Raw genomic sequence first — 72,089 nt, forward strand, 5'->3', positions numbered from 1 at the left:
TCAGTCGGATAAATATTCGGGGCTTGATGAGTTCTACGAGCAGAAGCATCGTGCGTGTTAAAACTAATTATGTAATTGGGGGAAAATCTCCCCTTAACCAACCGTCAAGCGGTTTCCTCCCGCAACGACGGTTCTCTCTCCGTCTCTTCTGGAACCGACGCATCCCTTGCGATTGCGTCTCCTCCCGTTGTATAAAAGGGCAGATCTCTGTCATCATTGAATAAGAATCTCATTTTCTTCAAACACGTTATCAGCACCCGTCTACTAGCGAGAGCAAAAAGGCAACAGAGAAGAGTGCTTGCCGCCGGTGAGATGTCTCCTCTCACTTCCTTCTTCCTCCGCCTCATTAGGGAGGACAACCATCGGGAGCGTCGCCTTACCGTTCGCCGTCGTACCATCACTGGACACGGCCGGAACGCCGCTGGACGCGGTAGGCATGCCGCTGGACGCGGCCGGAACGCCGCTGGACGCGGCCAAAATGTCGTCGGTGGCGTCATCCAGCGTGGTGACCGTGGCCAGCGCACCGCCGCCGGCCTTGGTGCCGCCGCGCATCCCCCGTCGGCCTTGATCCGTGGCTGCTCGCCAGCCCGGCCGCGCCGATGTTGCGCGCGGATCCATCCTCGCCTCCTCCACCGCCCGAGGCATGGCTCCCGCCATGGACGCTAACGCCTGGCGCTGCAACCACTGGTCCGAGTCGCAGCCCGCCTGGCTATGCCCCGGTGCCCATGCGTTCCGAGGTGGATGCGGAGGAGGCCCTCGCGTTCATCTCCGCGCCAACCGGCGTCGTGCGCCTCGGAGCCGGGATGGAGGCTTCACCACAGCACGAGGTGGCCACGGATCCGGGCAGCCGCGCGGAACGGCGTTTCGGGCGCCTCTTCGGACGCGCTGTCGCTGCCATCAACCGTCTTCCCGGCCGCCACGCCGGCTCATGGGCGCCGGCGAGTCTCGGCCTTGGCGCCGCTCGCCAGGACCCCGTCGTCGTCGCCTCCTCTCCGGACGAGGAAGGGCCCTCCTGGGGGCGCCGGTGATAGCCGGAGTTGTGCAGCGAGTCGGCGGCCCTCACTCCGCCCGCCGCCGGCTGGCTCTTCCATGCCTCTGCGGCATGGTGGAGAAGGAGAGGCGTGGTGGAGAAGGAGAGACAAGGTGGAGAAAGAGATAATGGGAGGGGTGGTGCGGTTCCTGGCTAATGCCAGATCTGATCTTCCCACTCCCTTTGTTTTTCTTTCTCTTTTCTTTTATCTCCTGCATGCATGCGGTGGCCAACCGAATATGCCTTGATTCGGTGGCATATACCTCTCTCTCTCTCACGTTGGTGCGCAGGCTAGGCCAAGCACACGTTGTGCCAAAGGCATCAGCCAAAGGCTGTGGTGCCCAGGTGCACGCGTTGCTTGGCCGGCCGCTGTCTTTTTTTTTCCTTCTTATTTCTCTGATTAGTATTAGTTAGTACTAATTATTGTATATAGTGTACTTTCAGACTATATTTAGTACTATTTTAGTACTACTTTTTACACTTAGTTCAGGTCTAGATTTATTCTAGTGTAAGATTTGTGTAATTACAAGTGTGTTTATATTATATAATGACTTGATAATATAAATAAAGTACCGGATTTCATCTGGAAAGAATGGCATGTTCCATGTGTTTACCACATATTTTTGAACATGTTTCTTATTGCGATTGAGATTAGCTTCTCTCGCATCTCAAACTTGCAAATTTTTGAATATTTCTCCCTCGTCTTATTTGGAATCACAAGGTAATGAGTTGTGATCTACTGCACATGTGCAGACTATCCCCTCTTACTGTAAGGTCTACGCTTTGTCAATCTTGACATGCGATTACCTTCAACGTGTATTCCTTTATATCTAAATTGTAGCATACACAAGGTAATGGCCATGCAGCCTATTACTGTGAGATCTAAGTGATCTTCAATGTGTTATGTTCACACAATTGAGGTTGAGAATTTTTCAAGTTTTACACTTGATTATCAAATTTTTTGCATTCTTATTACACAACCATGATGATTTTTAATTTACCGCCCGTAAATTAATTATCTCTGGTTCCTCATGTAGGCCACAATGACTGCCAAAGAGTTTGAGGAGCTTGCCCTCAATGGCCACAACTATCCTACATGGGCCATGGACATCAAGATCAGTCTTGCGTCCCGTGGGATTGCGCGTGCAATCCAGCCCCCGGAGACTCCTCTCCCGGCTGGAGCCACGCCGCTGACAGAACAGCAGAATTATGCTGCTTTATTCATCATAAGGCACCATATTCATCCAGATCTCAAGTTTGGGTATTTACAGGAGGAATCTCCTAGTACTCTGTTTCTGGCCCTCAAAACGAGGTATGAACAGCAGAAGGCAGTGGTCCTGCCTGAAGCACTCCATGATTGGACTCATCTCCACCTTCAGGATTTCGAGTCCATTGGTGAGTACAATCATGCTGTTCATAAGATATGTTCCCAACTGCGCTTCTGTGAGAAGGAACCTACTGAGGGGGAGAAGATAGAAAAAACTCTGTCTACCATGCTCCCTTCAGATAGAATACTCCAACGGCAATACCGTGCTCGCAACTACACTGTCTATTCCGAGCTTATTCACATGTTACTTCAGGCTGAAAAGCATGATGAGCTACTCGCTAAGAATGGCTCTCAGCGCCCAGTTGGGGCACAACCTTTACCTGAAGTCCATCTGAATGTCGCGAATAGACAGAAGTTTAATGGTACCTTTCGAGGTAAACATTCCAATTCTGAGCATAAGCACAAGCGCAATAGGAACAGAAAATTCAGAAACATGGGCAAGGGAAAAGGCACTGCAAAGCCCAAGTTTGATAAATCTAAGCTTTGCAACAAGTGTGGATGCTACTCGCATTCTACTGAAAAGTGCTCCATGCCCAAGCATCTGGTCATGTTGTACCAGCAATCTCAGGGACGCAAAGCACCTCAAGGGAAAAGGCTTGAAGCTAACTTCAACCTACATCCGCATAGCGCACATGGAGCTGGCGATTCACAGGATATTCCTCCTGGACCGAGCAACGCCATGATTCCTCATCCACTTGAGGATCCTGCTGAAACGGAGGCCATGTTACTTGAGTACACCTCAAACGATGTGTTTGGTGACTTTGACTAGTCCCTCGACCTCCTTAGTGATCTATTTAACTATGTCCATTTGTGATGATTGTAATAAGAACATAAGTTTGTTGTTGTCTCTATATTGTATTGTATCAGCACATTTGATATAATAAAGATTGTATTCTATGTATTAACATAAGGTTTTCTTATTGAAAATTCTTTCGTTTTTATATAGTTTTTCTACGGGGACAATCCGATGGAAGAAGAATTATGCCTTGTGGATAGTGGTACCACAAACTCCATACTGAGGAAGATAAAATATTTCCAAACTCTGAAAAAGATGAATGGAGATATTCTAACTATCGCTGGACGCGATACAGTGATTGTTGGTACTGGACGTGCCTTATTCACACTCCCAAGTGGTACACAAGTGACGATAGAGGATGATTTATTGTATCCTGACTCATCACGTACCCTGATCAGTTATCGAGATATCCGTAAGAATGGTTTTCATATTGAAACCCATGAAGACAACAAAGAGGAGTATTTACTCTTTACTAAAGATCACGGATATGGCAAAAAGGTACATGAGAAAATTCCTTCTCTATCGTCTGGTTTGTACTATACGTACATCAAACCCGTGGAACATGTTGCATACAAAGTAATTTTTCAGAATGTTGACGCATTCCAGACCTGGCATGATCGCCTAGGCCATCCTGGAATAGGGATGATGAGAAAAATTACTAGCAATTCCATTGGTCATAATTTGCTTGAGTCAAAATTTCCTCAATCTTCTGATTTTGTGTGCACATCTTGTGCCACGGGAAAGCTAATTTTGAAGCCCTCGCACCTCAAAATACAAGCTGAACCACTTCAATTCCTTGAACGTATTCAAGGAGACATTTGTGGTCCCATTCAGCCATTATCTGGACCTTTTCGGTATTTCATGGTTCTGATTGACGCATCTACACGATGGTCACATGTGTGCCTTCTATCCACACGAAACCATGCATTTGCCAAGATAATGAGGCAAGTCATTAAGTTGCAAGCCCATTATCCTGAAAGTCGAATTAAGACAATTCAAATGGACAACGCTGCAGAATTCTCCTCACGTGCCTTCAATGATTATTGCATGGCTTTGGGGATTGAAGTTCAACACTCTGTTCCATATGTCCATACACAAAATGGTTTGGCTGAAGCATTGATTAAGAGGATTAAACTCATTGCAAGACCTTTGTTGATGAATTGCAACTTGCCAATCTCTTGTTGGGGTCATGCAGTTTTACACGCTGCTGACTTGATACAATTGAGGCCAACTGCATATCACAGTTCTTCCCCTCTGGAATTGGTACGTGGAAATCCTCCTAGCATTTCCCATCTGCGTAAGTTCGGATGTGCTGCATACATCCCGATCTCACCACCACAGCGAACATCTATGGGCCCACACAGAAAGTTGGGGATCTATGTGGGGTACAAATCACCGTCGATTATCAAGTACCTGGAACCCCTAACTGGGGATCTGTTCACAGCCCGTCACGCTGATTGCATATTTAATGAGGAACATTTCCCGACATTAGGGGGAGATTTCAAGTACCAGAAAGAATGCCCGGAAATCGATTGGAATGCTCATGCCATTTCATCCTCTGATCCACGTACCCATGAGACCGAACTTCAAGTTCGGAAGATCATTAATTTGCAACATCTTGCAAATAACCTGCCAGATTCATTTACTGATCTAAAAGGTGTTACAAAATCCTTAAATCCGGCCAGAAACGCGCCAGAAAGAGTGGAGGTACCAATAAAAACCACTCAACTCCCTGTTCCTAAAAAGAGGGGGAGTAGTATGGCTTCTGACCTGGAGCTAGCTTCTAGCAAGCAACAAAGGAAATCGAGGAAAAAATCCTCGGAGTCAGTAAATGCAGGTCAACTCAACGTTGACAAACACCTGATGGGTAGTTCACACCCAGTGGAAGGGCAACCTTCACAACCCAGCTCCAGTGTGCACAAACTAGCTGAAACATCGGAACACCCAGACTCAACCGTATTGGGAAATCACGAAGAGTCTCTAGGGGTGCAGGAAATTTCCATCAACTATGTTGATTCTGGAGAATCATTTGACCGTAAGACTACGACTGTCGACATATATTTTGCTGAAAAGATTGCAGATACCCTTCTCACTGATCATGATCCAAGGTCTATCGTCGAGTGCCAAAGGCGCTCCGACTAGCCTAAATGGAAGGATGCAATCCAAGAAGAAATTGCCTCGCTTAACAAAAGGAAGGTATTCACTGAAGCAATACCTACACCTCCTAATGTTTTCCCCGTGGGATTCAAATGGGTTTTCCTCCGGAAACGGAATGAGAACAATGAGGTGGTGAGATATAAAGCAAGGCTCGTAGCACAAGGTTTTACGCAGAAACCCGGCATTGATTTCAATGAAACATACTCTCCGGTAATGAGTGGAACCACTTTCCGATATCTTATATCTATGGCAGTGCAAAATCGTCTATCCATGCAGTTGATGGACGTCGTGACCGCATATCTTTACGGGTCACTAGATTCGGACATATATATGAAGGTTCCTGACGGAATCTCCGTCCCGAATAACAATGCAAAACGCAACATGTATTGTGTAAAGTTGAATAAGTCATTGTATGGCTTAAAACAGTCGGGACGGATGTGGTACAACCGACTAAGTGAGTTCCTTCTTCGGAAAGGTTACTCCAATAGTGATGATTGCCCATGTGTCTTCATCAAGAAGTCCTCTACAGGATTTTGCATCATTTCTATGTATGTTGATGATCTCAACATCATCGGCAGTGCACCAGACATTGATGAAGCAAGCAATCACCTAAAGATGGAATTTGAGATGAAGGATTTGGGTAAAACCAAATTTTGCTTAGGGATTCAACTTGAGCACCTTCCCTCAGGAATCATGGTACACCAAGCTGCCTATATCCAGAAAATATTGGAGAGATTCAATATGGACAAATCCTATCCATCTAAAACTCCTATGGTGGTTCGATCTCTAGACGTAGAGAAAGACCCGTTCAGACCGAGGGATGATGGAGAAGAGGTGTTGGGACCTGAAGTTCCATATCTCAGTGCAGTTGGAGCGCTTATGTATCTTGCAAAGCACAAGACCTGATATTGCATTTGCAGTGAATCTACTTGCTAGACACAGCGCAGCTCCCACCAAACGTCATTGGTCTGGAGTGAAGAATATCTTTCGATATCTCCAAGGCACAAAGGATCTTGGCCTATTTTTTCAGTTTCAGCAAAATCTGGACTCTGATATGATTGGGTATGCAGATGCCGGTTATTTGTCTGATCCCCATAATGCCAGATCTCAGACCGGTTTTGTGTTCCTACATGGTGGTACAGCTATATCATGGAAGTCTTCCAAACAGACTCTAGTGGCTACATCTACCAATCATTCTGAAATAATTTCATTATTTGAAGCATCATGTGAATGTGTATGGTTTCGCAGAATGATAAACCACATACAACGGTCATGTGGAATTGGTTCTATTGAATCACCCACCATTATCTATGAGGATAATGCGGCATGTGTTGCACAGATGCAGACAGGATATATCAAGAGTAATATCACTAAGCATATTTCTCCTAAATGGTTTTCCCCCACAATCTTCAGAAAAGCGGGGAAATAAGCATTCTGCAAGTCAAATCATGTGACAACCTTGCTGATTTGTTTACTAAGTCTCTACCAAACTCAACATTCTAGAAATATGTTCACGGAATTGGTATGCGACGACTCAGAGACTTGCAGGCAACACGGGGAGTTTTTTCTTGAGATATCCTTGTTCAAATAACATCACATTATGCTATCTCTTTGTGAGTTTACTTTTCAGGTTCTCATCTAAGTCTTTATGAGAACTTTTGAAGAAGAGTTTTTGAGATGATAAAGCTTCCCGGACAATCATGAAGATAACTCCACATGGTCAAGTGTAGATTAGGGGGCGTGTTAAAACTAATTATGTAATTGGGGGAAAATCTCCCCTTAACCAACCGTCAAGCGGTTTCCTCCCGCAACGACGGTTCTCTCTCCGTCTCTTCTGGAACCGACGCATCCCTTGCGATTGCGTCTCCTCCCGTTGTATAAAAGGGCAGATCTCTGTCATCATTGAATAAGAATCTCATTTTCTTCAAACAGTGCGGTGCTAGTGGAAAGAGGAGAGGTAATTATGATGGCCTTGATTATTTCTCTATATTCCATGATTTTCATATTGTGACAAGTTGAGACAACTAACAAATTATGCGTTTGTTGGTTTAGGTTCCTCCACTACTTCGTTTGAGGGGGCACAACCCGAATGAATCTCTCGTATATGACCCTCGGTACGAGCCTTATTTTAGAAGAATGGATCTTCTTCAGTTTGTGCTCACTTTTAAAGAAACACCACCGTGGTTGAACGCCACGGCCCTTACCGCCCTTACCGCTACAACACATGAGGAAAAAGTTACACAAATACAAAGTCATTGCAAAAACTAATTGGAGGGATTGAAGGAGCTTACTAGCCTCTTCGATTTGCCCCAAAGAACCAACAAAACAGTTGAGGAAGGAGGGAGATCGAAAGGAGGGGTGGAGGGAGAGTTTTTTCGCCAAAGGAAGAAGGAAAGAAGAGGAGAATAGATGGTTGGTGGGCGATGGGCCAGGCCCATATATTGCGCCGAGAAACACCAGTGTCAGCACAAATGGCCGGCAACGCCACAAAAGACTGGCGTTGCACACATGACTAGCAACGCTCCATTAGACTGACGTTTCTATGTAGACCTACCACATAGACCTACCACAGTATATGGCGTTATAAACAGCGCCAAAAAGTGATAATGTTTCAGGATGAGTTCGTTCTGTGATTCTTTTTACCCCACATGGGTCAGTGAAAAAACCCCAATATCAAAGCTTGGCAGCTATGCTTGGTTAGGCAACCCTAATTCGTTATTTTTTATACCCTTGAGCATTGATCAATAAAAGCTTTGCCACGTTGTCTCAAAAAAAACTGTGTTCAGACAGCCTCTTCTCCTTCTGCGATACACGTGAACTACAAATCCAACGTGTCAATCCAAGGTGCCAATGTGTCAATAGGCTCAGCATCTTTGTTTATTGGATATTTGAAAAAAAAATGCACTAGAGTTTAGAAATTTGTGAGGAAATATGGAAATAAAACATGTCAAATATACTGAATCAATGGTGTTTCGGGATATGTGAGGATTTAGGGATTTAACAGGGATAATCGCACGAATTCCCTAAAATACACTAGTACCAAAACAAGGCCTAACTGGTAATTCTTGGGCGTGAAAAAACAAACACCCAAGTGCACATCCATTTACTATGTTAAGCAGAGTGGACATCAAATCAAAAGCAGAATGTTTAGGAAAACCAAGAGTGGCAGAGAAAGCAACACGATGTCGCCAATTTAAGCATCCCCATTGCTGATTGTAAACAAATAGGTGCTATTACACAGTAGACCATCCAGCTAAGTCAAGTTCTCTCACAAATTGAGCCAAAAGAAAAAGCTATGTTCTCTCCAAGGTACGAGGGGGTCGTCTCAACAGCAGCCTGAAACAAGATAAGAAACGAACGCATAAGCATTAAAGCCTGGAGCACAAAGACATTTCATAACAACAAGACGATACACTGATACTGCTCAAGAACAAGAGCACTGAGTGAAGAAAGTGTTACCTTGAGAAATTCACAGGCTTACATCTTTATGTTGAAATACTCAGGATCAAAATGGTGTAGCCTGACATATCCATCCTCACCGCCACTCGAAAAGCTAAGGACAACATATGGAAAAACACGGTCATTAAGACTGTCATAAGACATGAGATGTCAAGAACTGAAGCTCAAAGAGGGAGCTGAAAAAACATATTTCTTGGAAGCATTTTTGGATAAACATAAATTAGGCATCACAAAAGAAATATAAAAGTATCAACAAAAAAGAAGGATTGGCAGCTCTCACAAATTTACTTTACATCAACATATTCAGAATAAGCGTATATAACCAAAGTATTGGTCTGAAATCACTGAGCTGCCAAACCATCTACATGAGGAATCAGCTGGTAGAATAAAACGGAATGTGCAAGAGAGCATGATCAAGCAATTGTAGGTCAGATCTGCCAAAATAAATTCTGTGGACCATATAGCTCTCATATCCAACTTTTCATCAAAACAAAGTGAGCATAGCATATATTGCCAATGTAATTAGCTATAATCAGCAAGCAACATCATTACAAAACATGACAAAAGAGAGTGATTCAATAAGATAAAAGGTGTGAAGAAAAGGCACCAAAATATATGGAGACCTCACGGCTGGAAATATGACAAGTATAATGTGATTAGGATTTTACTTCATGTAGCTCTCATATAAACTTTTCATCAAAATATGATCAGTATAGCGTATATTGCCAATGTAATTGGCTCTAATCACTGAGCTACATGTTGAGAAGAAAAAACACAACAGAAAAGCCAGTTATCCAACAAGATAAAAGGTAGGAAGCCAGGGCTTTGGAACAAAGGAAACAAACTATGTCAAAAACAGATAACAAAGACAAACAATGTGCGACATATCAGCCAAAATTCAATGCCCATGTAGAATTTAAGAAACAGAGGATGACTTAAGATTTAGGATGAAGACAATAAAATGGTGATTGAGGATTACTTAACCATGATCTTCTCTCATGGAAGATAAATAAATATGAATAGAAAATAACACCAAGATTTGCTCTCATAACGTTTGATGGCATCCTATAGACTCAGAATAGCTTATATGCCATGAACCTACATGGCTTAATCACTGAGCAGATTTTAGCATACTAAGTGAAACAGAGGCATATTGCATCCCAACGTGAGGAGGCAAAATGTAGAACTAATAAATCAACATGAAATAGTAAACAGGGTTACTAAATGCATATAATATTCAAAATCAAGCTCTGCTTTCATAATGTTTGACAACATCCTACAGACTAAAAATAGTCTGTATCAACATGAAAATCTATATGGCTAAATTATTGAGCAAATTATCATAGCAAGTGTTGAACAGAGGCACATCACAAACCCAAGTGCAGAGGCAATACAAATATAAGAACCAAAATACAATGTTAAGAGTATGAACTAACCTCCTCCCATCAGGATTAAATGCTAATGCATTGATTGGTCCAAAATGTCCTTTAACACCACCAATCTCTTCTTCTAAAATCTGGAATTAACAACAAAATGCTGTTACAGAAGTTGATAATAACACTTCTACAGAGTAACTTCCCATGGGATGCATGGTTTTCGAGTTGAGAAGTCATTCTGGGGTAGCGACTCTTGAATAGTAACCCTGCACAAATATGACTAGTCGCGTTTCGCGTTTTTTTTTTATGACTAGTCGTTTGACTCTAAAACATAGGAAGTCAAGAGCCATCTGTGTGTAAATATATGCAAAGGAATCTAGCTCACCTTGTGGAAAAATTTCGCCTCGAATTTACCTGCACGGCGATCTGTCATGGTAACATTCATAGCATCCTGACCTCCTCCAATAACCACCTAAGAATGGCAAAAAATATGATGTTTAGAAAATACAAATACAAGTACAAATGAGTCCATAGAATAACAAAACACACAATTATAATGTACCAATTTAGTTCAGAATCATGAATGCATGGGATGAGCACTGAACACAGATGCTGAAAAATTGAGATATCAGATTTGCAAAGGAATTGTGGTTTACACTTTGACGATCTGGGCCTTAATTAACAAGAACAAGAAATCAAGGGTAGGAAATAGATGGGCAGGACGAAAAAATGTGGCACTCAGTCCAGAGGACATATGTGGTAATCTTATCCAACTTCATTAATTACTCAAAGGGCTGACTGCAAAGAGCACATTCCAGACAAAATTCATAGTCAATCCAACATAGTTGCCTGCGAAAACATATGCTTTTATAGCTTGTAAAAAGACCTAAGAATTCAAGATACAACACCATGTGCTATGAGAGAGCTTGTATATTGAAATGCTTGCAGCAACTTAAGAACAATGGCATAGATAAGGAAGGTGACAGATAGAGGAGCATACATGATCAAGAGTAGGAGATATATCAACAGCATTAACCGGTCTTTCTGTGACATATGTCTTTATCAGGGTCAGTGTTCTTGCATCCCACAGCTGCCACATAGCAGACATGTCAGAAAAAAAAAACATATGAATAAAAAATAACGTATGAATAGATTATCAGGCCAGCAATCCCAGAAGTATCACCTTAGCAGATTTATCCAAGGAACCTGTGAGGAAATGAGACCAATCTAAGGATTTTGACAGTGAGCTAATTGCCTTCTGATGTCCAACCTCCTTGTCTGACTCCTTCAGAAGTTTTCCAGTCTACAAGCCCAGAGAAAATAGAACATAAATGCACAACATCATACAAAATGGGAAAAGCAACATTGTACGTACTGAATAAATTAAAAACAGGACGCATACAACAAAAATTCAATGACGAGATAGATAGTGGCCTGTAAACTTTGCAGAAGATAACATACTGGTTCCTTCATTCTTTCTAATGAACAAACCACGCAGACAAAAATGCATTCTAGTGGGGGGGAATACTCTAGTAAGGTAGACTAAGTACTAAGCAGACACCACATATGGCCAGATTTACAGATATAAGCGGTTTGCTGTGTTAGTTCAAGGAATTGTTGGCAATAAGAAACTCACAGAATCAGACCACATGACATGGAAATCTGGGTAGCGTGTGAAATATAAAACCCTGAGATCAAGTAACATTTTACATTACAACCATTACATGACAATCATGTAAAAATAGTTGAAGATCCTAACAAAAGCAAATTGCCACAGGTCAATAGCACCAGACATCCTAATAGGCCAGAACTAATCGCCAGCAGGACTCAACAAGACTACGTGCAAGCTTGGAGTGCTAACCTCAGAGTCCCAGATGCGGATGGTGGCATCTTCACCAGCGGTGATGATGGTCCGGTTGCCGGGCCCCCACACAGCCCTGTTAATCCTCCCGGTGATGCCGGATATCACGAGCGCTGACTCCTCCGTCTCTGCAAACCACCAACGCACACTTTAAAATCCACATTCACGTGACAACTAGACATCTAGAAACTTCCAGGCGGAAAGGAGTAAACCGTACGGTCTTGCAGGTCCTCGGCGATGCGCTTGACCTGCGCGGTGGGCATATTCCCCATGAAGCTGTCGGTGGTGATGACCGCCAGGTGGTCGCCGATGGCTAAATCGACGGAGCGTGCGGGGGCGTCGAATCTGAAGGTGAAGAGTTCCTTCCCCGTCTTGACGTCCCAGAGCTTGGCAGTCTGGTCGGCGCTCCCCGTGATGAGACGGGTGGAGTGGCGGGAGACATCGCAGGACCATACCGCGCCGTTGTGGCCGCGGTAGGTGCCGAGGCGGTCGCCGTTGTCCGCGTACCAGACGGTGGGGGTGTGGTCCTTGGCGCATGAGAACAGTAGGTCGCCGTCCCGGTTGTACTTCAGGAACGTGAGCGGGCGCTCGTGCCCCTTCATGAGAATAGGCCTCATCTTGCTGCTGACTGCTGCTCGTCGCTGCCGCTGACGCCGCCGCCGGGAGGTGTAGGGTAGGGTAGGGCTAGGGAAGTGTGGGGATCTGGATCGTGCGTTTAGGCGGAGCAAAACCCTAGCCGCGCTAAGAGGCTTTGTGTGAGAAAGCTACGCCGCGGCTGTATTAAGCACGAAGGCTGGGCTGGGTTTCGGCCCAACAAGAACTACGGGTGAAACAGCATGCGCCTAGGTTGCCGTCTAGCGGGGAGCTGTGCTGCGGGAGGTGGCTAGTGGGCCCTACAGCGGGGAAAAGGCCCAGGAGGGCTGTGGGTTCTCTCTCTCTCAGAAAAGATTAAAAGGGGGGTTTTCTTTTTTTATAAAAACACCACTATCCAAAATTCACAGAACACAAATAGAGAGGGGTTTTGCCACAATAAAAATACTTTTGGACTCCCAGAAAAAATCACTAATTATAAGAATGAACTTGGCAATTTTAGGGCAACAAACTAAAACCCACATTTATTTATTATAGCAATATGTTTTGCAAGAAGTAACAGAAAAATATCTCAAAATGGTTGAGAAATAACTTCTACAAATATAAACATAATATTTAAGAGAGGTGCAACATTTTTAACAATTTAATTGAGCAACTTTTAACCCACACGTTGGTACTAAGTGAATAAGAGGGTTTTTTCCTAGTTTGAAGAAACAATGGGTTTGCATAGTTTGAAAACAAAATGGGCTAAGACCCACTCACCACTAGGAAGCACACATCACCACACTCTCACATAGCACATCAACACACCAAGCAAGCATGAGGCAAAATCAGAATTATGACATGTTGTTTATGATGCCATGATGCAGAAAAATCTCATGAAGCAAATCTTATTAATACCCAAGCACATATGGCAAGGTTGGAAGGTTATCAGGACATATATTACAAATTAGGCAAGGGGTGCATTTGGGCTGTTATACAAGACAAGGAAAAAATGTTAACCGTGGCTATAAAAATAGGGCATGATATTTGGAGTCTCTAGAAATATGAATTACCCCATTCGGAGTTTATATGAATGTTCTAGGGATTTTTCAAGTAGGGCATTTCATAGTTCTATTTCAAATTTAAATTTGAACTATACCGAAAATTTAGAAGGAAAAATATGTAGGATATATTTTTGGATAGAGCAAGATTTTTGGAACCCCTAGGAACTTGAATTACCAAGTTTGGAGTAAAAATGAATTTTCTATGAATTATACAGTGCCACTAGAAAATAAAAAATAAAAAGGGATTTACCAAAAGGCCAAGTGCGCATAGACGCAATATAGCAAATGGGTGAGCCAAGTGGCATGGTCGGGCGGCTCAGAGGCGACGTGAAGGCGCCCTAGGGAAATACGCCTTCCCTGGGAGAAGGCGGCCTCTAGCGGCTCCTGCCTCTACTTAACGGGGGATGGCCCACCCGTCAGCCCAACTAGCCAACCAACATGCAGGTCCCATCAGCTCACGGGGCCGTCTTCAAGTTTCGTACATGGGAGAGGCAGGGGGCGGTGGTGGCTGCCGGCGCCACCGGCCACCATTTTCGTCGGTTCAACCACCGACGTGCTCGAGAATCCGAGCCGCACCCACTTGGAGGGCCCTTAAGGCTCAGGAAAGACAAGGAGGAGCGCAACATCGACCATGGCGATGGACGGCGATGGCCGAGGTGGGTAGGGTTCCACGGTCACCGGAGCAAAAGAAAGGACCGCGAGCAGGGCTTGTGGCGTCGCACGGGGTCGCGGTGCGTCCCAAAGGGGAGGAAGGGGTCGGGACTGAACAAATTTTGCCAAGGCCGAGGCAGAGGGTTTCGTCCATGGATGAGAATGGAGCGGAGAGGAGGATGAGGGGGCAGTCCAGGAGGTTCCTGCGGAGGAGAGGAAGTGAAGGGGTCGAGAGGGGGCTCGAGGGAGACCTTAAATGGAGGGGGACAAGGTGGAGGTCGGGATGCGCTTTGGATGCTCTAGGTATGGCAGCACATGCATGCCACGACTGCTTGGAGCCTAGCTGGTATCATGGAGGGGTCAGGGATGGAGAGAAGGACCTCCTCGCGCGACTGGGTGTCCTGCAACGGTCGGCCATGAGCTGCAGGCTATGGGCCCACTGCAGAGCACCATTTTTGCATGTCAGCAGAGTGGTCACCACGCCCACTCATGTTCATACTACCCTTCTGGTCGGTCAAAGATGTCCAACATGGAAGGATGGTAGAGGTGATGGGGGATTCTGGTCTCATATGAGGCAGTGTAGGTGGGGTTTCAAGAGCGGCTAAGTTTGCAACAGCAAACTTGGGGCTAGCAAAAGGATTTTTATTGGGGGAGATTGAGTTGAAACCTTGTCTAGTAGCCCTAGCTATGCATCGACTACATGACTACTGATGGGGTTATAGTCCTAGGGTAGGGTCATAGGCCTGCCCTATAAGTCCTACCCAAGGACTACCCCTCATAAGGGACAAGACCCTTAGTCAGTTCCGACTGAATTAAGGAGTCCCCATCATCCAGTCGGCAACAGGTCCTCGACCATCCAGTCGGAGACTAGCATTCGGAGAACATCCAACTAATCGACTGGATGCCACTCGAGACATCGTAACCCCCCTGGAGGGAAACGGTCGTACGTTTCCCTGTGCATTTATTAGCATTTAGGACGTACGTTACCGGTAACGTACGCATTCAATCGCCACTACTCCACCCCTGTACCGGAACCGTTGTGGAGGACAGCGCACTCTATATAAGCCACCCTCCCCCTCTGGTGCAGGGGTTAGCAACTCATTGTATTCCATATTTCCACTCGACAACAAGCTCCCTGAGCACTGAGACGTAGGGCTATTACCTCCACCGCAGAGGGGCCTGAACTCATACAACCTCGCCGTAGCTAAGGCTCTGCCCATCCTTTTCGTACCCTACACATCTACTGTCAGGCTTATACCCACGACAGTTGGCGCCCACTGTGGGGCAGGCGTCTAAGCGACTTCCGACGAGTTTGCGACTACTTCCTTTCGTCATGTCGTCCGGTGGAGGTTCGAGCATGGGTCACCAGATCTTCTTCGGCGCTCTCTCCTTCATCATCGACGATTCGGCGTGGCTTCGGGATGCTCCTCTCGACGTCGAGGCGCTTCCCCGTCGTGGGGCTACGCACTTCCGTGCCGGCGTCCGCGACATTCTTCTTCTCCAACAGTCGGCTCCGGTGTTGACCTACACCGCCGTCACGCGCCGCAGCAAGCGGTCCCGCCGTCCGCGACTTCAGCGTTGGGTGCAACACGCCCAGGCGCGCCAGAACGCGTCTTCACAAGTGGCAGTTCTAGAGTTTGTTGTGATTGCCCCGCAGTCCCAGCACTCGGGCTCGGTTCCGACTGAGTTTCCTTCCGAATACGCGGGTCGCGGCCCTGCAGCAGAAGTACACATGGCCAACTCCCATGAAGATCCCCGTCAAGCTGGCCGGAACGAGCACGAGATCGTCGAAACGTCCGGCGCGCGTCGTCGACCTCGCCGTTCTGCCAGTCGACACACTCGGCGGAGCAACGTGGAGTTGTTCCGCACACCCCTCCTCAACTTGGTTGCAGCTGCCAAGATAGCCGATTCCCTCCAGCCGACTGATTCAGAGGCTGGTAGGGGAATCGAGCAGATCCGAGCCCTGTTGCACACGGCGCAGCAGCAGAATTCGTCAGTCTCCCAGTCGCATAACAGGATCCATAATAGTTCCGTTCATGCGAATACGCATCGGTCGGTTCACAGCCCTGGTTCCCATCAGCGGCACAGAGGAGGCAGCCGTTCCATAAATCACGAAGATCGCCGCCGTTCACGCACCCCTCCGCGGGGTGGGCCCTACGGGCCCCGACATCATGATGATCGGCGTTCAGTCGGTGACACTTACGACCCAAGGCCTGACGCAAGAGGGCGTATCGCTCAGCGAAGGGTCGACAGGGGCCGAGCCCACCGCGAGGGTTATGATATGGACCGTCCGAGCGGAAGCAGGACCATCGTGTCTGGTCCCGAGTTTTTCAGTCGAGCCATCCGTTTGGCTGAAATCCCGCCAAACTTCAGATTGGCGACGGGAATCAGCAAGTTTACACGAGAGTCCAAGCCAGAAACGTGGCTGGATGACTACCGAGTGGCAGTCCAGATCGGAGGAGGGGACAACCATGTCGCCATGAAGCACCTCCTCTGATGCTCGACGGCTCGGCTCGAGCGTGGCTGAACCAGTTGACCCCCTCAAGCATCTACAGCTGGGCATATCTGGCCCGGGTGTTCATCAGGACCTTCGAAGGGACGTGCAAGCGCCCTGCTGGCCTCGTGGAGCTCCAGCACTGCGTCCAGAAGCAGAATGAGCCCCTGCGAGACTTCATCCAGCGTTGGACAACTCTCTACCACACGGTGGAGAACGTCACCGAGCATCAAGTAGTCTGCGCCTTTAAGGCAGGCGTGCAGTACAGAGATCTGTATCTGAAATTCGGAGGAACAGGCGACATCTCCATGAGCAAGATGATGGAAATAGCGACGCGCTATGCTAATGGCGAAGAAGAAGACTGCATCCGAAGCGGCAAGCACAAAACAGTCGCTGATGGAGATGGAGGCAACACTCGGAAGCAGAAGTAGAAAGCTCCGACTGCTCCGCAAGCAGAAGCCGCAGCCGTAACCAATGCCAAGTTCAAGGGCAAAGGGAAGGCTCAGTTCACCCCCAAGAAGAAGCAGTTCAATAACCCCATCCTGGACCAGCCATGTCCGGTTCATACGAAGATGGATGAAGAGGGCAACCCCATATATGCGAAGCATACCACTCGACAGTGTCGCCTCCTAATCCAGGGGTTCGGTGAAGGGAAACCGAGTGAAAAGGACAACGAACATGATGAGGAGGACAAGGAGGATCCGTTCCCCCAAGTCCATGCGACACTCATGATTTTTGCTGACGTCGAGAGCAAGAGTCGACTGAAGCTGGTGAACAGGGAGGTGAACATGGCCACCCCTGCCAGCCCCAAGTTCCTCAAATGGTCTCAGACTGCAATCACCTTCGACCAGTCGGATCATCCGGCACATGTACCCACCCCAGGAAGACAGGCTCTGGTCGTCGACCCGGTGGTGGAAGGAGTTCGACTGCGCAAAGTCCTCATGGACGGCGGCAGTGGCTTGAACATCATGTACGCCGACACTCTCAAGGGGATGGGCATCCCGATGTCCAAACTCAGCGAGAGCAGCATGCAGTTCCATGGAGTCGTCCCTGGACGGAAGGCCAAGTCACTCGGCCAGATCGCGTTGGACGTCGTTTTTGGCTCCGACAAGAACTTTCGCAAGGAAAAGCTCACGTTTGAGGTGGTGGATTTCCAGAGCGCTTACCACGCAATTCTGGGCCGCCCAGCGTATGTGAGTTTCATGGCCCGTCCATGTTATGTATACTTGAAGCTGAAGATGCCAGGCCCGAAAGGCGTGATCACCATCACGGGCAATCGACAGCGAGCCGAAGAGTGCCTGCAGCAGAGATCAAGAATCGCCGAACAGCAGATGGCCGTCCTCGAGCTCGACGAGTACAAGAAAACAGTCGACCCCGCCGACCTGATGCGCTCAAAGAAGCCAGCTTCTGAATCCGCATTCCAGTCGGCGGGAGAGACGAAGAAGGTCAGCATTCACCCGACGGACGACACTGCTGCCCCGACGAACATCTCCACCACCCTCGATCCTAAATAGGAAGCCGAGCTCACCCAATTCCTCCGTGAGAACTGGGACATCTTCGCATGGAAACCCTCTGACATGCCAGGTGTTCCCAGGGAGTTGGCTGAGCACCGACTGCATGTGGACCCCGTCGCTCGGCCCGTCCGAGAGCGCTTGCGCCGGTCCGCCGCGCACAAGAGGAAAGCAATCGGGGAGGAGGTGGCCAAGCTGCTGGCTGCTAACTTCATTCGCGAGGTTCACCACTCCGAGTGGCTCGCCAATGTTGTCATGGTGCCCAAGAAGGACAAGTCGCTCCGAATGTGCATCGACTTCAAGCATCTCAATAAGGTCTGCCCGAAATACCATTTTCCGCTCCCCCGCATAGATCAAATTGTCGATTCGATTGCGGGTTGCGAGCGTCTGTCATTTCTTGATGCCTATTCGGGCTATCATCAAATCCGTCTGTATGGTCCCGATGAGTTAAAAACAGCCTTCATCACCCCATTCGGGTGCTTCTGCTACATCACTATGCCATTCGGTTTGAAGAATGCAGGAGCTACCTTTACGCGCATGATCCAAAAATGTCTCCTCGACCAGATCGGTCGGAATGTGGAGGCGTATATGGATGATATCGTAGTCAAGTCACGCAAAGGTTCCGACCTGCTGACTGACTTGGCAGAAACATTCGCCAACCTTCTAGGTACGATATCAAGCTCAACCCCGCCAAATGTTCATTCGGCGTTCCCAGCGGAAAGTTACTCGGTTTCTTCGTTTTCGAACGAGGGATCGATGTCAACCCCGAAAAGATCGGGACCATCGTCCGAATGGAGAGGCCGGTCAGAATACACGATGTTCAACGGCTCACAGGTTTCCTAGCGGCTTTGAGCAGGTTCATCAGTCGACTCGGCGAGAAAGCACTTCCTCTGTACCGACTCATGAAGAAATCAGATACTTTCGAGTGGACAGACGAAGCCCAAGTCGCATTCGACGACCTCAAAGTCCTACTTTCCACCCACCCAGTTCTTACTGCTCCGCTCAGTAAAGAGCCCCTTCTTCTGTACATTGCGGCTACAAATCAAGTCGTCAGTACTGTTCTTACAGTCGAACGAGAAGAAGAAGGCAAAGCATACAAAGTTCAGCGGCCAGTGTACTACGTCTCCGAAGTCCTGACTCCTTCCAAGCAGAGGTATCCCCACTATCAAAAGCTTATCTACGGGATCTACATGACTGCGAAGAAGGTGGCCCATTATTTCCAAGACCACTCGGTGTCTGTCGTTTCTGATGCTCCATTGTCGGAAATTCTCCACAATCGAGACGCGTCAGGCCGAGTGGCGAAGTGGGCGATGGAGATGCTGTACTGCGATATCAAGTTCGAGGCCAAGAAAGTGATTAAGTCTCAAGCTCTGGCTGACTTCATAGCAGAATGGGTAGAACAACAGCAACCGACCCACATCTACTCGGCCCATTGGACAATGTTCTTCGATGGGTCCAAGATGTTGAATGACTTCGGCGCTGGCGTTGTGATCATATTGCCAAAGGGCGACAAGCTCAAGTACGTGCTACAGATACACTTCGATTCCTCCAACAACGAGGCAGAGTATGAAGCTCTCCTCTATGGGTTGCGTATGGCCATCTCACTCGGCGTCCGTCGCCTGATGGTCTGCGGTGATTTGGATTTGGTGGTCAATCAAGTGATGAAAGAGTGGGACGTCAGGAACCCCACCATGACCACATACTGCAATGCAGTGAGGAAGCTTGAGAAGAAGTTTGAAGGTCTAGAACTTCACCATGTTCCGAGACTGAAGAACCAAGCAGCGGATGAGTTGGCAAAACTCGGATCCACTCGGAGACCAGTCCCGAGTGACGTCTGCCTCGAGCACCTCCACCTTCCCTCAGTCAAAGAAGATCCTTTTACAGAGGAACCAATACAACCAAAGAGTTCAACAGATCCGACTGAAGTCGATGTACCTGCTGTGGTTGATCTGGTCATGGAGATTCTTGTTGTCATCCCCGATTGGACTGTGCCGATCATTGCATATATTCTGAGGCAGGAACTACCAGAAGACGAAGTCCAGGCCAGGCAGATAGTCCTCAGGTCGAAGTCATTGACTATCATTGATGGCCAATTGTACAGGGAGAGCATTTCAGGCGTTCTCCAACGATGCATCTCCCCAGAGGAGGGGCAGCTGATCCTGGAAGATATTCACTCGGGGACCTGCGGTCATCACGCCTCTTCGAGAGCAATCGTCGCCAAGGCATTCAAGGCTGGTTTCTTCTGGCTGCAGGCAAACGAGATGGCTAAAGATATGGTTGACCGATGTGAGGGCTGCCAGTTCTACTCCAATAAGTCCCACAAGCCGACGTCTGCGTTGAAGACGATCCCTCTTGTGTGGCCGTTTGCAGTGTGGGGATTAGATACAGTCGGTCCATTCAAGACAGGCCAAGGTGGATACACACATCTGTTGGTGGCAGTCGACAAGTTCACGAAATGGATCGAAGCCAAGCCCATCAAGAAGCTCGACGCCTCAACAGCCGTCAAGTTTGTCAGGGACATCATCTTTAGATTCGGTGTACCTCACAGCATAATCACGGACAACGGGACAAACTTTGATTCGGACAAATTCAAAGGTTTCTGTACAAGCCAAGGTATCCGAGTGGACTTTGCTTCCGTGGCGCACCCGCAGTCCAATGGACAAGCAGAGCGGGCGAACAGACTTATTTTGCAAGGTTTGAAGCCCCGACTCCTGCGAGAGATAGGACATGCCGTTGGCGCTTGGGTCACCGAGCTACCTTCAGTGCTTTGGGGTCTTCGCACAACCCCGAACAGATCTACAGGGCGATCACCGTTCTTCCTCGTCCGCGGAGCAGAAGCAGTCCTTCCGAGTGACTTACTTCACAACGCTCCACGAGTCGAACTCTTCTCCGAAGCTGAAGCAGAACAAGCAAGGCAAGACGGAGTGGACCTTCTAGAGGAGGAGCGTGAGATGGCACTGACTCGCTCAACCATTTATCAACAAGATCTGCGGTGTTTTCACGCGTGACATGTCAGGAGTCGTACGTTCCAAGCAGGCGACCTGGTGCTCCGAGTGGATCAGCAAAGACCTCACAAGTTGGCTCCTGCCTGGGAAGGACCCTTCATCATCTCAAAGGTGCTGAACAATGGAGCATACAGACTCTACAACGTCGACAGGGAGATAGACGAGCCGCGAGCATGGAATGGAGATCTCCTGAAGCGCTTCTACACGTGACCGTCGACTGAAGCAATGTAAAGAACAAGTATTGGTGAAATAATATAAAGCAGATTGATTTTTTTGCAGGTTCAAAGTTCTTTCGCGGTCGCAGACTCCGGTCTCAAAAAAAAACTTAGCTGCGATCCAGAATTGCCTAAGTATGAACTTTCTCCGAGTGTGCACTTAACGTCACACTCGGGGACTTAGCTACGATCCAGAATCGCCTAAGTATGAACTTTCTCCGAGTGTGCACTTAACGTCACACTCGGGGACTTAGCTGCGATCCAGAATCGCCTAAGTATGAACTTTCTCCGAGTGTGCACTTAACGTCACACTCGGGGACTTAGCTGCGATCCAGAATCGCCTAAGTATGAACTTTCTCCGAGTGTGCACTTAACGTCACACTCGGGGACTTAGCTGCGATCCAGAATCTCCTAAGTATGAACTTTCTCTGAGTGTGCACTTAACGTCACACTTGGGGACTTAGCTGCGATCCAGAATCGCCTAAGTATGAACTTTCTCCGAGTGTGCACTTAACGTCACACTTGGGGACTTAGCTGCGATCCAGAATCGCCTAAGTATGAACTTTCTCCGAGTGTGCACTTAACGTCACACTCGGGGACTTAGCTGCGATCCATAATCGCCTAAGTATGAACTTTCTCCGAGTGTGCACTTAACGTCACACTCGGGGACTTAGCTGCGATCCAGAATCGCCTAAGTATGAACTTTCTCCGAGTGTGCACTTAACGTCACACTCGGGGACTTAGCTGCGATCCAGAATCGCCTAAGTATGAACTTTCTCCGAGTGTGCACTTAACGTCACACTCGGGGACTTAGCTGCGATCCAGAATCGCCTAAGTATGAACTTTCTCCGAGTGTGCACTTAACGTCCCACTCGGGGACTTAGCTGCGACCCAGAATCGCCTAAGTATGAACTTTCTCCGAGTGTGCACTTAACGCCACACTCGGGGACTTAGCTGCGATCCAGAATCACCTAAGTATGAACTTTCTCCGAGTGTGCACTTAACGTCGCACTCGGGGACTTAGCTGCGATCCAGAATCGCCTAAGTATGAACTTGCTCCGAGTGTGCACTTAACGTCACACTCGGGGACTTAGTTGCGATCCAGAATCGCCTAAGTATGAACTTCCTTCGAGTGTGCACTTAGCGCCACACTCGAGGACTTAGCTGCAATCCAGAATCGCCTAAGTATGAAATTCCTCCGAGTGTGCACTTAGCGCCACACTCGAGGACTTAGCTGCGATCCAGAATCGCCTAAGTTTTCACTTCCTCCGAGTGTGCACTTCACGCCACACTCGGAGACTACATGAGTTGCAGACCCTCATTGAGGCTCATGTGGATGTCAAAACAACTGACAACTACATGAGTTGCAGACCCTCATTGAGGCTCATGTGGATGTCAAAACAACTGACAACTACATGAGTTGTAGACCCTCATTGAGGCTCATGTGGAGGTCATAACAACTGACATCTACATGAGTTGCAGACCCTCATTGAGGTTCATGTGGATGTCAAAACAACTGACAACTACATGAGTTGCAGACCCTTATTGAGACTCATGTGGATGTCAAAACAACTGACAACTACATCAGTACCAACTCGCCCCGAGTGCGACCTGATAGTCGCACTCGACAACCTAGCTGCGATCCCGCATCGCCCAAGTACTCTTCAACCTCCGAGTACGCCCTACCGACCCACTCGGCGATCCTACCGGTCCACTCCGTGACAATACAGATCCAATCGGAAATTCCTCGGACCCTCAATGAGGTTCATGCAGATGTCAAGACAACTGACATGTTCCGAATGTTTGCCCCTGGCTTCACCAAGAAACGCCAAGCAAAAACTCGAGTCAAAATTGCAACAGAAGAGCAAAGGATTCGATGTCAAGTTCAACCACAGATAATGGCTCGGTGTGGATCAAGCTTACCCACACCGAAACGAGAATGTAACGGCCAACAGCAGTGGCCAAAGTTTCTTACAAAGCAACACTCGGCATACCGAGGATAATGTTTTCTTACGCGTCGTCTGGATCTGCGCCAGGACTGGAGGGCTCCACGAAGGTGTCCAGGTCGATTCCGTCGGCGATGCGGCTGGCACTTTCAAGGAAGGTTTCCATGAAGTCTTCGTATTGAAGTTTCTTCGTGTTGGCCACCTTCAACGTTTTCAGCTTCTCCTCGCGCACCTCCTTGCAATGAACTCGAACCAAGGACAGAGCAACATCTGCACCACAACGAGCCGTAGATTTCTTCCATGACTGCACTCGGTCGGGGACCTCCTCCAGTCGACTCATCAAGTTTTCCATCTCCTGCCGCGACTCATCTTCAGGCCAAAGCTCCTTGTCGATCCGACCGACGATTTCTCTTAGTCGACCGATGAAAGGACCAACTTTGCCCACGCGGATGTGCGCTCGGAGCAGATCTCGGTTGGCATCCTCGTCGAGTGGAACGTTCTCGAGAATCGTCCGCTCCACATCAGCTGCTTCAGCTTCAGCGTCAATGCAAAAATCTGCGACAACAGGACAAGCAAACAATAAGCGCCGAGTGTGACGCGCATAACACAAGCACTCGGAAAAAGCAGGACTTACCAGCCAAACGCGTCATCATCTGCCGAGCCCAGTCGTTGACATATTTCTCCTGCGCTCTGCACCGTTTGTTCAGCACGTTCATTTGCCCCATCAGAGCACTCCTTTGTTTCCCCATCTTTTCAACTTCCTCAGTCAGCATTTTGTTCGCTTCACGAGCCTGCTCCAACGACTTCTCTCTTTCCGCCAGAACCTCCTTCATACCAGCCATTGCAAGCAGGGCTGCATCCAGCTCACCAGCAAATTGCACCTTTTCTGCCCTGAGAGTCTCATATGCTGTCCCCATCTCGCAAGTTTTCTGCCAGTCAGCGCCAAGCGACGATCAGATAAATCCAACAATACCAAGTCTAAGTTCTTCAGACCCCTGCCGACGCAAGCAGTCGACAGCGGTCTCGGGAACTACACCCAGTGGGTTCACTGAGAGTGACCCCACTGGCATGAAACTCAAATAGGTCCGCCCTATTGAGCTACATGACAACACCTAAGCCTATGAAGCTAATACTACCCCACCCGAGTAAATTTACTCTCGGGGACTCTTACAGTAAGTGTACTCCGAGTACCCAACTGTTAGCAGTCGACTATATTATCCACGAATATGAACAAGTCAAAGACAATATGCATAAAGACAACTGCCGGTGCAAGCACTCGACAGAAGTCTCGGGGAGTACACCCACTGGGTTCACCCAGAGTGAACCCATTGCAAACATCATCTGATATCCGAGAACACCCAGTGGGTTACAAGAGAAAAGTAATTACTTACTAGCCCACTTACTCGGATATCGTCCCGCAGCTCCAAGCTCCGCTGGTACAAGGAGGCGATGGAGTCATACGCCTTTTTGGCTTCTCCCGCCATCAGCTCGGCCTGCACCATGGCCCCCTTGGCCGCTCCCACCTAATCCTCCGAGAGGTGCTGGATGTTGAACTCGACATTGGACGGGCCTGGCTTCGTCGGAAGCTCCCTGGGCATCCCAAGGCCTGCTCCAGTCGGCTCAGCCGCCACCAGCGCCTCCTCAGTGGGCGGCACGTCCGCGGCGGGAGCAGCAACTGGCGGGACGGCCTCAAGGATAGGCTCTGCGGCTGGCTCAGGCCCCTCCTGGTCACCCTCGCCCACATAAATCACCCCTGCTAGACCGAATGTCGCGAGATCTCAGAAAAAGAGAAGGACAAGACCGAAGACAGAATTCGCGACGCGATAGTATAACACTCTCGCGGTCGCTACAACGCACCTGGCTGGGACGAGACAACGTTGTCTGCTTCCATGGGATCACCTTCCTGGCGCGCCGGAGAGGTGGCGGAGGTGGCAACCCTGTCGAGTAAAATTCATTCGACCTTCAAACAGGAGTTCAACCGAATATCATAAGAAGTTAGAAGTTCAAAGCACTTACGTCGAGGTGACGGGGACGACGACCTTTATCCGCGGCAAAGCCTTCCGAGGTTTAGACCCACTCGGTTTGGCCACCTTGGAAGGTTGACCCACAGACTCGACAGCAGCGTCCCTGGCCCTCTTGGTGCTCCGAGCACTCGGCACCGCAGGAGCAGCAGGCGGAGCACTCGAAGATGTCGGAGGAGCCGAGGGAACCACAGGTTCATGTCGACGCTTGGTCCGGTGCTCTGGCGGCGGAGGCGGCGAGTCCTGCTCTTCGTCATCCTCCCCTTCTTCACCAGACTCCTCCTCCATCTCCCCACTGTCGGAGACGTACTCGCCACTCTCCACGCTGCCCTCTTGGTTGCCTTCTTGTCACGCCTAAGATGCGACCCTATCCTCAATTTGGCACGAGGGCCTCGTCAGGGATAGAAGCGCATCTCGTCGTGTCGCAAGAATGGATATCGTTACAAGTACATGTACTGAAAAGATGAGATATATAAAGGGTTGGCTTACACTCACCACAAGCTACATCAGAGTCATAGCAGTACATTACATATTCATCAAGAGTAAGAGCAGGGTCCGACTACGGACGAAAACAAACGACAAAAGAGGAACGACGTCCATCCTTGCTATCCCAGGCTGCCGGCCTGGAACCCATCCTAGATCGATGATGAAGAAGAAGAAGAAGCAACTCCAAATGAACAATCAACGCGCTCGCGTCAAGTAACCTTTACCTGTACCTGCAACTGGTGTTGTAGTAATCTGTGAGCCACAGGGGACTTAGCAATCTCGTTTCCAAAGGTATCAAGACTAGCAAAGCTTACTGGGTGAGGTTTGGTTAAGTGGTGAGGTTGCAGTAGCGGCTAAGCATATATTTGGTGGCTAACTTATGAATACCAGAAGTAAGAGGGGGAAGATCTACGCAAAACGGACGTGACTACTGATGATCAAATGAATGATCCTGAACACCTACCTACGTCAGACATAACCCCACCGTGTCCTCGATCGGAGAAGGAACTCACGAAAGAGACAGTCACGGTTACGCACACAGTTGGCAAGTTTTAATTAAGTTAACTTCAAGTTATCTAGAACCAGTGTTAAACAAAGCTTCCACGTTGCCACATAACCGCGGGCACGGCTTTCCGAAAAGATTTAACACTGCAGGGGTGCTCCAACTAGTCCATCACAAATTACCACAAGCCGCATAGAAATCCTCAATCACGAAGCTCGCGACCTCGTCGGATTCCCTAGTGGAAAACCTCAACTCTGAGATTACCCAAAGCATCACCGGAATCCCGATGCACAAGATATCTCGTCAAAGGTAAAACTAATCCAGCAAGGCCGCCCGACGTGTCGATGATCCCGATAGGAGTCGCGTACCTCGTTCTCAGGACACGGCGGATGAGCTAGACGTCGGGATCGCTAAACCTCCGGGTGACCAGAGGGGCGCCGGACATCGCTCAGGTGGGACCAACACTCATGAGGAGCACTGGCCCGGGGGTTGATTAAAATAGTCTGCGGGTGCCGGCGGGTCCCTATGCATTATTATTAGGTTATTAGGCAAATGTAGTACCAAAGTTGGGCCTTGCCAGACCAGCTTTAATCTAAAACGAATTATCAAGGGGGTCCCCATAACAACCCCGATCGTGTTAGGAGCGCTCAATTATGGAACATAACACCGGTAGCCGAAACTAAGGGGGCAAAGGTGGAACAAAACACCAGGCTAGAAAGGCCAAGCCTTCCACCTTTTACCAGGTATATAGGTGCATTAAATTAAATAGCATTTAAATATGGTGATATAACAAGGAACCCATGTTTTCACATGGAAGCATCCGCACCTGCAACTAGCAACGCTAACACAGGGTTAAGCAAGCAGTAACATAGCCATTCAGTGGTTTGCTAGGTCGAACAGGTTGAAGGTTTCATGGCATTGTTGAGAGGCTGACATTTAACAAGTGGTAGGCAACGAGTCATAAATGATAGAAGAGGTAAACTAGCATGGCAATGATAGTAATGGTATTTGGGGAAATGATCATCTTGCCTGAGATCCCGCTTGGAAGAAGAATGCCTCCGTGAAGCACACGAACCGACGTAGTCGAACGGGTCCTCACATCCGACACGCTTGCGGAACTCTATCGATACGGAGGAAACGGAAACAAGCATCAACACACGATATACACCACACGATGCAAGACACACATGATGCATGAACGGCTCAATGATGCGAGGCATGACAATCACAACAACCAAACACTACACATTAAGTGAAGTTCAATATGCACGAGTTGCATATTGACGAAACTCCACGTTAATTATTTAGTTCACTCCTGGTTATCTACACGGCAATATTAATGTTGTCAAACATGGAAGAGGTGAAGCGAAAGTTAAACTACCTATCTAGGCGTTTTAAGTGAGGTCGGAAATGACATATAGCACCTCCGAAACGACCTCACATGTTAATTGACAATTCTGTCCAGATCTGAATTAACACCTTTAATTAGTTGTTAAACAGAAAAACAAATAGGTTCACGTGATTCTACGCGTCAAGGCAAGCAATCTACACATAAAGAACATCTCCAACGGAGCTACGGTTCAAAAGATACAAGCACCGCAAGATATGATGGCATGAATGCAAAAATGTGTGCCACGGCGGCTACGAACACTTCAACACATACAAACAGCAAGAGAAAATGAAACTACACGAGATTCTAAGAAAGTTTCATGTAGGTCACGATCAAAACGGAGCTACGGTTCGAAAACTGCGAGCAAAACAAGAAAACACTACAATCTGCCAAAATCAGCCACATAGCACTTTCTACGCCCCACAACTACGGCTACACAACTCCGATATGCTCAAGCAAGGCATGGCACGGAAGAGGGCAAGAAGCACTACTACGAACAACTAACAACAACTAGCATGGCAGCAAGGAGCACTAGGAAAAGAAGACACAAAATGGCATCTCACACACTATTTCAGACTTAGTGAAAATAACACCTCATGAAAGTGCAGTTTTCAGCCTGAAGCAATATTGACAGCAGCAAAACCTATAGCTACAGGACTCCAAATGGCATGAAAATTAACAGCGTGCTAGAGAAACATAAGGGGTACAACTAACTCCATTGGACCAACCTCAAAAGAGCTACAGATCACAAGATGCAAGCAAGACAAGACAACAACAAAATAATAACAGATTCCAGACTTAGAAATATTTCAGCTCCTCTAAAACAGAACTATTTCTAGCAACTTGAGGGCAAGAAAACAACACCTAAACATGCATTTCTATTGCAACCAAAAATACCAGAGGCTAAACAAAACATCTAAGAAGAACTCCCTAGTTGACAACTAATTCAAACGAGGCACGGAATAAATCCTACGAATTAATCAAAAGGGCAACATAGCAAAATATCTCGCAAACTAACTTACTCAAAAGCTAAAACTAATTGCACAGAAAAATCATATGGATTTTTTCTACCCCGGAAGCATATAAAATATGTGGGGTTTGCAACACAAAATAATGCCACACATTAATGCGGGAAAATAATCATCTATACGCGGGAAAATAAATTACCATCAAATCCTACACGCAAAAATACGAGTGACCACTCTAAAATGCATGGAAAAATGGTCCCTAAAACATAGGCATTTCTATCATGGCATTCGAGCAATTCGAACACGCGCGGAAAATAAATGCGGGCACTTTTCTATTGAGACAGCACGCTTATCTAGGCAAACAACAAGCTAAACAACGTCAAACAAATGTGCAAGTTGTAAAATCGGATTCTACGCAAAAAATTACACGAGAAATATAAGCTACTCGTCGCAATCCGATACACGAGTTGAAAACTACGCACGTTTTAATATCGTCATTTTTCTGGAATTTATTAATTCCGAAAAATTAACCTAATTATTCTAATGGGCCTAAATATCCACGGGCGCAACATAGCTTCACGTTGCCTAGGCGAGGAGTAGGAGGGCAGGGGGAAAGGAGGCTCACCTTGGTGGGCCTCGGGCCCAGGCGGATCTGGAGCTGGAGTGGTGGTGGGGGGCGAAGCCTACTGGGCCGGCTGCTGGGGGAGGCCGACCGGCCTGGCCTGGGGGCGCCCGGTGGAGCAGGCTGGGGCTGCTGGGCCGGCGGTCAACGGCCTGGAGGAGGGGCGGCCTCGTCTCCCTCCCTGCGCACGGGAGCTCCAGCGCCATGGAGGCGACGGCCGGTGGCTATGGTGGCCGGCCGAAGCGGGGAGGCGACCGGGAGGTAGCGGATCCCAGCGGATCCGGGGCGGCCGGACCCATTCCCGCCGGAGATGGCCCAAGGCGGTGCGGCAGCGAGGAGATTGCCGGCGTTCCCTTTTCTGCAAGGGGCGGCTCGCCGGCGGCGGCCGGTGGGAGGAGGCGCGGCGGCGCGGCTGCGGAACCGAGGCGGCGGCGAGGCGCTCGGGAGGAGGAGGCACGGGCAGGGTGGCTCGTGCACACGGCGGCGGCCGGATGGGCCTCGGCGGGCCGACGGCGCTGGGGAGGAGAGAGCGAGCAGGTGGAAGGCGGCTAGGGTTTCGGGCACGGAAAACGAGGCAGGATTAGGGGGAGGCTGTCCGAAAATTAGAAGGGGTCTATATATAGACAAACGGGGGGCTCGGTTAACCGGAATCGCGCTCCGGATCCAACCGCGGGGTCGGATTCGGACGATTGCAAGCACGGGTATGGGTACGCGGCCGTGTTGTGTAGATATCCGGAGACGAGAGGGAGAACGGGCGGCGCAACAACGGATTTTAAAAACACCGACAGACGTTCGATGGTAGAGCGAATACGGTGCCGCTACGGTCGACCGTTCGGGTACCAGACGGTCTCCGATCGCGACGAAATTCGACAGACGGCCTAGCTATATCTAATCGCGATCGCGTGCCAAGTTTCACCTCGATCAGAGAAAGTTTTAAACGCACTTTAAAAACAGGGTCTCGACGGTGCCGCGCGCGCGTGCGTGCGGTCAGGCTCGGAACGAACAACGACGAACGCGAAGAGAAGCGACAACTAATAACGGATGCAAGTTTGAAAACTGGCGGCAACGGAACGCCGATGCAATGCTGATGATGCGCATGATGCGAAGATGAATGCGACAGACAAACGAACCACACGACGAAAAACGGAATAAAAGGGGAATCTTCTGGAACGTCGGCATCGGGCTGTCACACTTCTTCCTCCTCCTCGTCCGGGTTCCCGTTCGAGACAGGAGAAAACCAGTTGGTCCACTTCTGCGTGAAATACAGTCGGCGACATCAAGCGACAAGCAGAGATTCAAGAAAGCGATAAAACTAAAACAGATACGTGCACTCGATAGATGGTACTCACCTGATTCGGAGGAGGATTGTCCGCGCTGAAAGCCCTCACTCGCCGAGACCCTCTGGGGTTCTCGCAGGCGCCTGTGATCTGGAGCACCCACGACGCCACCTTCTCCTCGGTCACGCTCAAGACGTTAGTCCGAGTGGAGTCCTCGGTCCCCGAGTAGTGCCACATGGCGTGGTCGCGAGCCTGCAGTGGTTGTATGCGCCGACCAAGGAAAGTCTCCAGCAAATCCATGCCGGTGACTCCCCTCCTGACGACGTCTACGAGTGCGTCGACCAAGGGCTGGATGTCGAGCTTCTCCGCCTTCGTGAGCGCGAGCTGCTTAGGTGGAGCGGGACGATCAAGGCTAAAAGGGGGCAACCCTGAAGAGGCGTTCGGACATGCAACGTCTTGGCAGTAGAACCACGTCGACTGCCAGTTCCTGACCGACTCGCTCAGCTGAAGAGCGGGATAACTACTCCGACTCTTTTTCTGGAAACCTAAACCTCTGCAGAGTTGGAGAAGATGCGTTTTATCATCCGACTGGCTGAGTCGTTTGATATTCTGAGATCTAGCAGAGAATATATGTTTGAACAACCCCCAATCGGGGGGGGGGGGGGCAGCCGATGAAACAGTCGCACATAACGATGAAAGAAGAGAGATGGGCAATAGCATTCGGAGGAAAGTGGTGAAGCTATGCCCCGAAGTGGTTCATGATGCCCTTAAAGAAAGGATGCGGGGGCTGGGAGAAACCTCGGTAGACATGGCTGAGCAACAGGACGCGCTCCCCCTCCCGGGGTGCCGGCTCGACCTCACTCTCCGCCGGCAGCCTCCAAGACTTGTGCATGATCATCCTGTCTTCCACCAGCTGCAGGAGATCCCCCTCCGTCACCGTGGAGGGGAGGAATTCGCCTTGAATCCACCCCGCCGGCAACGGCCGCTGCCGCCGCTGAGCAGGAGCCGCCGCCTTCCCCTTCTTCTTCCTCGCCTCCATCTTGCTGGTCTGACCCTTGGTCATGGCGGAAGTTGCGAATCCGCAGAGGGGAAGGAGGAGTGGAGAGGTTGGGTGCGCTGGAGGCGGCGAGGAGGACGAAGCAGAGGAAAGATTAGGTGCGCTGGAGACGGCGAGGAGGACGAAGCAAAGGCAAAAGATCCGGCGGGCGTAACGAAAAACCCTCGCCGCTGGGATTTAAATAAGGTTCCGACTGGGCCGCTGGCAGGTGGCCCCGAAACCTTATCCCCCGACCGACCGCGGCGATATCAGTGGAGAAGTTGAAGGCGCGAGAATCGAGGCGTCATGCGCTACTCAAGCGCGCTGGCGTCATCAACGCTGAGCGCGCGGAAACCGAAATTTGAGGATCCCGGAAAATCCGCTGCTGTCAGTTGACTGGTCGCGTCAAGAGATACCTTGGGAGCACTCGGTTTCCGACAGTTTGTTCCACAAATATTTCCACTCGGATCGTTGGTCAGAGAAGATAAAATGGATCGAGGTGGACAATGCCAAAGTCACATCCGTTCCAGTCGGATCCAAACTTCAAGCACCGCTTCGTCGTTCCAACCCCAATCCATTCGGGGACTAATGATGGGGTTATAGTCCTAGGGTAGGGTCATAGGCCTGCCCTATGAGTCCTACCAAGGACTACCCCTCATAAGGGACAAGACCCTTAGTCAGTTCCGACTGAATTAAGGAGTCCCCATCATCCAGTCGGCAACAGGTCCTCGACCATCCAGTCGGAGACTAGCATTCGGAGAACATCCAACTAACCGACTGGATGCCACTCGGGACATCGTAACCCCCCTGGAGGGAAACGGTCATACGTTTCCCTGTGCATTTATTAGCATTTAGGACGTACGTTATCGGTAACGTACGCATTCAATCGCCACTACTCCACCCCTGTACCGGAACCGTTGTGGAGGACAACGCACTCTATATAAGCCACCCTCCCCCTCTGGTGCAGGGGTTAGCAACTCATTGTATTCCATATTTCCACTCGACAACAAGCTCCCTGAGCACTGAGACGTAGGGCTATTACCTCCACTGCAGAGGGGCCTGAACTCATACAACCTCGCCGTAGCTAAGGCTCTGCCCATCCTTTTCGTACCCTACACATCTACTGTCAGGCTTATACCCACGACGACTACCAAGTTTGAGCTCCCGTAGATAAATATGCAAGGTACTTGTAGTACAAAGCTGTATTAGCTACCAGAATCTAGTTTTAGATGGGTGCTCATATTTTCCACATGAGCATGTCATGTCTTGGTTTGTAATGATGTGTAAGCATGCAAGAGAGGTCGTGGAGAGATTTGGGGGCATTTGCATGAAAATAAACAATGGAAGAGGGATAAAAGAGGTGTTGCCATGGTAAAAAGGAGAGGTAAAGAGAGGGAGTTACCCTCTAATAATTGATCAGGGGCCATGGCAAAGTTACTCGAGGTGGTAGAGGGCTAGCAAAAGTTGTGGCAAAAATCATGGAGCAAGGAGATAACTTAGGCCAACTTTGCTTGTCCTCTAGTTTATGGTAGAAGGTGTTTGATGATGTCCAGGGGGTGTTTGATGATGTCCAGGGGCACATGGGGGATCCAATGCCCCTAAGATTTAACAGGTTGTATGATAGGTAAAAATGAGGCTGGACACCAAATTTCAGATTTGTTGGAGAAATTTTCCAATGTAGACTTGAAAAATCCTAGATATGGACAGAAATGGCTTTCTGCAAATACATCCATGCAAATTAATTGCCACTAATGCACCACTTGGTGTGGTGGCATTATTTGAGTATTAGAGCATGCCCAAAAAGTTTGGGATCAATTGGATAAACTTCATAATGTAAAGTTTCCCAGTTCCAAAAAACAGCATGAGTGGTTTTTAGGGGCTTGGGACAAGTTCATCTAATCCCCTTCATGCACAACCTCGCGTGGATGCATTATTAGAGTATCAGAACATGACCACGAAATTTGAACACAATTGGATATATTTGGCAATGTAGAGTTGCTCAAATTTGGTTCTCGACAGATAGGATTTTGGAATATTTAGGTCAAATAAACTTGGATTGAGATTGAACTTGGCAAGATCATCACATATATCATGTGTGACTTGCTAGAATTTTATTGGAATTTATTGAGAATATTTCTTATAGTAATATTTTGAAAGCTTGAAATAGGCAGAAATGGTTTTGAAGGGTTTTGTACAATATTTTGAACATAAACATGTCTTGAAACTCATTTATATGGAATACATATGTCCACTGATTTTCCTAAATTTTCTAAAATATCGTGGAAGCAAGAAAAATGAATTTCGCTCATAAAAGACCATTTGCGGCCTCAGAAAAAGGTATTTAAATAAAATAGGGAAATAAATTTTAAAATAGTAATTTTGTGTCCTTGGGACGTCTTTTTCATAATAGGATTTAAATAAAATATCTGGGGCAAAGAAACTTCCCTAATTTGAGGACTTGTAGTACAAACCTCAATTCAAGGGGTTTTGGAAAAATAAATCAAATAAATGCTTTTTGGTAAAAACAATATTTTATGAAATTAGTTTCTAGTCCTATACACATGGAATGATTATTGGGCAAAGGTTTGGGGCAAGGAGATGAGTCTAGAGAGTATGAGGAAGTTCGTGATTTATAACACAAGCAAGCAAGCAAACAGTGTCAGTTCAAGCATCGCATCACACAAAAAAGTTTTAATTGGTCCTAATTTTTGAGCTATGTTAACTTAGCAAAGTAAGGCAAAACATAAGGTGTGACAACACCGCATTCCATGAGATTAAAAACTTGCTTACTCATGCACCATTGCTTGCCTTATCCAATTTTACAAAACGTTTGAAGTGCATTATGACGCTAGTGGTAATGGCATAGGTGGCATGCTAATGCAAGAGAAACGCCCAATTCCGTACTTTACTGAGAAACTTTCCAGAGCTCAATAAATTACCCCATATATGAGAAAGCATTGTATGCTTTCATTAAAGTATTACATGTTTGGGGAAATTATCTCCCCCCCCCACATGAATTTATGATTCATACGGATCATGAAACTCTCAAGTATCTGAAGGGTCAAACCCAGTTGAAAAATGGGCATGCTAAATGGAGTGAATTAATTGAGTCTTTTCCTTATGTCATCAAATACATTAAGGGTAAATAAAATGTTTTGGTGGATGCTCTTTCCCGCAAATGCATGCTAGTTACTCAACTTGAATTGAATGTCATTCGTTTTGACCATATGAAAGATTATATGAGCATCATATTTGATTCGTGACTCCATATGCTAAGTGCCATGTTAAATCTTGTTGGGAGAACTATTACATGAAAGATGGCTATCTTATGCATGCTAAAAGACTATGTATACCCAAGTCTTCTCTTCATTTGTTGCTTTTGCGAGAAGCTCGCGGTGGAAGACTTATGTGTCACTTTGGACGCGACAAGACATATGCCACACTCTTCAACAAGTACTTTTGGCCAAATATATTCCGTGATGTTGCACGCTTCACCAGCTGATGCTCTACATGTTGCAAAGCTACGTCTAAAGTTCAATCCCATGGTCTTTACATGCCTCTTCCTATACCTTTTCAACCTTGGGAGAGATATTAGCAAGGACTTTGTGCTTGGTTTGCCAAGAACTAAAAACGGTCATGATTCCGTGTTTGTTGTTGTGGATCGTTTTTCCAAGATGGCTCATTCCATTCCATGTCACTAGATAGATGATGATTCACATGTTGCAAATCTCTTTTGTAGGGACATCTTGAGACTACATGGAGTTCCCAAGACCGTTGTCTCACACCTTGATGTCAAGTTCCTTAGCTACTTTTGGAAGACCCTACGTGCCAAGCTCGGGATCAAGAAACTTCTCTCTTCGACCTATCACCACAAAACGATGGCAAAATGGAGGTGGCCAACCAGATGCTCTCGAGGCTTCTCCGCGTGTTTATCAAGAAGAATCTCAAGGAATGGGAGGAATGTCTACCCGTCGCCGAGTACGCCTACAATTTTGCACGTCACTTCACCACCCGCAAGTCTCCATTCGAGGTGGTCTACGACTTCAACTCTTTGTCCCCATTGGACATTCTTCCACTACCAACCCAAGAGCGCGTGAACATGGACGCAAGTGCAAGGGAAATCTATATGAAGAAAATGCATGAAGGTACAAGGCGCACAATCGAATGTCAAGTGGAATGAGTCACCACCAAGTGCAACATCAACAAGAACCCCCATGGTGTTCAAGATTGGTGATATTTCGTGGCTACACCTTTGGAAGGATCAATTCTTCGGTGAATGCAAGTCCAAGCTACTCCCTCGAGTTGATGGCCCTTTCAAGGTCTTGGCATGTTACAACGACAATACCTACAAGATCGACATTCCGTGCGACAAGTACAACATTAGCGACACTTTCAACATCAAGGACCTTTCTCCTTTTCTTTAAATCGACGGGCCCATCTAACCCAATCCAGCCCAAGGCCCACCTAAACCATCCTAACCCTAGCCCGATTGAAATCCCCTCAATCCCCTCCCTCTTGTCCCGACACTGATGCGAGGCACACAAACACACACACATCACCGTCTCCATGGGAGCGTACCCCCACCCCCCGCGCAGCGCCACCTTGACCTGATCGTCCCCACCTCGAGTCGCCCCAGCCAAACCGTCGGCAAGCCAGCTTCGCCCCTGCTTATAATCCTCATACACGCCTCGCGTGCTTGACCCACGCGCCACTAGGCGGCCCTGCTGCTCGTTAGCTTCTCTCTTCACCTTCTATCTCGTTCCCGACCTCCTCGCTCTTGTTTCGCTCCCGATGCACACGTCAGCGAGCTGTGTCGCCCTATCAGCTCCACGCATCCCACTTCTCCCGCACCGTTGACCTCTGCCCTACCTTCCACTTCATCACCCCCCATCACGCGCTCGTTCGCCATGGCTGCCCAAGCTTGTGTCTGCAACGTCGTTCACTTCATGCCATGGGCAAGCTCGTGCCATCGCCGCCTTCCTATGCACACTGCTGGTCTAGCACCGAAGCACTACCCTCGCCTGCATCCCCATCAGTGACTCACTTTTCTCCCATATTAACGTTGGGTGTGCGAGCTTGTGTACGATGCCATGTCCGATGATGCTCCCCTACTCTACCACCTTTAGTGCCTGGCAGCACCACCTTGGCCATGTTTTGCTTCTGCCGTCACTACCACCTTCAGTGCCTGGCAGCACCACCTTGGGCATGTTTTGCTTCTGCCGAAACTTCCACTAGCCACGACCCGACGTGTTGTTGCCGCCTACCGTCGCCCTTGCTTCGGCCATGGTCGTTTACCACGACCAGCACCCCCTGCTTTGTCCACCTCCATGTTGCTCCTTAGTTGTGTGCAGTTGCAACTTTGTAGCAGTGACCTTGGCACCTCCCGTGCCCTCCATCCCTCAATATGGATACTCCATAGAGCTTCAAACCTCCACCAGCCAAGTTGTTGCCTCGACGCACCTCTCGTGTCATCGTGGGCACATGAGACTCCTCACTCAAACTCAAAGGGCAAAGTACTGCTACATTTGTCTACGAATGATGATGACCCCGAGGAACTTGGATTGGGCAAGGTTTCTCCCTAAAATGTGTAAAACTACCATCATCGTGGATACGACAAGATTGTTGTACCACAACTGTCGATGAAATTGAACAAATACCATCATTGTATACCTCTACTTATAGTACAACCCATGAATGACTACTTCCCTCGATGAACTTGGTCGACCTCGAAACACATGCTCGAAGAAATAATCCCGAGTCTACCTCCCATGAAGAATGCATGTGTTGTATAGGAGGCTTGTGTTTGCACTGTATCTGAATTGCATCTTGAACATTTCTCAATTGTTATGCAACGTAGGATACATGGTCATCGGGATCACTCCCCGTCATTCTAGCATGTTTCGCACACACTTGTTCCTTTGGACCGACATCTCAATGAGTTGTCGGAACCAGAACGTTATCACGACAAAGTTTTCGGTTTCGTCGCCGTGGCACCCATTTCTTTCCATCATCGCTACAAATGCCCATATCATATTATATGCTCTTAATTTCTTAAAATTGCATCCAACTTAAAAATGCCATCCTCATGCGTGATAAAAACATTTGAAATGATGTTGCATTAAAATTTCCTAATAATTTGCTACGCGGTTTATCTTATAACTAAATAACCGTAGCTCTAAATTAAATGTACTTCAGATGTAAATTGCTTAGAAAATGTGTAGAATCACATGGTGCACTTTATTTTTCTATTTAACACATATAAAATATGTTTTATACAAATCTGGACCAAATTTGGAAATTACATATAGATATTTTGTGGAACTGTTATTTGTTGTTTTCGACCTCATTTAAAATGACTAGATAAATATATCAATTATGCTTCTCCTCTTGCCATGTATAAAAAAATATAAACTTGTTGGGTAGCTAAAAGACAGTGATGTTGGAAATATTCCCTATGGGCAATAATAAATTAGTTATTATTATATTTCCTTGTTCATAATAGTCGTTTATTATCCATCCTAGCATTGTATTGATTGGAAACTCAAATACATGTGTGGATGCATAGACAACACACTGTCCCTAGTGAGCCTCTAGTTGACTAGTTCGTTGATCAAAGATGACCAAGGTTTCCTGGCCATAGGCAAGTGTTGTCACTTGATAACGGGATCACATCATTAGGAGAATCATGTGATGGACAAGACCCAAACTATGAACGTAGCATATTGACCGTGTCGTTTTATTGCTATTGTTTTCTGCGTGTCAAGTATTTGTTCCTATGACCATGAGATCATATAACTCACTGGCGCCGGAGGAATACCTTGTGTGCATCAAACGTCGCAACGTAACTGGTTGACTATAAAGGTGCTCTACAGGTATCTCCGAAGGTGTCCGTTGAGTTAGTATGGATGAAGACTGGGATTTGTCACTCCGTGTGACGGAGAGGTATTTGGGGGCCCACTCGGTAATACAACATCACACACAAGCCTTGCAAGCACTGTGACTAAGTGTAAGTCACGGGATCTTGTATTATGGAACGAGTAAAGAGACTTCCTGTAACGAGATTGAAATAGGTTTGTGGATACCGACGATCAAATCTTGGGCAAGTAACATACTGAAGGACAAAGGGAATGACGTACGTGATTATATGAATCCTTGACACTAAGGTTCAACTGATAAGATCTTCGAAGAATATGTAGGATCCAATACGGACATCCAGGTCCCGCTATTGGATATTAACCGAGGAGTGTCTCGGGTCATGTCTACATAGCTCTCGAACCCGCATGGTGTGCACACTTCAGGATCGGTGACTTTCGGTATAGTTGAGTTATAGGTGTTGGTAACCAAAAGTTGTTCGGAGTCCCAGATGAGATCCATGACGTCAGGAGGAGCTCCGGAATGGTCCGGATGTAAAGGTTGATGTCGGGGGGATAACCCCGGGGTAGGCTCATCAAGCCTGCTCCTTCATTTATGGCTCAAAGGACATGAACAAATACAGTTTCCTAAGGCCCAAGTCTTGTGGTCGGCTAGGCTGCGCCTACCGGCTGGAGGACGAGGCGGCCATCTCTCTGGCCGGTCAGGCAACCCCTGCCGGCTAGATTTGAGGCCGTTACCTCTTTCGAGCCGGCTTGGTCCAGCCAGCCGGCTAGGAACGAGGCGGTCGTGCCCAAGCCGGCTGACCAAGCACGCCAGTCGGCCGAGGATCACAAGTCACATCAGATCATAGGTCAGGATGAGACCTTACGATTAAAGGTGGCTACGCGTCAGCAAAGGTACAGGATCAGAGCGCCCGGCAAGTACGAGCGTCGGCGACCACGCCGCAGACCTACCCCGGCTCTGATCCATCACCTAGCATAGTGTCGGACCGTCACACTCCCACTCCATTACTGCACTCGGCGTGGGGAACAGTGGAGGCGGTCGTACTACTTGCCCATGACGAATCTCACTGGACGACGCTCGACGTACAACGTGTGCTCGGCGTCAACCTTACGCGACAGATCCATTGGCCAGCCGGTGGGTCCCACGGCCAATCGAGACCATGCAGTCGGCGGGCCCCTCTACCGACAAGACAAGACTCTCATGGGCCCCTGGTCAGCCAACGAGGCTGCCAGCCGGGCCCCACTATTGTACCCTTTATCCATATTGTAGGCCGGGGGGTTCGCCTATAAAACCCCCCGGTCGCCCTCCATGCAGGGGGGGGGGGCGATCATTCCACGGATGGACAACACTACACACTCACCAACCATTGCTGAGACGCCTATCCATGATGTATATCCTAGCAACGTCCTCGTCTTCGACGGCCCTCCGTCGTCGATGGGGTTCTTCACCCCATACCACGTCGACGTAGTCTCCAACGTCGTGGAGGTGATGGTTATCAGCGTTGGCACCAGCGCGGCTCATGGCAAAGCATCAACAGACGCCGGTGAGCCTGCTGCTGCCACCGCAGATACTCTTCGGGACGCCATCGCCAACCTGAAGACACCTGTCGCTGCTTCCGCAAACCCTACTAACGCCCGTGCCTCATTGGAGGAGGCTCGCAAGCGTATCTTGGAGGAGGGCATTGCCGTCGCCTCGGCAAAGCGTCGGATGGAGGCCATGCAGCGCGAGTATAACTCCGCATACGGCCTTACTCCGATTTCCGAGGCCCCTAGCCGGCTTGGATCGGTCCGCAGTCGCGGCCGGTTCATTGCCGAAGTCCTAGGTGGCGATCTGCCCACCTACGAGACCCCTGCAGCCAACATGCGGGTGGCGCAGGCGGCCATGGAGGAGATGGCAAGCCTGGAAGGCGAGGAGCACGCTTTCCAGGAGAAGAGGGTCAAGGATCTCCTTGACGCCGCCAACCAGCAACACACTCGGCTTGACCCCGGTCAAGCCCAGTCAGAGTCTCCGGGACCCAACCCCGGAGCACGCCGCAACCCTAGCGGTCAGCATCACGCAGAAGGATCTTCCTCGCATCGCCCCTCCGGCCAGAGGGGCGAGGGAAGCCAAGACCGGTGCACCCAGCGCTAGAGCGAACACACTTCGGGCATGCGTCGCGGAGGCGACGAGGGCGATACGGAGTGTGAGATTCTTCACCCGCGAAGAACTCATGTCTCTGGTTCGCGAGGCGCCTCCCCTCTCGCCACTCGGACTGGCGCTCGCACTTCCCAGGATGATCGGGATGCCCGCCGGCGTCTCATCATCCTGGCCCAGTCAGCCCTCCTAGAGGAAGACGGTCCCGTCGGTCCGGCCTGCTTTGGCCCCTGGATCCGAGGGGAGCCGTTCCGCCGAGGTTTCACCTTGCCTCGGGACATGCCCAAATACAACGGCACGACCAAGCCAGAGGACTGGCTGATTGACTACACCATGGCCGTCGGCATTGCCATGGGCAACAAGCGCGTAGCGGTCCGCTACGTGCCACTCATGTTGGCCGGCTGGGCTCGGACTTGGCTTAACAGCCTTCCGGCCGGCAGCGTCAACTCCTGGGTGGACTTTGAGGAGGCATTCGTCAGCAACTTCACTGGCACCTACAAGCGCCCTGGTCGGCCTCGCGAGCTTGCCATGTGCGTCCAGAAGCCCGGCGAACCCCTTCGCGACTATGTCACCCGATGGACAGAGCTCTGCAACTCCTGGGATGGGGTGCATGAGGTACAAGCCATCCAGTACTTCATCGATGGTTGCCGAGACGAAATTCTCCTCAAGCACAAGCTTATGTGCTCCGAGCCCACCTCTCTGACGGTGCTCATGGCCAAGGCGGACAAGTACGCCACGGCCGACTCAGCGATGCGCATCAAGGTGACCGCCTCGGACAAGGCTGTTCCTACGCCGGCTACTCCCAAGCCGGCTGGGGACAACCGAGGCGGCCATAACAACAACAAGCGCAAGGCGGATCAGATGGATTCGTGCTCCAACAGCAAGTTGGTAGCCAGCGTGGAGGGCGAGACGTCGGCTCCTCAAGCCGGCCCTCCGCGGAAGCATTCCAACAGGAACAACACCAACTGGCTGCCCAGGCAATCCTTCGAGCAACTACTCGACGCCCCCTGCAAGATACATTCCGGGGCGCAGCCGTCCACCCATACCCTTCGACAGTGCAGCTTCGCACGCCGGCTGTCGCAAGGGGATGGCCTGCCGGCTCCCCCAGGTGCACAGGCGGCACCTCGTGCACCGGCTCATGGTCCTGCTCCGGCTCTGCCACGGCCGCCTCGCGACGACGGCCACCTCCATGATGACTACCCTCATCAAGACGGAGCATTCGTCTTCTTCACCAGTGAAGGTGACGACAAGCACAACCTGCGCCAGAGGCGACGCAAGGTGAATGCCATGGTTCCCCCGGTTCCCGAGTACATGCATTGGTCTGACAAACCAATCACATGGAGCCGGGTGGACCACCCTGCGATGATGCCCAACCCGGGCTCATACGCGCTCGTCCTCGACCCCACCTTCGCCTCCAAGAGGCTCACCTGCCGATTCTCTCGGGTGCTTGTCGATGGCGGCAGCAGCATCAACATCCTCTACCCCGACACTCTCCTCAAGCTCGGGCTCAAGGAGATGGACGTCCTGCCGACCAGTACTGTCTTCCATGGCATCGTGCCTGGGCAATCCTGTTCGCCCATCGGTAAGATCCAGCTGGACGTCCTCTTCAGCGACAAAGCTCACTTCCGCCGAGAGTCCATATGGTTCGAGGTAGTGGACCTCAACAACCCGTATCACGCGCTGCTGGGAAGATCGGCTCTGGCCAAATTTATGGCTATTCCGCACTACACCTACGTGAAGATGAAGATGCCGGGTCCCAAGGGCATCATCACTATTGCTGGCGACTACAAGAAGCCGCTCGAGTGTGCCCAAGATAGCAGCCGCCTCGCCGACACCTTGGTGATTGCTCAGGAGAAGCGGCAGATCGACCGGCTCGTGGCCCAGGCTACTGAACAGCCGACAATTCCTTCTCCTCCATCCCAGTCGGCCGACGAGGGCTCTTTCAAGCCGGCCAAAGAGACCAAGCAGGTCCCACTCGACCCTGCCAACCCCAAGCAGTGCGTCACCATCGGGGCTGGCCTCAGCCCCAAATAGGAAGGCGAGCTCGTCGACTTCCTCCGTGAGAATTGGGACATCTTTGCATGGTACACCAAGGACATGCCGGGTGTTTTGAGGAAGTACGCCGAGCACAAACTTCACGTGCGACCGGATGCAAAGCCGGTGAAACAACCTTTGTGCCGCTTCGCCGAGGGGAAGCGACGCACGATCGGAGAAGAGATCACCCGACTCCTTGCAGCCGGCTTCATGATGGAGGTTTTCCACCCGGACTAGCTGGCTAATCCAGTCCTGGTGCTGAAGAAGAACAACACCTGGCAAATGTGTATCGGCTACACTAGCCTGAATAAGGCCTGTCCTAAAAAAACAATTTCGTGTTGCCTAGGATAGATCAAGTGATCGACTCCACTGCAAGCTGCGAATTGCTGTCGTTCCTGGATGCTTATTCAGGCTACCATCAAATCAAGCTGGATCCAGCTGATCGCCTGAAGACCTCCTTCATCACGCCCTTCGGGGCCTACTGCTACACCACCATGACGTTCGGTCTGAAGAATGCTGGTGCGCCGTTCCAACGCTGCATGCAGCAGTGCCTACTGCCACAGATCAGCAAAAACATCCACGTCTATGTGGATGACATCATCGTCAAGACGAAGTAGCACTTCAGCCTCCTCGACGACCTGCGGGAGACGTTCGCCCACCTGCGCGAGTACAAGATCCGGCTCAACCCGAAGAAGTGCGTCTTTGGGGTTCCAGGCGACAAGCTCTTGGGGTTCTTCGTGTCCGCCCGCGGCATCGAGGAGAACCCCGAGAAGATCGGCACCATCGAGCGGATGGTGCGGCTGACTCGAATCCTTGACGTCCACAAGTTCGCCGGCTGCGTGGCGTCCCTTAGCCGGTTTGTCAGCCGGCTTGGCGAGAAGGCCCTTACACTCTACCAACTCATGAAGAAGACGGCGAAGTTCGAGTGGAACGACCAGGCGGATGAAGCCTTCCGCGACCTCAAGCGGGTCATCTCGAGCCTGCCAATCTTGGCAGCACCGTCTGAAAGGGAACCCATACTCATATACATTGCGGCGACCACTCGCATGGTTAGCGTAGTGTTGGTAGTTCAGCGCAAGGAGGAGGGCAAGGCAGTGCCGGTGCAGCGCCGTGTCTACTACCTTAGCAAGGTCTTGTCCGCCTCCAAGCAGAACTACCCACATTACCAAAAAATATGTTATGGTGTTTACCTTGCTGCAAAGAAGTTGAAGCAATACTTCCAAGAGCATGCCATCACTGTGGTAAGCACTGCTCCACTTTCAGAGATCATGGGCAACCGTGATTCCACGGGCAGGATTGCCAAACGGTCCATCGCCATGGCGGACCATGATATTCGGTACGAGCCTCGCACCGCTATCAAATCTCAGGTGGTGGCCGACTTTTTAGTCGACTGGGTCGAGACCCAGTTTGAGCCACCGCCTCTAGACTCCATGCATTGGTGGATGCACTTCGACGGCTCGAAGATACGGACAGGACTGGGAGCCGGCATCGTCTTGACGTCTCTGAAAGGGGACCAGCTCAAGTATGCTCTCCAGATCCACTTCACCGCCTCCAACAACGTCGCCGAGTACGAAGCACTGGCTCACGGCCTCCGGCTTGCCAAGGAGATTGGCATCCGGCGGCTCATATGCTTCGGCGATTCAGACTTGGTGGTACATCAAGTCTCTGGCGAATGGGACGCCAGGGACGCCAACATGGCAAGCTACCGCTTCCTCATCCAGCAGCTCAACGGCCCCTTCGAGGGCTGTGAGTTCCACCACGTTCCCAGGGTAGACAATGAGGCAGCTGATGCACTGGCAAAGATCGGCTCCACGAGACAGGCTATTCCAGCCGGCGTCTCCCTCGAGCAACTCCATAAGTCGTCTATCCGGCCGTCTCCCGAGTCGGCATCGATCTTCGTGCGGGCTGACTCTACGGTGCAAGCGCCGTCGGCTCCACCAGCTACGCCGACCGCAGCTCCTATGCCGGCTACGCTCGCTATGCCGACTCCAATAGCGGCACCCGCTGAGTCCATGGTGCAAGCGCCGTCGGCTCCACTAGCTACGCCGGCTACAACTCCTGTACCGGCTACGCTGGCCACGCCGACTCCAATAGCGGCACCGACTACGACAACAACTCCGGCTCCGCCCTGCCTCGAATCCTGTCGTCTCGACACCCAGTGGGTGGACGTCATGGAGGTAGACGGCAAGCCAGCTGCCGCAGCAACACCAGAGACACCTTGTCTCGAGTCCACGACCATAGCTCCATCAAGCTCGGGGGCTACAGAAGCCCCTAACAGTCAGGTCGAGGCGGAGGCGACCCTTGTGTCGGCTCCATCGTGGGCTCAAGCTATCCTGGCCTTCCTCCTTCGCGACAAGCTTCCTCAAGACGAGGCGGAGGTGAGGCAGATCCAGCGCAGGTCTGCAGCCTACGCCATCATCACTCGCGAGCTGGTGCGGCGCAGCGTGATTGGCGTGTTCCAACGCTGCGTCGAATCAGAAAAGGGACAGGAGATCCTCAGAGACATTCACCAGGGGGAGTGTGGGCATCATGCTGCCTCTAGAACCCTGGTGGCCAAGGCGTCCCGCCACGGATTCTACTGGCCCACGACCCTCGAGGAGGCCGTGGATTTGGTCGAAAAATGCGAAGGCTGCCAATTCTTCAGCGCGAAGAGGCATATGCCGCCTTCGGCCCTCAAAACCATCCCCCTGTCATGGCCGTTCGCCGTCTGGGGACTGGACATGGTAGGGCCCTTCAAGACGGCTCGTGGTGGAATAACCCACCTCTTGGTAGCCGTCAACAAGTTCACCAAGTGGATTGAAGCCAGACCTATCAAGAAGCTTGATGGCCCCACAACCGTCAAGTTCATCACAGACATCTCTGTTCGATATGGCGTTCCCCACAGCATCATCACCGACAATAGCACCAATTTCGCCAAAGGCGCTCTGGCGCTCTACTGTTCCAAGGTAGGCATCCGGCTCGATTTGGCGTCAATGGCACATCCCTAGTCGAATGGCCAAGCGGAGAGGGCCAACGGCCTGATTCTGGCCGACGTCAATCCAAGACTGGTGGCACCACTGGTCAGATCGGTCGGCTGCTGGATTGAAGAACTGTCGGCTGTGTTATGGAGCCTCCGCACCACGCCCAACCGGTCGACCGGCTTCACTTCGTTCTTTCTTGTATACGGGTCCGAGGCTATTATTCCCACGGATATCGAGTTCGACTCGCCTCGGGTCACCCTATACATGGAAACGGAGGCGAAGGAGGCAAGAGAAGACGGTGTGGACCTCCTCAAAGAAGCAAGCGAATTGGCCTTGAGCTGGAGGACCATCTATCAACAGAAGCTGAGATACTACTAGAGCAAAAAGATCAAGCCTCTCTCTTTCAGGGAGGGAGACTTGGTCCTTAGAAGAATCCAGTGCACTACCGGCCAGCACAAGCTCTCATCCCCATGGGAGGGACCCTTCATCATGAGTAGGGCGTTGCACAACAACGCTTACTACTTGATCGATGCCCAAAAGCCAAGGAAGTGCAAGAGGGACGACTCCGGCCAGGAGACGGAACGTCCATGGAACGCGGCGCTGCTTCGCCCGTTCTATTGCTAGAAGGCAAGTATCAAACAATGGAAAGAGCATGCATATGTATCTTTCTCCCTCTTCAGGGACCCTCAACAAATGCAATAAAAAGAGCATGCCTCATGTTTCTTTCTATTGAGAGTTTTCACTCCGTGTACGCCCCTTGTCGGCTTCAATAAGCTCGGGGGCTACACCACGTATGCCTCTTGCTGGCTTCATCAAGCTCGGGGGCTACGCAGCACACGCCCCTTGCTGGCTTTAACAAGCTCGGGGGCTCGCTAGCCGCTCGGACGCCTTCCCTATATTGTAGGAGAACACATAGTGTAAGCCGACCGATCCCTGGTCACCTCGTACGAGCTTGCGGACTGGCTCCGGCCATCTCGCTTGCGAGGTGACGCCAGGTAAGGCCGGATGCATGCAAAGTTCGACTACAAAAGGGTCGCCGGCTCGGGCCGGCTCGATCAAATTTACGATCTCATTCAGGCCGGCCTCTGCTGGTTTATGTCTTAATCTTTAAGTCTTGATGGCTTCGAAAAATCTAAGCCTTGTGTTCTAAAGGTCAGAAACCTCGACCCAGCCACAGACCGGCTCCCGGCTATCAGGCCGGCTAGGTTGAAACTTAGGAATACAAGGATTGGAGAGAAAGGAGTCAACTAGGAATCAAAAGAAAAAGATATAAAACAACACACATGTCAATATGAATATAATGCTGAATACATACATTCAAAAAGCATTGGCCCACGGCCCACGTTCATTACATCCCCCAGTGGGTGGAACAAAACAAAAAGGACACCGGCTACGGGGCTGCGGCCTCATCGGTCGCCCCGGCCGCTGCTCCTGAAGTGGTGGCTTCACCATCCCCAGCTGCTCGCGAGGCGATTGCACCATCTCCTTCGCTAGGGCTCCCGGCTCCGTCCTCACCGGAGTCGGCGTACGCCGCACCACTGGAGGCGGCAGCAGAGTCCACAGCATGGGCCGCCTCGCCGGAGCTGCCATCAGGGTCATAGGGCTGAAGGTCGTGCAGATCTTCAGGGATCACACCGCGATCTTCACTCCGCTCCAAAACAAAATCGTCCCAAGCGGCGTAATCAGCGATGCCGCTGGCCCTCACGCGTAGCGCCTCCTCCATGCCCTGCAGCTTCGCTTCCGAGCCGTCGCGCTGAGCGGCGAGCTTGCCCAAGTCCAGGTTCCGATACCAGGACTTGGCCAAGCGCAGGGCCATGTAGGCTCTAGCGCGCGCGGCAGAGGCGCGCCAGGCATCCATGCGTTCCCCGCCAGCTGCAAGCCAGCGGGCGAGTCGGCTCATTAACGCCGTCTCCACACCATCCGGCCACAGAGTTGCCACCGTCAATGAGCCTGCAACCTGAAGCTGAGCCACAGACTCGCCCAGGGCATGCAGGCGGGCCCGAAGGCCCACCCCGATCTCCTCCACACTCCAGCAGGAGGTAGTATCTACATCCTGCCCAGCCGCGCGATGCTTCTCACGGCTCACCTCAACGGTAGTGTCGGCTGCGACGTGGGTCGTAGGGAAGAGACCTGAGATAGCAAAACCAGGGCACAAGGGCGCAGTAAGAAGAGGAGACGGCTAAAAAGCTAAAGACAAAACAAGAAGAGAGACTCACGATGGAAGGCGCCATCGGTCTCATGGGCACTCTCCAGTACCTCGAGCTCCCGCACCTTGCTCGCATGAGTAAGGCGGGCAACCTCCTCCTGGAGAGCCGCCGCAGACTCCAAGGCCTTGGCCAGCTGCGATTGCTTCTGGACAAGGGCCTCCTCCTTCTCCCTCAAGGCGGCGTCCTTGAGGGCCATCTCCTTGAGATGAAGCGACACACGGCGGTCCACGTCGGTAGAGTAGGAGGCTTCCTTCTCTTGCAGCGTGCCAAGCAGCCGCTCCAGCTTGACCTGGCTGGCCGCCTCGAGCTCCTTCTTCTCCTTCTAGAGAAGGGCCAACTGCTCCTGGAGTCGATTGCCGGCACTACGCAGAGCATCCCGCTCCGTGGCAACCTCGCCCAGCCGGACTTCGAGCTCGGCGATCTGGCCATCAGCTGCCAGATGCTGAGTCCGGAGCTCATTATAGGCCTGCGCCTGAGCATCATAAAGCTCCTGCCAAAAAGCAAAAAGCAAAGAAGAAACATGATTAAGATTCGGCCTGGTTAAAACTTAACCAGCCCGATTCTCGGGGGCTACACCCAGTGGGTGCGCTAGCGCCCCCCCACTAAAGAAGCAAAACAAGGAAAAGAAGCTCTAAGAGATTTGGACTGGCCGACGATCGGCCGGCCCGATTCTCGGGGGCTACACCCAGTGGGTGCGCTGTCGCGCCCCCACTGACGCAAGAAGGAGAAATTCAGAACCCAAAGAGGAGGCACTTAGCTGGGTGCGGGCCTCGAGGCGCTCCATATCGCTGCACACCATGCGGGCCGACTGCTCTACCTTGGACCGGCTGCTGGAAAACAACGACTCCAGCTCCGGGACGCCGGTGAGCGCGGTGCCGGTGGGCAATCGCACGCGCGCCAGGTTGGCTGCCCGCCATGTCTTCATGGGCCGGCTCCCAACCCGGCCTTCCACCTCCCGGCGCGACTAGGCCGTGGTGCGGAACGACGATGGCGCCGACTCCAGGTGCCGGCTCGGCGGCCGGCTCTGCCATCATCCTGGCCGGCGCCGCCTCCTCAACAGGAGGTAGATGGGCCACATCCGGCGCATCCATGTCCACCCCTGGCGCATCAGGGGCCGCGTCCGGTGCGTCCAGGATCAGCTCCGGCGCGTTGGGCGCCTCGGCCCTGGGGAGTCAGGGATCGTCTCCAGATCCACCGGCGCCGAGGCATCCGGCCCGGAGGGCTGGGCCCCCTTGGCCCTCGGGGCGTGCCTTGAAGCCGCTTCACTAGCTGGCTCCTCCGCGCGAGCATGCGCGGAGGGGTCATGTCTAGACTTCGCACGGTTCTCCACCGACTTCTCGGCCTGGCTGGGACGGGACTGACCCACGTCCGTCTTCCCCGCGGCCACATCCCATTGGCGCTTGGACAGCATCTCAAGCTCCCTCTGGGTAGAATCGGCTGCTGCCCAGCCAGCCCGCTCGGCTACGGAGGCGGTGTCTTCCTCCACATCTTCCGCCTCCCTGTCAAGCGAAGATTTAAGGAACGAAGCTTCCCACAAGATAAGTGAGGAAAAGGGGGAGGAAATCTTACCCCACGACCATAGGCACCGGCCTCCGGCCGGCCCCGCGGCGCTTCTTGACGCCACCGGCCTGTGCTCTGGCTGGAGGACCCGGCGCCGACCGCTTGGGAGCCGGCTTGGATGTTGTGGCACCCTTGCCCTTCCTCCCGGCCGCCTCATCGCCGGCGGTTGGTCCGGCCCTTTGACGCCGGCCGCGTGTCAATGGCGGGCTGGTGACCTCCTCCACCCCGTCGGAGTCCTCCTCGAAGGCCGCACCAGAGAAGAATGAGGGAGTCTTGTCGTCATCCGTCCAGTCTGCGACGGAGGGCCGTGGGTACTCACCAGACGACTCTGTCCCCTCCGACTCCAGGGGGTTCTCCGAGCCTGCGGAGGAGTCCGAGCGGGATTCAATCATGCCCTCGTCCTCAATCTCCGAGGCGTCGGACATATCCACGTCGGGAGCGGGCGGACAGAGGGATCCCTGCAGACTCTCGAACAGTTGCGAAAAGGGATTCGATTGCCGGCTCAGCAAGACGGTCGGCTGCAAGACAAACAACGAAGAACAAAGAAGCCACTTACCATTGGAGGCGGATGGGACGTGTTGAAGGGGGTCATCCCCCACGACTATTCCCCGCCGTCGTCCATGCGAGCAGTGGAGATCAGGTTCACCCTGCGCGCTACCGCGCCGGGGGTGAACCTCTTGGTGGACAGCCTGCAAGGATCATGTCAGCCGCTCATCTGGCAGACCAGGTGTGGCGGCCTCTGTAGTGGTAGGATCCGGTGGGTCACCATAGTGGTGAGCAGGTCGCGGTCGAGGAGGCCGCTCTTCTCCAAGGTCTCGAGGTGGGCGCAGATCAGCGCCACCTCGGGAATCGGCTTGGGGGTCTTTGCCGCCCAGTTCAACCGCGTCGGTGGGTCGATGTTGAACGGGGGCATGTTGAGGGCGTCCTGGGCGGGGTCACGTTCTTCACATAGAAGAAGCCCTTCTGCCACTGCTTGATGGATTCCTGCAGTGGCATCTGGGGGAAGCCCGACTTCGAGCGGTGATGCACTAGCGCGGCTCCGCACGACGTCATCGGGCGCGGTCCCTTGAGCTTCTACACCTCAGACTTCTCCATGGCGATGGATTGCTGCTTGAAGAAGAACAAGCTGTGCCACAGATCGATGCGGGGCTCCATCTGTTGGAATTATGCCCTAGAGGCAATAATAAATGTATAGTTATTGTTATAATTCCTGTATCAAGATAATAGTTTATTATCCATGCTATAATTGTATTGAATAAAGACTCATTTACATGTGTGGATACATAGACAAAAACACCATCCCTAGCATGCCTCTAGTTGGCTAGCCAGTTGATCAATGATAGTCAGTGTCTTCTGATTATGAACAAGGTGTTGTTGCTTGATAACTGGATCACGTCATTGGGAGAATCACGTGATGGACTAGACCCAAACTAATAGACGTAGCATGTTGATCGTGTCATTTTGTTGCTACTGTTTTCTGCGTGTCAAGTATTTATTCCTATGACCATGAGATCATATAACTCACTAACACCGGAGGAATGCTTTGCGTGTATCAAACGTCGCAACGTAACTGGGTGACTATAAAGATGCTCTACAGGTATCTCCGAAGGTGTTAGTTGAGTTAGTATGGATCAAGACTGGGATTTGTCACTCCGTGTGACGGAGAGGTATCTCGGGGCCCACTCGGTAATGCAACATCACACATAAGCCTTGCAAGCAATGTAACTTAGTGTAAGTTGCGGGATCTTGTATTACGGAACGAGTAAAGAGACTTGCCGGTAAACGAGATTGAAATAGGTATGCGGATACTGACGATCGAATCTCGGGCAAGTAACATACCGAAGGACAAAGGGAATGACATACGGGATTATACGAATCCTTGGCACTGAGGTTCCAACGATAAGATCTTCGTAGAATATGTAGGATCCAATATGGGCATCCAGGTCCCGCTATTGGATATTGACCGAGGAGTCTCTCGGGTCATGTCTACATAGTTCTCGAACCCGCAGGGTCTGCACACTTAAGGTTCGACGTTGTTTTATGCGTATTTGAGTTATATGGTTGGTTAGCGAATGTTGTTCGGAGTCCCGGATGAGATCACGGACGTCACGAGGGTTTCCGGAATGGTCCGGAAATGAAGATTGATATATAGGATGACCTCATTTGATTACCGGAAGGTTTTCGGAGTTACCGGGAATGTACCGGGAATGACGAATGGGTTCCGGGAGTTCACCGGAGGGGGGCAACCCACTCCTTAGTGGGGGTATTTGTGGGGGTCACACCAGCCCTTAGTGGGCTGGTGGGACAGCCCACCAAATCCTATGCGCCAAGGAAGAAAAATCAAAGGAAGAAAGAAAAAAAAAGGAAGAAGTGGGAAGGGGGAAGGACTCCCTCCCACCAAACCAAGTAGGACTCGGTTTGGGGGGGAAGAGTCCTCCCCCTGGCTCGGCCGACCCCTTGGGGTTCCCTTGGACCCCAAGGCAAGGTCCCCCTCCCTCCTCCTATATATATGGGGCTTTTAGGGCAGATTTGAGACGACTTTCTCACGGCTGCCCGACCACATACCTCCATAGTTTTTCCTCTAGATCGTGTTTCTGCGGAGCTCGGGCGGAGCCCTGCTGAGACAAGATCATCACCAACCTCCGGAGCGCCGTCACGCTGCCGGAGAACTCTTCTACCTCTCCGTCTCTCTTGCTGGATCAAGAAGGCCGAGATCATCGTCGAGCTGTACGTGTGCTGAACGCGGAGGTGCCGTCTGTTCGGTACTAGATCGTGGGACTGATCGCGGGATTGTTCGCGGGGCGGATCGAGGGACGTGAGGACGTTCCACTACATCAACCGCGATCTCTAATCGCTTCTGCTGTACGATCTACAAGGGTACGTAGATCACTCATCCCCTCTCGTAGATGGACATCACCATGATAGGTCTTCGTGCGCGTAGGAAAATTTTTGTTTCCCATGCGACGTTCCCCAACAGTGGCATCATGAGCTAGGTTCATGCGTAGATGTCTTCTCGAGTAGAACACAAAAGGTTTTGTGGGCGGTGATGTGCGTTTTGCTGCCCTCCTTAGTCTTTTCTTGATTCCGCGGTATTGTTGGATTGAAGCGGCTTGGACCGACATTACTCGTACGCTTACGAGAGACTGGTTTCATCGTTACGAGTAACCCCCTTTGCTCAAAGATGACTGGCAAGTGACGGTTTCTCCAACTTTAGTTGAATCGGATTTGACCGAGGAGGTCCTTGGATGAGGTTAAATAGCAACTCATATATCTCCGTTGTGGTGTTTGCGTAAGTAAGATGCGATCCTACTAGATACCCTTGGTCACCACGTAAAACATGCAACAACAAAATTAGAGGACGTCTAACTTGTTTTTGCAGGGTATGATTGTGATGTGATATGGCCAACAATGTGATGTGATATATTGGATGTATGAGATGATCATGTTGTAATAGAAATATCGACTTGCATGTCGATGGTACGACAACCGGCAGGAGCCATAGGGTTGTCTTTATACTAACATATGTGCTTGCAGATGCGTTTGCTATTTTGCTAGGATGTAGCTTTAGTAGTGATAGCATAAGTAGCACGACAACCCCGATGGCGACACGTTGATGGAGATCATGATGATGGAGATCATGGTGTGGCGCCGGTGACAAGAAGATCGTGCCGGTGCTTTGGTGATGGAGATCAAGAAGCACGAGTTGATGGCCATATCATGTCACTTATGAATTGCATGTGATGTTAATCCTTTTCTCCACCTTATTTTGCTTAGAACGACGGTAGCATTATGAGGTGATCTCTCACTAAAATTTCAAGACGAAATTGTGTTCTCCCCGACTGTGCACCGTTGCTACAGTTCGTCGTTTCGAGACACCACGTGATGATCGGGTGTGATAGACTCAACGTTCACATACAACGGGTGCAAAACAGTTGCGCACGCAGAACACTCGGGTTAAGCTTGACGAGCCTAGCATGTGCAGACATGGCCTCGGAACACATGAGACTGAAAGGTCGATCATGAATCATATAGATGATATGATTAGCATAGGGATGCTTACCACTGAAACTACTCCCGACTCACGTGATGATCGGACTTGGGATAGTGTAGGTGGATCGTGAACCACTCAAATGACTAGAGAGATGTACTTTTTGAGTGGGAGTTTAGCATGTAATTTGATTAAGTTGAACTCTAAATTATCTTGAACATAGTCTAAGTCCACTTTGAATATATTTGTGTTGTAGATCATGGCTCACGCAAGTGTCATCCTCAATTTTAATACGTTCCTAGAGAAAGCTAAGTTGAAAGATGATGGAAGCAACTTTGTAGACTGGGCTCGTAATCTTAAGCTAATCTTACAAGCTGGAAAGAAGGATTATGTCCTTAATGCTGCGCTAGGAGATGAACCACCCGCTACGGCTGATCAGGATGTTAAGAACGCTTGGTTAGCGCGTAAGGAGGACTACTCAATAGTTCAATGTGCAGTCTTGTATGGCTTAGAACCGGGACTTCAACGTCGCTTTGAGCGTCATGGAGCATTTGAGATGTTCCAGGAGTTAAAGTTCATCTTTCAGAAGAACGCCCAGATCGAGAGGTATGAGACCTCCGATAAATTCTATGCTTGCAAGATGGAGGAAAACTCGTCTGTCAGTGAACATGTGCTCAAAATGTCTGGGTACTCAAACCGTCTAGCTGAACTAGGGATTGAACTCCCGCAAGAAGCTATCACTGATAGAATCCTCCAATCACTGCCGCCAAGCTATAAAAGCTTTGTGTTGAACTACAACATGCAAGGGATGAACAAGTCTCCCGGCGAGTTGTTTGCGATGCTGAAAGTCGCAGAGTCTGAACTCCGTAAAGAACATCAAGTGTTGATGGTGAGCAAGACCACTAGTTTCAAGAGAAACGGCAAAGGCAAGAAGGGCAATTCGAAGAAGAGCGGCAAGCCCGTTGCCAATCCGCCGAAGAAACCCAAGGCTGGACCTAAGCCTGAAACAGAGTGCTTCTATTGCAAGGGTATGGGTCACTCGAAGCGCAATTGCCCCAAGTATCTGGCAGATAAGAAGGCGGGCAAAGAAAAATCAGGTATATTTGATATACATGTTATTGATGTGTACTTAACTAGCTCTCGTAGTAGTGCCTGGGTATTTGATACCGGTTCTGTTGCTCACATTTGCAACTCGAAGCAGGAACTGCGGAATAGACGGAGGCTGGCAAAAGACGAAGTGACGATGCGCGTAGGAAACGGTTCCAAGGTTGATGCAATCGCCGTCGGCACAGTGTCACTTCAACTACCATCGGGATTAGTGATGAACTTAAATCATTGTTATTTAGTGCCTGCGTTGAGCATGAACATTATATCTGGATCTTGTTTATTGCGAGACGGTTACTCTTTTAAGTCTGAGAATAATGGTTGTTCTATTTCTATGAGTAACATCTTTTATGGTCATGCACCGAATGTGAGAGGATTGTTCATATTGAATCTCGATAGCGATACGCATATACATAACATTGAGACCAAAAGAGTTAGAGTAAACAATGATAGCGCCATATTTTTGTGGCACTGCCGCTTGGGTCATATTGGTGTAAAGCGCATGAAGAAACTCCATGCTGATGGACTTTTGGACTCACTTGACTTTGATTCACTTGACACGTGCGAACCATGCCTCATGGGCAAGATGACTAAAACTCCGTTCTCCGGAACAATGGAGCGTGCAAGTGACTTGTTGGAAATCATACATACCGATGTGTGTGGTCCGATGAGCGTGGAGGCACGCGGCGGATATCGTTATTTTCTCACCTTCACTAACGATTTGAGTAGATATGGTTATGTCTACTTAATGAAGCACAAGTCTGAAACATTTGAAAAGTTCAAGCAATTTCAGAGTGAAGTAGAAAATCATCGTAACAAGAAGATCAAGTTCCTACGGTCTGATCGTGGGGGTGAATATCTGAGTTTCGAGTTTGGTACTCACTTAAGACAATGTGGAATTGTTTCGCAGTTAACACCGCCTGGAACACCACAGCGTAATGGTGTGTCCGAACGTCGTAATCGTACTTTATTAGAAATGGTGCGATCTATGATGTCTCTTACTGATTTGTCGTTATCGTTTTGGGGTTATGCATTAGAAATAGCTACATTCACTTTAAATAGGGCACCATCGAAATCCGTTGAGACGACACCATACGAACTGTGGTATGGCAAAAGGCCAAAGTTGTCGTTTCTTAAAGTTTGGGGATGTGATGCTTATGTCAAAAAGCTTCAGCCTGAAAAGCTGGAACCCAAAGCGGAAAAGTGCGTCTTCATAGGCTACCCAAAAGAGACAGTTGGGTACACCTTCTATCTCAAATCCGAGGGCAAAGTGTTTGTTTCTAAGAACGGAACTTTTCTCGAGAAGGAGTTTCTCTCGAGAGAATTGAGTGGGAGGAAGATAGAACTTGACGAGGTTGTCGAACCTCTCATCCCTCTGGATGGTGGCGCAGGGCAAGGGGAAACCCCTGTGATTGCGACACCGGTTGAGGAGGAAGTTAATGATGATGATCATGAAACTCCAGTTCAAGTTTCTGTTGAACCACGCAGGTCGACGAGATCACGCGCTGCTCCAGAGTGGTACGGTAATCCCGTCTTGACAATCATGTTGTTGGACAACAATGAACCTGCAAATTATGAAGAAGCAATGGTGGGCCCAGATTCCAACAAATGGCTAGAAGCCATGAAATCCGAGATAGGATCCATGTATGAGAACAAAGTATGGACTTTGGAGATACTACCTGAGGGCCGCAAGGCTATTCAGAACAAATGGATCTTTAAGAAAGAAGACGGACGCTGACGGTAATGTGACCGTTTATAAAGCTCGAGTTGTGGCAAAGGGTTTTTCACAAGTTCCAGGAATTGACTACGATGAGACTTTCTCTCCCGTAGCGATGCTTAAGTCCGTCAGAATCATGTTAGCAATAGATGCATTTTTCGATTATGAAATTTGGCAGATGGATGTCAAAACGGCGTTCCTTAACGGTTTCCTTAAGGAAGAGTTGTATATGATGCAACCCGAAGGTTTTGTCGATCCTAAAAATGCTGACAAGGTGTGCAGGCTCCAGCGATCCATTTATGGACTGGTGCAAGCATCTCGGAGTTGGAACAAACGCTTTGATGAGGTGATCAAAGCATTTGGGTTTATGCAAGTGGTTGGAGAATCTTGTATTTACAAGAAAGTGAGTGGGAGCTCTGTGGCGTTTTCTAATATTATATGTGGATGACATATTACTGATTGGAAACAACGTAGAGCTTTTGGAGAGCATAAAAGGTTACTTGAATAAAAGTTTCTCTATGAAGGACCTAGGAGAAGCTGCTTACATTCTAGGCATTAAGATCTATAGGGATAGATCAAAACGCCTGATAGGACTTTCACAAAGCACATACCTTGATAAAGTTTTGAAGAGGTTCAAAATGGAACAATCCAAGAAAGGGTTCTTGCCAGTGTTACAAGGTACGAGATTGAGTAAGACTCAGTGCCCAGCAACTGATGAAGATAGAGAGCATATGCGCTCCGTCCCCTATGCTTCAGCCATAGGCTCTATCATGTATGCAATGCTGTGCACTAGACCGGATGTTAGCCTGGCCATAAGTATGGCAGGCAGGTTCCAGAGTAATCCAGGAGTGGATCACTGGACAGCGGTCAAGAATATCCTAAAGTACCTGAAAAGGACTAAGGAGATGTTTCTCGTGTATGGAGGTGACGAAGAGCTCGCCGTAAAAGGTTACGTCGATGCAAGCTTTGACACAGATCCGGACGACTCTAAGTCGCAAACCGGATACGTATTTATTCTTAATGGGGGTGCAGTAAGCTGGTGCAGTTCCAAGCAAAGCGTCGTGGCAGATTCTACATGTGAAGCGGAATACATGGCTGCCTCGGAGGCGGCTAAGGAGGGTGTCTGGATGAAGCAGTTCATGACGGATCTTGGAGTGGTGCCAAGTGCACTGGATCCAATGACCTTGTTCTGTGACAACACTGGTGCCATTGCCTTAGCAAAGGAACCAAGGTTTCACAAGAAGACCAGACACATCAAACGACGCTTCAACCTCATCTGCGACTACGTCGAGGAGGAGGACGTAAATATATGCAAAGTGCACACGGATCTGAATGTAGCAGACCCGCTGACTAAACCTCTTCCACGGCCAAAACATGATCGACACCAGAACTGTATGGGTGTTAGATTTATTACAATGTAATTCACATGGTGATGTGAGGGCTAGATTATTGACTCTAGTGCAAGTGGGAGACTGTTGGAATTATGCCCTAGAGGCAATAATAAATGTATAGTTATTGTTATAATTCCTGTATCAAGATAATAGTTTATTATCCATGCTATAATTGTATTGAATAAAGACTCATTTACATGTGTGGATACATAGACAAAAACACCATCCCTAGCATGCCTCTAGTTGGCTAGCCAGTTGATCAATGATAGTCAGTGTCTTCTGATTATGAACAAGGTGTTGTTGCTTGATAACTGGATCACGTCATTGGGAGAATCACGTGATGGACTAGACCCAAACTAATAGACGTAGCATGTTGATCGTGTCATTTTGTTGCTACTGTTTTCTGCGTGTCAAGTATTTATTCCTATGACCATGAGATCATATAACTCACTAACACCGGAGGAATGCTTTGTGTGTATCAAACGTCGCAACGTAACTGGGTGACTATAAAGATGCTCTACAGGTATCTCCGAAGGTGTTAGTTGAGTTAGTATGGATCAAGACTGGGATTTGTCACTCCGTGTGACGGAGAGGTATCTCGGGGCCCACTCGGTAATGCAACATCACACATAAGCCTTGCAAGCAATGTAACTTAGTGTAAGTTGCGGGATCTTGTATTACGGAACGAGTAAAGAGACTTGCCGGTAAACGAGATTGAAATAGGTATGCGGATACTGACGATCGAATCTCGGGCAAGTAACATACCGAAGGACAAAGGGAATGACATACGGGATTATACGAATCCTTGGCACTGAGGTTCAAACGATAAGATCTTCGTAGAATATGTAGGATCCAATATGGGCATCCAGGTCCCGCTATTGGATATTGACCGAGGAGTCTCTCGGGTCATGTCTACATAGTTCTCGAACCCGCAGGGTCTGCACACTTAAGGTTCGACGTTGTTTTATGCGTATTTGAGTTATATGGTTGGTTAGCGAATGTTGTTCGGAGTCCCGGATGAGATCACGGACGTCACGAGGGTTTCCGGAATGGTCCGGAAACGAAGATTGATATATAGGATGACCTCATTTGATTACCGGAAGGTTTTCGGAGTTACCGGGAATGTACCGGGAATGACGAATGGGTTCCGGGAGTTCACCGGAGGGGGGCAACCCACTCCGGGGAAGCCCATAGGTATTTGTGGGGGTCACACCAGCCCTTAGTGGGCTGGTGGGACAGCCCACCAAATCCTATGCGCCAAGGAAGAAAAATCAAAGGAAGAAAGAAAAAAAAAGGAAGAAGTGGGAAGGGGGAAGGACTCCCTCCCACCAAACCAAGTAGGACTCGGTTTGGGGGGGAAGAGTCCTCCCCCCTGGCTCGGCCGACCCCTTGGGGTTCCCTTGGACCCCAAGGCAAGGTCCCCCTCCCTCCTCCTATATATATGGGGCTTTTAGGGAAGATTTGAGACGACTTTCTCACGGCTGCCCGACCACATACCTCCATAGTTTTTCCTCTAGATCGTGTTTCTGCGGAGCTCGGGCGGAGCCCTGCTGAGACAAGATCATCACCAACCTCCGGAGCGCCGTCACGCTGCCGGAGAACTCTTCTACCTCTCCGTCTCTCTTGCTGGATCAAGAAGGCCGAGATCATCTTCGAGCTGTACGTGTGCTGAACGCGGAGGTGCCGTCTGTTCGGTACTAGATCGTGGGACTGATCGCGGGATTGTTCGCGGGGCGGATCGAGGGACGTGAGGACGTTCCACTACATCAACCGCGGTCTCTAATCGCTTCTGCTGTACGATCTACAAGGGTACGTAGATCACTCATCCCCTCTCGTAGATGGACATCACCATGATAGGTCTTCGTGCGCGTAGGAAATTTTTTGTTTCCCATGCGACGTTCCCCAACACCATCCCCACAAAGTCCTCATACAGGATCACGAAAGCCGACAGCTGGAGTATGGCGTTCGGCGCCAGGTGATGCGGCTGCGGGCCAAAGAAGCGAAGCCACTCGAAGAAGAAGGCGCTGGCCGGAAGCCCGAAGCCCCGGTAGAAATGCTCGCTGAAGACCATGACCTCTCCCACGGCGGGTGCGGGAGCGGTCTCGGTGCCAGGGAGTCGCATCAGCACCTGGGAGGCTGGGGGCAGCAGTCGGTGATGATGGAGCGCCTCGATGTGCTCCTCGCCGACCTCGGTGCCCAGCCAGGCTCCCTGCGACGAGGAACTTTTCGAAGAAGAGCCGCCAGCCATGGCTGCGGGCGGCTGAAACTCGAAGGGGCTGGTGGCTTGGCGGCAACGAGGGCGAGGAAGACGAAGGCGAGATCTTTCTCTCAGGGCTCAGGGAGGAAGAGAGCGTGGATGCGGGGCGAGAAGGGGGGCGAATGGCCTCCTCGGAACCCCCGCATCCCATTTAAACCCCACGAAGTGTCGTGGGGAGGGGATCCGGTGCGCACGGGACCCCCACTAACCCCGTGTGTTACGGACGGTAGCGCTTCCCTAAGCCCAACCGTCGCGGAGTAAATCCGTAGAGGATCTTTTCCTCACTAGTGAATAGGGTGGCTATATCGTGCAGTTTGGTAAGATGGGCTACAACTGTTTCAGACTCATAACCGTGAAAAGGATCAGATTCGACCAAAATGATTAACTCAGGGTCGACAGAGAATTCATAATCCTTATCGGTCACAAAGATAGGTGAAGTAGCAAACTTCAGGTCGTATTTCATCCTAGCGTTCAAAGATTTTTCTTTCCACTTGAGCAGTAATTTCTCAACATCATAGCTATCCTTACAAGCAAGAAAGTCCTCAGCTATCTCTCCCTCCATAACATAGCACTCAGGCATATCAGACGATTCATGCCTAGGAGAGCTAGTTCTAGCAGGCAAAATAGCAGGTTCTACTTCAATAGTATCAGCAGTTTCAGAAGTATCATCACATCTAGCAGCAACTCTAGCAAGTGGTGCATCAAGGAATGCACCAAGTGGCAAAGCAGTATCAAGCATAGCATCATGAGGCAAAGTAGTATCAAGCATAGCATCATCATAAGCATCATGGGAAATAGAAGTAGCATCATCAAGCACATGCGACATATCAAGATTTCTAGCACGAGGTGGTGTCGCAAACTTACTCATAAGTGAAGGTGAATCAAGTGCAGAGCTACATGGTAGTTCCTTACCTGTCCTCGTAGTTGAGGGCAAGACTTTAGTTCTTGGATCTATCAGATTCCACATAGTGATCAGGAGACATAAATCCCAAGTGACTCAGAGAATATAGCTATGCTTCCCCGGCAACGGCGCCAAAAAAAGGTCTTGATAACCCACAAGTATAGGGGATCGCAACAGTTTTCGAGGGGAGAGTATTCAACCCAAATTTATTGATTTGACTCAAGGGGAAGCGAAAGAATATTCTCAAATATTAGCAGCTGAGTTGTCAATTCAACCACACCTGAAAGATTTAGTATCTGTAGCAAAGTATCAGTAGCAAGGTAGTATGATAGCAGCAGTAGCAACGATAACTGATACGTCTCCAACGTATCTACTTTTACAAACTCTTTTGCCCTTGTTTTGGCCTATAATTTGCATGATTTGAATGGAACTAACCTGGACTGACGTTATTTTCAGCAGAATTGCATTGGTGTTATTTTTGTGCAGAAATCAAAGTTCTCCAAACGTCCTAAAAATTTACGGGGAGCAGTTTTGGAAAATATCAAAAATATATGCGCCAAGTTCCACCTCAGCGGGTGGGCTAGTGGGCCACAAGCCCCTACTCCGCCACCACCCCCTCGTGGCGGTGGGCAGGCTTGTGGGGCCCACAGGCACCTGCCGCCCCCAACTCCAGCTCTATAAGTTGCCTTTCGTCCCAGAAAAAATAAAAAAGAGAAGTTTTCGTCGCGTTTTCGATACGGAGGCGCCGCCACCACCTGTTCTTCATCTGGAGGGCAGATATGGAGTCCGTCTTGGGCTCCGGAGAGGGGAAATCGTCGCCATAGTCATCATCAGCCTTCTTTCCTCTCCAATTCCATGAAGCTCTTCGTCGTTCGTGAGTAATCTATTCGTAGGCTCGCTGGGCGGTGATGAGTAGGATGAGATCTATCATGTAATCGAGTTAGTTTTGATGGGGATTGATCCCTAGTATCCACTATGTTATGAGATTTGATGTTGCTACTAGTTTGCCATGCTTAATGGTTGTCACTAGGGCCCGAGTGCCATGATTTCAGATCTGAAATTATTATGTTGTCACCAATATATGTGTGTTTTAGATCTGATCTTGCAAGTTGTAGTTACCTACTATGTGTTATGATCCGGCAACCCCGGAGTGACAATAACCGGAACCACTCCCGGTGATGACCATAGTTTGAGGAGTTCATGTGTTCACCAAGTGCTAATGCGTTAGTCCGGTTCTTTATTAAAAGGAGAACCTTAATATCCTGTAGTTTCCTTTTGGACCCCACTGCCACGGGAGGGATGGACAATAGATGTCATGCAAGTTCTTTTCCCTAAGCACGTATGACGACACACGGAATGCATGCCTACATCACATTGATGAACGGGAGCTAGCCACATATATCTCCGTGTTATAGTTGTTGCATGATGAATATCATCCAAACAAATCACCGACCCATTGCCTACGAGTTTGTCCTACTGCTGCTGCTACTACTGTTGCTACCGCTGTTACTTGTCTTGCTCTACCGCTGCTGCTACTGTTACTGCTTCTGTTACATGTCTTGCTCTGGTGCTGCTACTACTGTTGCTACTGCTGTCACTACTGTTGTTCATTGCCACTGCTATTGCTCGTTACACTGCCGTTACTCGCTACTTTGCTGTTACTACTGTGCTTGCAGATACTAATCTTTCAGGTGTGGTTGAATCTGACAAGTTCAACTGCTAATACTTGAGAGTATACTCTGACCTCCCGTCGTGCAAACCAACAAATTGGGTCGAATACTCTACCCTCAAAAACTGCTGCGAACCCACGCGCTGGTGGGCCATCAACAACATTCTTCTAGTCTCATTACTGGGGAGTGCTTTCAGCATTCTTCTGGTGCCGTTGCAGGAGAAGGTTTGTTGTCATAAGCATTCGTCTAGCTAACGCCAGAGATTGCAGGATCAACACTTTTCTGGTGCCATTGCCAGGGAAGCACAACCGACGTCAGCATTTTTCTGGCGCCGTTGCCGGGGAGGTATTACTATATTCTGTGAGTCACTTGGGATTTATATCTGCTGATCACTACGAAGAATCTGAAGGATCCGAAGACCAAAGTCTTGCCCTCAACTATGAGGGGAGGTAAGGAATTGCCATCTAGCTCTACACTTGATTCACCTTCAGTTATGAGTAAGTTTGTGACATCACCTCCTGCTAGAAATCTTGATATGTCGCCTGTGCTTGATGATGCTTGTGATACTACTGCTAGAGATGCTATGCTTGATACTATGCCTGATACTGCTAGAGATGCTATGCTTGATACTGCTTTGCCTGATGATGCTAGAGATGCTATTTTGCCTGATGATGCTATGCTTGATACAACTAGAGATACTCCTTTGCCTGATGTTCCACCAGGAGTGTTCCTTGATGCTCATATTTCTAGAGTTACTGCCAATGCTCGTGATGCTTCTGAAACTACCGATACTATTGAGATAGAACCTGCTTTTGCTCCTGCTAGATCTAGCTCTCCTAGATATGTAATGCGTGTTATACCTGAGGGTTACGTTATGGAGGGTGAGGATTTTCTTACGTGTAAGGATGCCTATGACGCTGAGAAATTAATTCTCAAGTGGAAGGAAAAATCTGGGGAAGTTAGGATGAAAAATGACTCGAAGTTTACCACTTCGCCTATCTTTGTCACCGATAAGGATTATGAATTCTCTGTCGACCCTGAGATAATCTCTCTAGTCGAATCTGATCCTTTTCACGGTTATGAGTCTGAGACGGTCATAGCCCATCTTTCCAAACTATCCAAAATAGCCAACCTTTTCACTAATGAGGAGAAGATCCGCCACTACTATATCCTTAAGCTGTTTCCTTTCTCTCTAAAGGATGACGCTAAAGCCTGGTTCACCTCTCTTGCTGCTGGATGTGTGCGTAGTCCCCAGGATATGGTCTATTACTTCTGTGAGAAATATTTCCCTGCCCATAATAAGCAAGTTGCCTTGCAGGAAATATACAACTTTTTTCAACTCCAAGAAGAGAGTCTTCCACAAGCTTGGGGGAGGCTCGTCCAGCTACAGAGTGCTTTGCCTGATCACCCTCTTAAGAAGAACAAGATACTTGATATCCTCTATAACGGACTTACTGATGCCTCTAGAGACAACCTAGATAGTTGTGCCGGTTGTGTTTTTAGGGAACAAACTGTAGAACAAGCTGAGACCCTAATGAATAACCTCTTGATCACCGATAATGCTTGGACTATTCCCGAACCACCTCCTAAGCCAACTCCTAAGAAAAGAGGTATTCTATTCCTCAGTCCCGAAGATATGCATGAAGCCAAGAAATCTATGCAAGAGAAAGGCATTAGATCTCAAGATGTCAAAAATCTACCACCTATCGAAGAGATCCACGGTCTCGATAACCCAATACAGGTAGTAGAAGTGAATTCTCTGCATAGGTTTGACGAGAGTGATATTCCTTTTGATAAACCTGCTAGCCTATGCTTTGATGAATTTGACAACTTTGATGCCAAACAACAGAGTTTCAATGATTATGTTAGCAGACATTTGGAACAAAGTGCTCGTATGCTTAGCCATTTAAGTGCTTGTGTAGACAGAACTGTCAATGCTTTGAAGCTTCTGAGTAAACATGCCTCTATGATTACTACTCAGGTAGAACAGGTACTTAAAGCTCAGAATGACCTGCTCAATGAATTGAATGACAACTGTGTCAGAGTCATTACTAGAGGAGGCAAAATGACTCAAGAACCTTTGTATCCTGAAGGTCATCGTAAGAGAATTGATCAAGATTCTCAAGGAATCAATGCTGATACATCTAGTCATCCTAAGAAGAAGAAGAAGGATGATAGAAACCTGCACGCCAGTTCACCAAATACTATCACACCTGAAGAACCTAATGATATTTCTGCGTGTGATGCAGAAACACAATCAGGTGATGAACGTGAACCTGGTGACAATATGGACAGTGATGTTCATAATAATGCTCAACCTAGCCATGATGAGGATGTGGAGATTGAACCTACGGTTAATCCTGATAATCCACAACCTAAGAGATACAACAAGAATGACTTTACTATTAGGAAGCATGGTAAAGAAACAGAGCCATGGGTTTAAAGACCTATGCCCTTTCCTCCTAAGCCATCCAAGAAAAAGGATGATGAGGATTTTGAGCGCTTCATTGAGATGATAAGACCCGTCTTTCTGCATATGCGGTTAACTGATATGCTCAAGATGTCTCCGTATGCCAAGTACATGAAAGATATCGTGACTAATAAACGGAAGATACCAGATCTTGAGATCTCCACCATGCTTGCCAACTATACTTTCAAAGGTGGAACTCCTAAGAAACTTGGTGATCCCGGAGTGCCCACTATACCTTGCTCCATTAAAGGAAACTACGTAAGAACTGCCTTATGTGACCTTGGAGCCGGTGTTAGTGTTATGCCGCTCTCTCTTTATCGTAGACTTGAATTGGATAAGTTGACACCCACTGAAATTTCTCTGCAAATGGCCGACAAATCAACTGCTTTCCCTATCGGCATTTGCGAGGATGTGCCTGTTGTGGTTTCTAACACCACTATCTTAACAGACTTTGTTATCTTGGATATTCCCGAGGACGATGCCATGGCTATCATCCTCGGAAGACCCTTTTTAAACACCGCAGGGGCTATTATAGATTGCAACAAAGGCAATGTCACTTTCCATGTCAACGGTAATGAGCACACAGTGCACTTTCCGAAGAAACGATATCCAGTACATTGCATCAATGCTATCGAAAAGACTTCATCGATTCTCATTGGGAGATTTGAATGCCCTATTCCTCGTGCCAAGATGAAGTATGATTTGCTTGTTGGGGAGATTCATATCCCCATTGAGGTGACTTAGTGGCTATTCGAAAATTCTCCATTCTCTCTTGCGATTCGAGAAAGTTTTGTCATAAGGACTTGATCAACCCCATTGACGGATTTCTTTCGATGACCATGAGACGGATGAATGAGAGAGTCACATACCTCTGTTTTGAGTCTTCATTTTCTGTTGCTTAGAAGAAAAATGATAGAATTAGTTTAGCTTTTCTTGTTTTTTGTTCTAGCGTCCCGGAGAAAAATACCTCGAAAATAAAAGTTCTCCGATGGTCCTGAAAATTTAGTATGATTTTTACTGGAATTTTTGAAAATTTCTGGGCCTGAGAGCTGGTCAGGGGGCTTGACCAGTGGGCCACAAGCCCCCCACCGCCACCTACCCCCCTAGTGGTGGAGTGCAAGCTTGTGGGGCCCACAGGCACCCCCTCCACTCATTCCAGCTCCCAGCCTCTTCTTCCACCTCGAGAAAAAATTGTTTCGCAGCTCAAACCCGTGTTCTTGCTCATTTGGCTGTGATTTTAGATCTCCTTTCTCAAAGCACCATTCTCCGAACTGTTTTGGGGAAATTTCTCCTTGGTAAGTGACTCCTCCATTGGTCCAATTAGTTTTTGCTCTAGTGCTTTATCCTTCGCGAATTCTTCCTACCTTGGTGACCCTGTTCTTGAGCTTGAGAAGTTGATTTTAGTTGGTCCCAAGTAGTTTTAGCGCGTGATACGGTCCCTAGGCACTAGTAGGAGTAGTTGCTACAAGGTATGGTTGGTCTTTATTCACTTTTCTCTTGAACTTCAAAAATATCAGCAAAAGGAAAGTATGTTCAGGAGGAAGTTTCATGGTGGTTCCTCAAGTAAGAAGGGTCCTCGTCTCTCCTTTCGGGAGCCCAAACTTTTCAACTAAGGGACGCACCGGTGCAACCATGTGAATGGCCTTCCGATGAGTTCATGATCGAAGCAGGCTTCAAGGATGAGTTTGATGCACTTGTTCGCAATGCCGGATTAGAAGAATTTCTCTGAGATAAATGTGAACAATATGCTATGCTCACTGCCTCTATCGTGCGTAGATTTAAATTTTTAGCTGGCCATGAATCATCCATATTGTTTGATCTGTACGATAAATCCTATACCGTGGATCTGGGGGATTTCAATAGGATTTGCAAGATACCCAATGGAGGTAGTGTTATTGATCCTCCTAAGTCTTCGGTCAGAGACTTTGTCTCCAGTATAACTGTTGGAGAAACCAGAGATATCACGCAAGCTACCATAGGAAGCATCCATTTCCCTGCCTTGCACTACCTTGCCCTCTTCATAGGTAGGTGCATTAACGGCAAGGGTGCACATTGTCACCTACATGCTTCCGACCTTAGTATCCTTAAGAGCACAGTAACAGGTGACAGGAGCTTCAATATGGGAGCTATTATAGCAAGGAGGCTGAATAAAAATGCCAGTGAGGGGGGTTTCTTTGGTGGAGTTTATGCTACACGCTTAGCAAATTTTCTAGGAGTATCCATCCGTCCAGAATACCCTCCTCTCCGTACAGCCTTCCTTGATCGTGTCGCTCTAACATGCTACCAGTTCCTTGAGAGAGATCATGGATCCCTCCTATACCGCTTGATATTTAGCCGGCATCGTGTTTTCCATATTACCCTTCCTGCTCCTGCTTTCTTTGATTTTCAGGTTAAACGAAGATACTACATAACCATAGGAGAGGCAGAGGAGTATGAGAGGGAGGCGACTGCTGCTCGACTTCGTGAGGCAGCTATTCAGGCAGTGGCTGCAACACTCCCGTATAACACCCATTATGACTTTGGGTTTCGGCAGGATCATCCATGGGAGTAGACCAAGCTAGGCCAAAAGCCTAAGCTTGGGGGAGTACGTGTTCTCACTGACTTTACATTCATGATTATGCTTTTGCTTTGTTAGCCGGTGTTTACACTTTGCCACTGTATTATCCATGCTAGTTTCTTTTAGTTTTCTTGTTTTCTTGTTTTGTGTCCTTTTGAGAAAACCCAAAAAGATTTTTCTTTCTTCTTTTGCTTTTTGGGAGCTTTCCTGTGTAAATAGCTTTCTTTTTCTTTGTGTCAAGGTAGAAGATATTGGTTACAATGCTTAGTGGTTCTTACATGCTTACCTGTTTAGATTTCAAAGAGCCATATTATTTTGTCTTCTCCTTTGTGTTTGCCAGCAGATTCAGCTTAGTCCAATGCGCTTATTATCGTTTTCACCGTTCGATCGTGCAAATGAAAGGCAACAATGATGATATATGATGAAGTGACTTAGACTGAAAAGCTGGTATGAACTCTATCTATTTTGTTTTTGTAAATATGACTATTTTATCGACCCAGATTTAGCTTTGTTGTGAGAGAACCATGTTTGCAATGACAACTTAGAGATCATAGTTTCTGATGCCATGCTTATTTAGCTGAGAACTTATAATGGTTTGTCTTGATTGCCAACATAGATTTTGAGATGACTGTGATGTAGTATGATAGGATGGTATTCTCCTTTGAATGTTTCAAGTGGCTTGACTTGGCGCATGTTCATGCATGTAGTTGAAACAAAATCAACATAGCATCTATGATGTTCGTGTTCATGGTGATTTATATCCTGTTCATGCTTGCATTTAATGTTAGTCAAACTCATTGCATCTTGATGACTGTTGTCGCTCTCTAGTTGGTCGCTTCCTAGTCTTTTGCTAGCCTTCACTTGTACTAAGCGGGAATACTGCTTGTGGATCCACTTCCATGAACCCAAAAGTTTTTCCATGGGAGTCCACCATACCTACCTATTTGCGGTATCTACTTGCCGTTCCAAGTAAATTTGCATGTGTCATTCTCTAAACCTTCAAGAAATAATCTGTTTTGCATGCCCGAACCGCTCATGTGGTGACAGAGGGCTATTGGTATCTTCCATGCTAGGAGTGTTATCCTCGACATGTGTTTGTTCACAGTCCTTCACGAGAAAGGGGCCGGTATTTGGGATGCCCAGTTCCATGCTTAAATCGAAAACATAACTGTAAAACAAGACTCCCCCCCGGATTGATGTTAGTATGGACGGTACCCGAGGATTCGGCTAGCCGTGGAGTGTGATTGTTTGGTGGTGGGGGAGTTAAAACTTTACTTTTCTGTTTGGGAACCGCCTATAGCATGAGTAGCATGGAAGATATTGAGAACTCATGGTCATTGCGTTGACAATGAAAGCATGCCACCCAAAATTATTATCTCTGTTTTCAAAGCTTAAGCTCTGGCACCTCTGCAAATCAATGCTTCCCTCTGCGAAGGGCCTGTCTATTTATTTTCCTGTTGAGTCATCCTCCTCTTATATAAGCACCAATTAGAGAGCAACTTTGTCATTTTTATGCTTTGCTTTTGATTGATATTGAGTATGACTATGACTGGATCTTCGTTGCTATGAGTTACAATGTTTAGTCAGCCCTTGATCTTTGAAAGTGCTCTGCATTTATGTTTTGCAGTCTCAGAAAGAGCTAGCGAGATACCACCTATTCATATTGCTTCATGCTTGTTTTGATTGAAGTGTTGGTATTTGAAACTCACTATTATTTTCTCGTTAGCTGATTATGCCATTGATATTAGTTTACCGTGAGACCTTTGTGTCATTTGCTTATGTGGTTAACTTGTGATCTTGCTGAAATTCTGGTTATGAGTTAGACATAGTTGCAACAACAAGATCAAACAGAGTTCGTCAAAGTTTTTCTTTCTCTCTCAGTTTGTCAACTGAGTTGCTTGAGGACAAGCAAGGTTTTAAGCTTGGCGGAGTTGATACGTCTCCAACATATCTACTTTTCCAAACTCTTTGGCCCTTGTTTTGGACTATAATTTGCATGATTTGAATGGAACTAACCTGGACTGACGCTGTTTTCAGCAGAATTGCCTTGGTGTTATTTTTGTGCAGAAATCAAAGTTCTCCAAACGTCCTGATAATTTACGGGGAGCAGTTTTGGAAAATATAAACAATATATGCGCCAAGTTTCACCTCAGGGGGTGGGCCAGTGGGCCACAAGCCCTTGCTCCACCACCATCCCCCTGGTGGCAGTGGGCAGGCTTGTGGGGCCCACATGCACCTGCTGCCCCCAACTCCAGCTCTATAAGTTGCCTTTCGTCCCAGAAAAAATAAAAAAGAGAAGTTTTCGTCGCGTTTTCGATACGGAGGCGCCGCCACCACCTGTTCTTCATATGGAGGGCAGATCTGGAGTCCGTCTTGGGCTCCGTAGAGGGGAAATCATCGCCATAGTCATCATCAACCTTCTTCCCTCTCCAATTCCATGAAGCTCTTCGTCGTTCGTGAGTAATCTATTCGTAGGCTCGCTGGGCGGTGATGAGTAGGATGAGATCTATCATGTAATCGAGTTAGTTTTGATGGGGATTGATCCCTAGTATCCACTATGTTCTGAGATTTGATGTTGCTACTACTTTGCCATGCTTAATGCTTGTCACTAGGGCCCGAGTGCCATGATTTCAGATCTGAAATTATTATGTTGTCACCAATATATGTGTGTTTTAGATCTGATCTTGCAAGTTGTAGTTACCTACTATGTGTTATGATCCGGCAACCCCGGAGTGACAATAACCGGAACCACTCCCGATGATGACCATAGTTTGAGGAGTTCATGTGTTCACCAAGTGCTAATGCGTTGGTCCGGTTCTTTATTAAAAGGAGAACCTTAATATCCCGTAGTTTCTTTTGGACCCCACTGCCACGGGAGGGATGGACAATAGATGTCATGCAAGTTCTTTTCCCGAAGCACGTATGACGACACACGGAATGCATGCCTACATCACATTAACGAATGGGAGCTAGCCACATATCTCTCCGTGTTATAGCTGTTGCATGATGAATATCATCCAAACAAATCACCGACCCATTGCCTACGAGTTTGTCCTACTGCTGCTTCTACTACTGTTGCTACTACTGTTACTTGTCTTGCTCTTCTGCTGCTGCTACTGTTACTGGTGCTGTTACTTGTCTTGCTCTGCTGCTCCTACTACTGTTGCTACTGCTGTCACTACTGTTATTCCTTGCCATTGCTATTGCTCGTTACACTGCCGTTACTCGCTACTTTGCCGTTACTACTGTGCTTGCAGATACTATTCTTTCAGGTGTGGTTGAATCTGACAAATTTAGCTGCTAATACTTGAGAGTATACTCTCACCTCCCGTCGTGCAAACCAACAAATTGGGTCGAATACTCTACCCTCGAAAACTGCCGCGAACCCACGCGCTGGTGGGCCATCAACAACATTCTTCTAGTCTCATTACTGGGGAGTGCTTTCAACATTCTTCTGGTGCTATTGCAGGAGAAGGTTTGTTGTCATAAGCATTCGTATAGCTAACGCCAGAGATTGCAGGATCAACACTTTTCTGGTGCCATTGCCAGGGAAGCACATCTGACGTCAGTAACCAGTAGCAAAGTGACAGCAGTAGCAGCAAAGTAATAGCAATAGCAACAGAGTAACAGTAGGAGAAGTGACAGCAGTAGCGGCAAAGTAACGTAGCAAGGACCAGCAGGAAAAGACTCATAGGCATTGGATCGGTGATGGATGATTAGGCCGGATGCTATTCATCATGCAACAGTTATAACACGGAGAGATAAGCAACTAGCTCCAGTTCGTCAATCTAATACAGGCATGTATTCTGTATGTAGTCATACGTGCTTAGGGAAAAGAACTTGCATGCCATCTATTGTCCATCCCTCCCGTGGCAGCGGGGACCTAATGGAAACTACGGGATATTAAGGTTCTCCTTTTAATAAAGAACCGGACCAATGCATTAACACTTGGTGAATACATGAACTCCTCATACTATGGTCATCTGCGGGAGTGGTTCCGGCTATTGTCACTCCGGGGTTGCCGGGTCATAACACATAGTAGGTGACTACAACTTGCAAGATAGGATCAAGAACACACATATATTGGCGACAACATAATAGGTTCAGATCTGAAATCATGGCACTCGGGACCTAGTGACAAGCATTAAGCATGGCAAAGTAGTAGCAACATCAATCTGAGAACATAGTGGATACTAGGGATCAATCCCCGTCAAAACTAACTCGATTACATGATAGATCTCATCCAACCCATCATCGTCCAGCAAGCCTACGATGAGATTACTCATGAACGGTGAAGAGCATCATGTAATTGGCCATGAAGGAAGGTTGGTGATGATGATGTCAATGATCTCCCCTCTTCGGAGCACAGAACGGACTCCAGATCTACCCTCCAGATGAAGAACAGGAGGTGGCGGCGCCTCCGTATCGTAAAACGCGATGAACTCTTCTCCTTGATTTTTTTTTCCGGACGAAACCGACTAAATAGAGCTGGATTTG

The 72,089-nt window shown here is 49.0% G+C and overlaps 1 protein-coding gene and 4 non-coding genes across 5 annotated transcripts; all 5 read right to left on the minus strand.

Annotated features, from left to right (window-relative positions):
- Window positions 1-8,369: 8,369 nt before the first annotated feature.
- On the minus strand, window positions 8,370-12,824 carry LOC123448541 (eukaryotic translation initiation factor 3 subunit I-like). The gene is made up of 8 exons (XM_045125483.1): window positions 12,224-12,824; window positions 12,007-12,134; window positions 11,329-11,448; window positions 11,146-11,235; window positions 10,531-10,617; window positions 10,206-10,285; window positions 8,770-8,863; window positions 8,370-8,646 (listed from the first exon to the last, which is right to left on the minus strand). The coding sequence occupies exons 1-7, from the start codon at window positions 12,621-12,623 to the stop codon at window positions 8,788-8,790; spliced, it is 981 nt and encodes a 326-aa protein (XP_044981418.1). The 5' UTR covers window positions 12,624-12,824; the 3' UTR covers window positions 8,370-8,646; window positions 8,770-8,787.
- LOC123451553 lies at window positions 9,041-9,120 on the minus strand. The gene has a single exon (XR_006632394.1). It is a non-coding gene; the product is annotated as a small nucleolar RNA U54 (small nucleolar RNA).
- Window positions 9,232-9,311, minus strand: LOC123451554. Its single transcript, XR_006632395.1, has one exon. It is a non-coding gene; the product is annotated as a small nucleolar RNA U54 (small nucleolar RNA).
- Window positions 9,445-9,523, minus strand: LOC123451552. Its single transcript, XR_006632393.1, has one exon. It is a non-coding gene; the product is annotated as a small nucleolar RNA U54 (small nucleolar RNA).
- Window positions 9,810-9,890, minus strand: LOC123451555. Its single transcript, XR_006632396.1, has one exon. It is a non-coding gene; the product is annotated as a small nucleolar RNA U54 (small nucleolar RNA).
- Window positions 12,825-72,089: the final 59,265 nt, after the last annotated feature.

The sequence above is a fragment of the Hordeum vulgare genome, chromosome 4H, assembly GCF_904849725.1.
Source record: "Hordeum vulgare subsp. vulgare chromosome 4H, MorexV3_pseudomolecules_assembly, whole genome shotgun sequence".
NCBI lineage: Eukaryota > Viridiplantae > Streptophyta > Magnoliopsida > Poales > Poaceae > Hordeum > Hordeum vulgare.

Bases quoted from the DNA above. Each gene is read 5' to 3' on its own strand.
- LOC123448541 (XM_045125483.1), bottom strand. From the start codon at position 12,623: ATGAGGCCTATTCTCATGAAGGGGCACGAGCGCCCGCTCACGTTCCTG. The intron at 12,135-12,223 runs GTACGGTTTACT...GGTGGTTTGCAG, and splicing joins CGCCGAGGACCTGCAAGACC to AGACGGAGGAGTCAGCGCTC. The intron at 11,449-12,006 runs GTTAGCACTCCA...CTGGGCTTGTAG, and splicing joins TCCGCATCTGGGACTCTGAG to ACTGGAAAACTTCTGAAGGA.